The sequence below is a fragment of the Alosa sapidissima genome, chromosome 1 (assembly GCF_018492685.1).
Source record: "Alosa sapidissima isolate fAloSap1 chromosome 1, fAloSap1.pri, whole genome shotgun sequence".
NCBI classification, from domain to species: Eukaryota; Metazoa; Chordata; class Actinopteri; order Clupeiformes; family Clupeidae; genus Alosa; species Alosa sapidissima.
In genome coordinates, this window is record NC_055957.1 from 53793012 (window position 1) to 53853959 (window position 60948).

Consider the following 60948-nt stretch of genomic DNA (forward strand, 5'->3'; position numbering starts at 1 on the left):
CATACGAGTGACCAGCACCTTAGAATAAATTTTCCTATCTCCACAAATCAGTGAGATAGGCTGGTAACTGGAGCATTCCAGTGGGTCCTTGCCTTTTTTAAGGAGAATAGTAATCAATGCATTCTGCTGATTCAAGTTCTTTCAATGATATAGGATTTTCCAGGTCTGCCATGTCAACACTATCCAAAGTAGGTAATGCTAGACTGTGAAGAAATGTGGCACACCTTTCAGCATCTAGTTGGCCTTCTGATGCATAGAGGTTACAGTAAAAAACTTTAAACACGTCATTAATACTATCAGGTTGTGTTACAACTTGGCCCTCTGTCGTCCGGATTGCATTGAGTAGTGCTTTAGATTCACATTGTTTAAGTCTGAGGGCTAGTAGCCTGCTTGGACGTTCACCATCATAGTAATATCTTTGCTTTGTTCTATGCAATATAAACTCTGCTTTTTCAAGGGATATACTTCGGTATTCCCCTCTAAGTGCCGTGAGTAGGTTTACGTTGGTTACTGAGGGCGCTGTTAATTGCTCTTGCTCTATCCTTGTAATTTGTCTCTCAATGTCATTAAGCCTTTTGTTACGTTCAGAATGCAATTTAGAAGAAAAGCCAATACATATACCCCTTATGAAACATTTAGCTGTCTCCCACATTGTTTGAGCATTGGTGCAGCTTTCTTTGTTGTGATCAATAAATTCAGTAAGCTGTTCTTTCATATGTGCCAAAAAGGCCTTATTACTAAGGAGAGAATCATTGAACCTCCACCTGCGCACTTTAGGGTGATTAACAACTGGTGTCAATGTACACATAACTGGGGCGTGGTCAGAAAGCAAGATGGGCAGCATATTAATATGACTAATGTTATTTAAGATGGACGGGCTGATAAAAATATAATCAATTCTTGAGGAGGAGCCATGGCGGCCAGAGTAGAAGGAGTATGCCTTAACTTTGTCATGGCGGAGACGCCAGGGATCCACTATGTTTAAGTCTGCCAGGAATGATCTGAGAGAAAGTGATGAGGGAGGCAGTGTGGCAGAGGGCGTACTACTGGACTTATCTAATTCTGGACATACTGTTGCATTAAAATCACCTGTTATAATACTATGACAGTCACGGTAACTCAACAAAGAATCACTGATGGAGGGTAAAAAATTAACATCAAATGTGTTTGGCGCATATATGTTGGCTAACAAAATCTTTGCATAATTAATAGCAAGTAGAACATACACAAATCTACCATTATTATCTTTGCCATTGTCCACCACTGTATATTGTAATTTTCTTTCAGCAAGAATTAACACACCTCTTGACTTGGAAGAGGTGCACGAGTAAGCTATAACTTTGTAGTGTTTGTTTTGGAAACGCTTTACGTTATCTTCTGTCAGGTGCGTCTCCTGAATCAATGCGATAGAGACTTGCTTACGCTTAAGAAATTCTAGACAGCGAGTGCGCTTAATGGGCGAGTTTAAACCTCTAACATTCCAGCTGATAATATTCAAGTTGGCCATCTAATTAACATAACACTTGAAATACAGAGCAGTAGGGGAAAAAAAACACAAATAAAAAGACATAAACATAAATTAAGGGGAATGCAGGTAGTAAGAGCATGTCGTCGTACTGTATCGGAAACAAATCTTGAATTACACAACACAACTATGTACACACACGCAAACCGCCAGACTCTCGTAGAGCCCAAGGATTGCAACAACACACACGCCATAACCATTCCGGTTACGCGGAAATGCAAAGCAGTCCTCAACAACCCTAATAACGTTACTGATACTCCCCTTATAGAGATCCAAATAAACGTATAACGTTGTAGTCGGGGAGAACATAAGTCAACCAAACAAAATAGACTGAAAAATAGGCAGGTGAGTTCTTCATAGACTTTGAGCAGTCTGTAAATTAACGCTAGATAGCTGAAGGAATGTTATTTAAAGCTCAAATGATACTGATGAATAAAATGAACGGAAAATATACCAAGATGTACAAGCTTACATGGCACTAGGCTAGCTTATAGGCTATTGCGGAGATGATGCCTCCATCTCATCTGGTTCCTGACGCTGTGAGACTCCATGGAGTTGACTGGAGGTCCTCTGAAAAGTGTTGCGAATAAAGTTCTCTGCGTCGGATGGAGTATCAAAGTTGAGGCTTTTCCCCTGGAAGGTAACCTTAAGATGGGCTGGGTAGCGCAGAAACGGCTGTAATCCAAGCGAGGTCATTTTCTTGTAGATTGGAACAAAAGCTTTTCTCTTGATGGTCGTATCTTTGCTGTAGTCGGGAAAGAACAGCAGGTCATGGTCGGCATGCTTAATGGCTTTGGCCCTGGCTCCCTTCAGAATCGCCTGGCGATCGTTATAGTCCAGTAGCTTGAAGATCAGTGTACGCGGACGGTTGTTGTTAGCATCTTTCTCTGCGCTGTAAAGTCGATGGGCCCGCTCTATGCAGACATTTCGGCCTTGTAACGCTGGTATCCACTTAGGTAGATTAGTAGTCAGAAAGCCGGCGGGATCGGATCCTTCCTCGCCCTCCTTCAACCCCACCAATCTGAGGTTGGACAATCGGCTGTGGTCTTCCATCTGGGTCAGTTTAGAGGTGAGATCGCTAACTTGTTGATGGAGACCGTTAACCTGGTGCTTGCTAGCTCTCAGTGCAGCCTGTAGGGAGTCCACTTTAGCAGTGTTATTTTGAACAGCCTTTTGAGAACTATCTACATCTTTAGCCAAAACACCCATGGCATCCTCCGCTTGCTGTACTTGAGTTTTTAGTTCTGCCAATTGCGGGATTAAGATGCTATTAATAGCTTCCTTTACAGCTGTCTGTATCATGAGGTTGAGGACACTCTGTTGTTCTTTCAGCGCCATATTTACTGCTGTTGCAATTGCGTCGTCCATGTCCTCCTTCGACATGCTTATCATCGGTTTTTTCTTTAATGGTGACATGCTGTCCCCTTCTCGCTTGCCTCCCGTCTTTGCCTGTGCCATGATGTCTCGACTTTAAACTCGATTGGTTGATTTTATTAAGTGAAATGTTAAGTTTAAGGTGTTGTTGAGGAAGAGCTAGTAAGCTACACGTGCATCGCAGACCAGCGTCAACCCGGAAGTCTCGCGGGTGGATTGTTGATGTAGCTGCAGGTGCAGATGACATGACTAAAGCTCATCCATGCATCTAGGATGTTGGAATTTGATAGGATACATGAACTGCAGAGATAAATTTAAAATGAGGATTGGTAGCCTAATGTCGGAATAGTGGTACTAAAAAAAAACGGAGTAGGGGCATGTCTAAATAGAGGCATGTCGTAATAGAGGGTTGTCGTAATAACAGGATGTCGTAATAACAGGATGTCGTAATAAAGAGTGAACCCCCCCCCCCCCCCAGCCTACCCCCTCCGCACAACCTATCAAGAGTGTGTTAGTTGGTTAACTGCTGTTTTTGGGCGTTCCAGTGTTTCGGCTCGGATGTCCCTCAGCGACCGCATTGCGACCTCCAACGTCTCGCTTTAATGATAGCATTTGGCACGTAGGATTGGACGTGATGTATCTGTTATTTTGGATGAGATGTCCCAGGTTCATTTCCTAGCAGCAGACACTCTCCATGTGTGCCATGTCAGTGAACATACAGTGGGTCCCAGTTAAAAATTGACACTTCATTCACGATCAAGGTGATTCACGCAGCTGGGTGAAATGTAAGTACAACTGCAGCCGCTTGGGGGCAGCATAGTCCGCTCTGGCGTTCCACGGTCGAACCAGACGGCGCATTCGACAGCAAGGGCTGTGATTGGCCGAGTTTTCAGTGCGTTTCTCTGTGTTTTTAGCAGCCCCTACAACATGCTAGTCCACTGTAGCCTAAGCTTTGTACATAATGTTAAACATAGTTTTGGATTCAGTGGCAAGATTTCTTGATTGTACAGTGCCTGTCTCTCAGTAATGTTTTAAAATGAGAGCTTTGTCAGGTGGCAGTAGGCTACTTTGTCAGTAGTCATGAGAAGTTCGCTTGCTAACAGAACATAAATATGGTGCCCAGAAACCTTGTGAATAGTTCTGATTTTTTTTACTATACTAACGAGGTTGAAATATAGACTTTGCCTACAGCATCTCCTTAACAGTAATGTTAACAAAATGACAGCATTCATATGACAAAGGAAAACGAATTCGGTCACTCAAGACTGTGCCACAGCAACCAGTGTAGGCTACAGTCCTACCCAATAGGCCTAGCCTACTCGAAGCAGATAGTGTTGTCTGACGGTCGAGTGGGTTAATGCACGTATTTCCAGAGCAGGTCTGCAACTTTCAGGCAGTTCTGAGTTTGAATCTAGGCAGGAGCAGAGCCATATAAAGGCCTATTGTTATAATTTTTTGCAAGGTGTTGCTCCTGGCAATACTTGTTTCCAAACAAGTAAGCATTTAACGTGTCCCAAAAACAGCTATCAATTAATCACCAAACGTCTGGTGATTAATTGAGCTGTTTTTGGGACACGTTAAACGTTCTTTATAATGAGTGCATACGGGGAGTAAAACGACTGTTACGCGCTGTTACAACTGTAGGCTACAATGATTGCAATACAAAAATATGCGCGTGTTAGTTTAGTTAGTTTTGTGATGTTTTGCACTTTTGCCTCATGTATTTTCAGGTTTGAGGGCTTTTTTGGCAAGATCGACCTTGGTTAGACTCTGCATATGTTATTTCTCCGTATGGAAAATAAAGTCAATTTTCGACATACGTCTGTTCAATAACAAGTGTTGCTTGTTAAAACATGTAACTAGTGAAACTCAAATGATTTTAGAAATATTTAGCCAAAGCCAAAAAGTGTTAGAGAGAAGGAGAGACGCCGGTGCAGCTCAGATGTCTTCTTAATTTTCTTAAAATTCTTTAGTAAAAGGGGCAGATTATTAAACTTTGACTAACGTTTCGATGTCCGTTAGTCAAAAACATCGACACATCGAAAGTTTAATAATGTTCTGCACCTTTTACTAAAGAATAAAGAAAATTAAGAAGACATCTGAGCTGCGCCGAGTCTCTCCTTCTCTCTAAAACAGGGGTGTCAAACATAGGCCTACGGCCCGGATATTGTTATGCTATAGGCTACTTTTTTTGCAATGCACGGACCTAAAACCGGGAAACGGACAAATATTGGTCACGCGTGAATTTGTTTTTGCGGGGGTGGGTGGGTGTAGCCTACGTACCATAGCGCTCTGTCTCTCTCTCTCACACACACACACACACACAGTTAATTTTAGTGGTGATATGTGTTATGGACATTGTTATGCACATTATTGACTGCAGTTTATTCTCATCAATGTCAGTCCATGAATGCATATTGATCAGTTGTTTACTAATAGCCTACTGTAGGCCTAGAAGTTGCATTTGAAAATGTTACTGTTGTAACCTGTTGGCTTTTTGTTTTTTATTTCAGCGACACTGTTTTAAAGTGGTTAGGACCATTATTTCACACCAATTTTGAATAAGCCATACTGCAATACCGATTTCATGGTTGCACCATGCACATGTTCGCCGATTTATGTGGCCCTCAGTAACCTATAAATTCAATGATGTGGCCCTCTATGAAAATGAGTTTGACACCCCTGCTCTAAAATATCTGTCCTGGCCTGGTTGCACCGGATTGTGGCCAAACGACAGAAGCACGGAGAACCCTCCTTTGTCTACCAAAAAGTGTTAGGCTACTTTGTGCCCCGTGCTCCCCCACTGCTTGTGAAAGAAGGGGGTGGGGGAGGGGGGCTTAACGTGAAAAAGCTTAATGTCCCAAAACGACAACAAGTCATAATGGTAGGCTACAGGAAGTGGGTGGAGGGTATGGGATGACCAGAGCCGTCTTCGCTGTGCTATTCAGAAAGCATCTTCTATTGTCTTTCCAGGCGCACACAGCTCGTTATAGCCTATCGAGTGCCTTAACAGATAGGCTCTGCTCTTGAGTTTGGCCTCACAGCAAACTCAACCCTCTTGTTGCTTGCAGTTTGTTAAATAAAGCGATGCAGATTACATTATTTAATTTTGATTAATTGCGTCTTTTGATGTCTTTTGCAACATCTGCTTGTTAGGCTGGGCTACTGTCAATGTCCTGTACAGGTAAATGTTCAACAATTGCTGGTGTAGGCCTACAGGCTATAATCAATTAGGGACTGTTCAGGGGCTACCGGAGGAGTTTGTTAGTAAAAAAAACCCTCCAAAGTGATTGAGAAAAAACGCATGACCCTCCCCAGTCCCAACAATTTAGGCTATTGCTGCCTTCTGTAGGCTACTGGGTCAATTTGGGAGCTTGCATGCTACGACTCCTTCCTTGAAATGCCTTGAAAAGGCTGTCGTTTGCACAATTTCACAAATAATCACCGGGACCGAAACAAACCTGTCAACTTTTCCCGGGTTTATCGCGTATTTTAACTTTTTCCTCGCTGTCTTAGGAGGAGCTAGGGCCGTCGCAAGGGGATGCGAGGCCCTGTGCGAACTTGACAGATGCATGAACTTACGTGCATGAAATCATGCGATAGCTTACTTTACACATAGCCAAGGCTACCGTCGGTGCATTTTAATAGTAGCCTAGTCTAATAAGCTACACCAGCTTGTCTTTAAGAGGGGGAATTGTATAGCCTATAACATTAGCTGAGTCACATATTTGGCCATATGGTCTTTATCATAGGCTACATCACAAAACCAAATAGTGTAACAAAGGCGAACACTTTAACAGGGGAAATTAATTGGGCATGAATCATTGTGCTGAATGGTATTTGTCAATGAGCAGAAACACACACGACATTCAAACTGTTGATAAGATGTGCACTATGGAAACCGGTCTGTAGGCTAACATTGGACAAATAAATGACACTGACTCGCCATATCCTGACTCTGAAAAAACATTGTCTTGCTTTGCCACAAACTCAGCAATGAAATCATAGGCCAGTTTGCAGGTAGCATAACTTCTTTTTCAATTCATAGAAGGGAGAGCCCAGTCTCTCCTGTGACATTGAGGTGCGCAAATAGTTTTTAATAGCCTGTTCAACTTCGAAAAGCTTCACCCGATGCCAGTCACTGATCACAATTACAAATTTCGGGAAGCTTCGTTCAATCTTTTTAAGTTTTAAGTGCAGTAGGCCCCTATCTGCCCCCTTTGGAATTATATCTCGAACCTATTATAAGGTCCAGTGTGTTATGTCCTGGAATTCGGACGTGCTCAAAAAGAAAAGAAAAAACACTTTTTTTATAGGTGGTCCAGCTGTTTAAAAAAAATTTGTGTTAAAAAAAAATCGCATTCAAACGCAAAAGGTGCTTTGATATCTTTTTCGTTTGAACGTCGGCAAGCAGGCATGCTGCGGTTGCAATGAATGAGGATAATTGGTTTTATCTGCGGATTTATTTTTTGCATTATTTTGAATATGACTCGCTCCAGTCTCAACAGCACGTCTACTTTTTCCACACGCATCTAAATTCTAACACACATCCCCTCACGCTTTCTCTTTCCATCCCTGCGCACGGGGCTTTCTTAAAGGAGCTGCACCATTTTACAACAATTGCATCTACATTTTCATATTAGAATGTTTTGTCTGTTTAAGTTCCCGTGCCCCCGCTGAAAGTATCATGCGCTTATCGTTACACTATCACATCTATAAGTAACCGTGACAAATAGGGTATAAGATATATAAACTCACGCTATTGTATTATCATATATGTTTGGTAATGGCTCACTGCGTCATGGAAGCAGTTAAGTCAAGTCGCATCAAAAATAGTAGTGGCAGAACTCCCAAGTGACACCTTGTGGTTGTTTGTGTCAACTGCAGTTTGTGCCATTTCTGCTGAGAAAATGGGGTGCGTGATTCATGAAGGAACCCGTCCAAACTTAACTGGGACCCACTGTAATTCTAACTATTACGAGCAGCTGCAACACAATCCGATGGATAGATACATGAGCGAGAGGGATAACATGTTAAATAATGCGTTGGAAAATAACTGGCTAACTAAGAATCAATTTGAATTCCTAAAGACTGAACATCCCATATTTGTTACCCAAAATACATAAACGATTAGAAAACCCCCCGGGCAGACCCATTGTGGCAAGTAGAGACTCCGTGACAGAACATTTGAGCCAGTTTGTCGATTACTTCATAAAAGAAATTGTAACATCACTTCCATATTACATCGCTGATACTAGAGATGTATTGAAACTTTTGTGTGATATCTGTGTACCAGATGGGTCTTTTTTAGTAACTTTGGACGTGGAAAGCTTATATACCAACATTCCCCATGAGGGTGGACTGGAGGCCATGAACTTTTTTCTAACATCCAAGAAAGACTCTTCCATTGGAATTGCTGATGTCGTTTACAAAGTTCATTTTAAAATCAAACTATTTCATGTTTAACAATAAGTATTATTTACAAACTCAAGGGACAAGCATGGGTTCTCCCTTTGCGCCAAATTATGCTAATTTGTACATGGGTTTGTGGGAAGATAGATATATTTTTAATAATAATCCATTTGCTGATAACAACTGCTGTCTTGTTGCGACTGGGCAACACCTTGGAGTCACCCTCATGTCCACGACCGGCGCCGTTCATGCTCTCCGTCCAGCGTGCCCTCTGGAAGCCATCGCTCGGGTTTCTCTTCATCTCGTACAAATCTTTTGCCTTTTACTAAAGATTTCTGTGGAGGGGAACTGCAGCGATGGCGGAGGCATCGGTGGAGATGTGGTCGGGGATCCCGAAGTTTGGGATGCGGTTCCTGACCCCGCCTTTAAGGTGCGACTGAGGAATACTGTAAGGATCGAGCTGAGGAAGGATGCTTCGACTGTTGTTCGGGACAGGTTTCGCCAGTTTTTTGTCACCTCGGTGATCCTGCGAAAGACGTTCGCCCTTACTCCTGCTGTGGTTTTCTGCATACAGCCGGTGGTGAGCCAAGGTTTTTTTTTATTTATCCTTTTTTGAGCTGCGGAGGTGTCTGGTTTTTTAGGAAGAGTGGAGGGCGAAGGAGGTTGCTGGTGCCCCTGTTTCACCAGGAGTGGATCCCACTGACGATCCACTTGTACAACCCTTTTGTTCCGGATGAGGACGTCGAGGCGTTCCTGAGGACCCAGGTACACCAAGATACGGGACCAGTTCGGCTTCTGGCTTGGGAAGAGGCGGTACGCAGTCCAGCTCCGGAGGGACACCACGAGGCCGGGTGAGTTCTTGCACCCTCCCGGCAGCTTCTCTCTTGGACCGGACCGTGGCTACTTATCGTACCCTGGGCAGCTTGTCTACTGTCGGCGGTGCGGGGGCCAAGGTCATGAGAAGGCGGCCTGCGGGGTCGGTTGGATGGCTTTTTTATGGCTGAGGCCAAGGCCCTTTTGGTGGGGTCTGGTGTGAGGGGGTGCCTGTCGGGCGAGACCCCGTCCAAGGCGTTCTTCGCCGAGGTGCGTACTCGGCAGTAGTGGTGCGTTATTGAGGCCCTGCAGGTGCCTGCTAGGCGGGTTACGGGGGAGAAGGAGATTTTGGAGGCTGCCAGGGTGTATTATCAGGACCTCTTCTGTGAGCGGGAGAGGGACGAGGTCCTGGCGGACAGGTTCTTGGGTGGGCTAGAGTCTAGGCTGTTGACGGAGGACCTGCAGGCCCTGGAGGCGGACATTACGGAGGGGGAGGCTGAGGAGGCTATGAGGTCTCTGAGGCTGGGCCGGGCGCCGGGGGGCGATGGTCTCCCGGTGGAATTCTACAGGTCCTTCTGGGATCTGGTGGGGCCGGATTTGGTGGTGGTGTATGGGGACTGCTTCAGCGGGGGGGTGCTGCCTGCCTTCATGCGGGTGGGGCTGGTCTCCCTCATTTTTAAGAACGGCTGCCGAGAACAGCTTGCCAATTGGCGTCACATCACGGTCCTTACAGCGGACGTGAAAATTTTGGCCAAGGTCCTGACGCTCAGGTTGGGAAGGGTTATGGGATCGGTGGTCCATCCGGACCAGACCTGTGGGGTGCCAGGGAGAATGTGCAGCCTGAACCTGGTCCTGGCGAGGGATGTGGTCAGCTGGGCGGACGTGAGGGGTCTCCCGCTGGCCCTCCTGAGCCTGGACCAGGAAAAGGCGTTCGATCGCGTGCAGCACTCCTTTCTGTTCCGGGTCCTGGAGCGGATGGGGTTTGGGCCGGTGTTGCTTGGATCCGGTTGCTGTATGCGGATGCGGTTAGCCGCATCAGGATCAATGGCTCCGTTTCGAGGGTGGTGCGGCAGGTGGGGGTGTTTGACAGGGCTGCCCCCTGTCCCCACTCCTGTACGTCCTGTCCCTGGAGGCCCTGATGGCGGGGCTGAGGGCGGAGCCGGGCATTGAAGAGGTGCATCTCCCTGGGGGTGGGAGGGAGGTGGCTAAAGTGGCTGGGTATGCGGATGACCTGATCCTCTTTATCACCACTGATAGGGGGTTTGGGGCCGTTCCTAGGGTGGTTGAGGAGTTTGGGAGGGCGTCCGGGGCAAAGGTCAATTTGGGCAAGTCTGCGGCCCTGTGCCTGGGCCCGTGGAGTTCGAGGGTGGAGGTCCCGGGGGGTTTCAGGGTGGCTGAGGACACAATCCAGGTGCTGGGGGTGGATTTCTTTCGGAGCGAGGCCCCTGTGAAGAACTGGGAGGTTCTTCTGGGTGTGGTGGGAAGGCGGCTGGCGAGGTGGAAGAGTAGGCCGCTTTCTTTGACGAGCAGGGTGATGGTGGTTAAGGCCGATGTGCTGCCTTGTCTCAACCACCTTGCTTATGTGTATCCGGTGCCGTTCCATTTCGGGCGGAGATTGGAGAGGACAGTCTTCTCTTTTATCTGGGGGGACTCGGCAGAGTTTGTTAGTCGGTCCTTGGTGTACCGGGATGGGCGGGAGGGGGGAAGGTGGGTGCCTTGCCTGCCGGTGAAGCTGCTGTGCCTGCACGGTTCTTTCCATGCGTGGCTGGTGGTGGGGGACACATCGCATAAGGCTGCCCATTTGGCGAGGTACTGGTTGGGGCTGGCTTTGCGGCGGCTGCCCCTGGTCCTGGGACTCCCCATGGTGGTACAGCGCTTAAAAATTCAACCGTTTCAGGGCCAACCTGACCCCTGACGGCGAACAAGCCCTCATAGAAGCGAGCAGTCGCTTCCAGCATCTCCTCCCTCCCCGTCACCTCACCTGCCCCTGACTTCAGGCGATCGACACGGACCCTTGCCTGCCTGTGCCTGACCGACTGGAAAAAGAAACCCGACAGTTTCTCATCCTCGACCGCCGCTCGTGCCCCCGCGTAGAGGCCAAAGAAACCGTCCGCCTCTCCAAGAGGGCCCTTAAAAGCCCCTTAGCCTCCTCCAACCTCTTCACCACGGCCATGCTCCCCCCGCTAAAAGCCCCCCCACAGGGCCTGTAATTCCCCCATTAACCTCCTCACGGCCTCCCCCCTCTCCCTCCGCCTGGCCCACCCCTTAGTAAGGGCCACCGTCCGGCATTTCACCTCCTCCCACCACTGCCCCCACCCATCAAAAAAAACCCTCAGGCCCTGCCACCCCCAGTATGCGCGGCGGAAAGCAGCGCAAAACTGTCGGTCGGCCAAGAGCCCATTTGGGAACCGCCAGGACCCAGGGCCCCTCTCACCACCCCCAACCGCCAACATCCCCACAAGCATATACTCCCGTCAGTCCATCTACTACCCCCTACTGCCCCCGTCCTACCATCCCTCCCCCTTTATACTAGGTCTGGACTTCTATTTGTGTTTGCATTTGTGTTTCTATTTTGCACTGATTTTTGATTTCAACACTGGCTTTTCACTTTGTCATTTGAAAGTTTTGGTTTTTCCCCCCACTCCAAGTTTTTTTGTAGAGCACTTATTGTTCAAAAGCACTTATCTGGACTTAGCCCCTATCTCCTACTTATCCCTCTCCCCCAGTCCCAACTCCTGACCCTAACCCAGCCCCATCCTTTAACCCCAACCCTTCTCTAACCCCAACCCTTCCCTAGCCCTTACCCCTCCCCCTGTCCCAACCTTAACCCAGTCCCAATTCCTAACCCCACCCTCTCCCCATTCTCAATTTCTAACCTTAACCCAGTCCCAATTCTTAACCCCAACCCTGTCCCCCAGCCCCAATCTTTAATCCTAACCTTTCCCTAATTAGAATCAGCTAGCATAAATTTATAATTGCCAAAGTAGAAATTCTGGAAAAAATTCCACAATTTAGTGTATCGTTTTTGGAAGTAACAAAAACTTCAATATATCCAAATATAAAGCAAAATATTTTGATATTCTGCTTTAATTTCTATCTTTTGACATAACAGATTATTTTACAATGATCAGAACTCTGAAATTATTAATATTTTATCAAAAAAATGGAATATTCAAATATTTTTAAGTGCAATGTCTTATTTCACCATTAGATGGCAGATGCGCTCCACGTAAAAACATGTTTGTGTTTTCAACATAATGGGATGAGGATATTCCGGAACTTGTACTTTTACATCCAACTCTTGTACCTAGATCCAGGCAGGGACCCTCTGCATCTCTGTGGGGAAACGAGCAGCCAAGGTAGGGTTGGGTGCCGGGTGATATTCCGGAACTTGTACTTTTACTTCCAACTCTTTTACCTTGGTCCAGGCAGGGACCCTCTGCATCTCTGTGGGGAAACGAGCAGCCAAGGTAGGGTTGGGTGCCGGGTGATATTCCGGAACTTGTACTTTAACTTCCAACTCTTTTACCTAGATCCAGGCAGGGACCCTCTACTGAATCTCTGTGGGGAAACAAGCACCCAAAGTCGGGTAGGGTGCCGGGTGATATTCCGGAACTTGTACCTTTGCTTCCAACTCTTTTACCTTGGTCCAGGCAGGGTCCCTCTGCATCTCTGTGGGGAAAAGAGCAGCTAAGGTAGGGTGCCAGGTGATATTCCGGAACTTGTACCTTTGCTTCCAACTCTTTTACCTTGGTCCAGGCAGGGACCCTCTACTGAATCTCTGTGTGGAAACAAGCACCCAAAGTCGGGTAGGGTGCCGGGTGATATTCCGGAACTTGGACTTCCAACTTTTTACTTTTACAACTTTTTTGAGTTTTACTAATGTTTTTTGAGTAAAAAAAAAGCTTTTATTACGTTTTATCAACTTTTTTATTAACTTGGACTTCTACTTCCAACTTATTTTACTTTTACAACTTTTTTTAAGTTTTAATGCTTTTTGAGTCAAAAAATAGCTTTTATTACCTTTTATCAACTTTTTTATTGACACAGTTGTTGGATGTACAACTTTGCTTCAATGGCTTTGTTACCATTAAAAGAAATACAAAATTAAAAGTTTAAATAAAACTGAAACCTAAGTCGCAATTATTGTCCAATGTCCTTGACTTGGTTCTTGCTTTGTTTCCCCTGACTAGGGTTAGGCTTCTCCTGGCTCCTGGCTGTCTTCACTTGAGCTATGGGACTCAAGCTCACTTTCTTTCTCCTCCACACCCACCTACTCAGACCCTGAGGAAGAGGGTGAGGAGTTCCCAGACTCACTTGACTGAGACTCTGCTTCCTCCTGGTCCTTCTTCCCCTGACCCTCCTCTGTACAATCTGAGGAAGAGGGTGAGGAGTTCCCAGACTCACTTGACTGAGACTCTGCTTCCTCCTGGTCCTTCTTCCCCTGACCCTCCTCTGTACAATCTGAGGAGGATGGTGAGGAGAAGTTCCCAGACTCACTGGTCTGAGACTGTGCTTCCTCCTGGTCCTCCTGGATGCCTGGCACATCATGGTAAGGATTAAAGTACAATTTATCAGACACTTAGAAAACATATCATGACAATGGTTACAAAATCAAGAAAACAACAAAAACGAGACCCACTTGGTAGATTGATCGATCGACTTAGGGATCTCAATATCTCCAACTTGAAGAATGGGGACCGTTTGGCTGTGAACTCAGGCACATTACCTGGACTCATCAAGTCAAGGGCCATTGCTTGAGAGACTTGACTCTGCCCATCTTCAAAGGGAAGTGTGACCTCTGTCTGTGGGAGAGAAAGAGCTTTATGGATATAGAAAATGTTTACATCATCTTTTTGGTAAAGCACTTTTAAGGATAAGCATCTAAACAGTAGTGCAATCATTAAAAGTGCTTTACCAAAAAGCTGATATAAACATTTTCTATAAATTTGCATTTTGTTGTACTTGTTGTCCTTACTTGAACAATGACAATAAAGTTGAATCTAATCTAAGTTGATAGGAACATACATGGGTTGATATTGCTACGCTCAAAGCTACTGAACTCAGACTGTGCTTCCTCCTGACCCTGCTCCATTACCTCCTTCACCTGACCCTCCTCAGACACCTCTGCATTTGTCTCCTGGTCCTGCTCCATTGCATCCTGATCCTCACCGTCACCTGAATGATTTATTGTCACCTAATCCTGTGTCTCCTCTGAGACCCCTGGCACACCATAATAATAATTATGATAATAATAATGATGAGCTTTATTTGTATAGCACCTTTCATACACAGAATGCAGCTCAAAGTGCTTTACATTTGGAACATGTAACACAATAATAGAGTCAGTCAGTCATTATCATTACCATGGTGAGGATGAAGCTGTTTCTCTGCATAATTCACCAGACACTTAGAAAACATATCATGACACTGGTTACAAAATCAAGAAAATACCAAAAACGAGACCTACTTTTACGTTGCTTGACTGAGGCCATTAGGGACCTCAATATGTCTAGCCTGATTGTTCGGGTCTGTCTGCCACTGGCCTCAGGCACATAGTATAAGCTGGCAGTCTTCGGGTCATGGGCCATCGCTCTGCAGACATCCTGCCTTTTGTCGAATGGAAGTGCCACATCTGTCTGTGGGAGAGAAAGAGAGAGAGAGCTTTATGGATATAGAAAATGTTTTTAACAGCTTTTTGGTAAAGTTGATAGGAACATACATGGGTTGAAATGGCTATCCGTATATCCTTTAATGTTGGAGTGCCTGGAAGTCCGCATTCCCCCCACATACGACCCACAAACACTCCCATTCGTGTCATTTCATGGCCTGTTGAATTGAAAAATAATGTTTCTGCTTTGTCATAGCCACGGAGGCTGGGTCTCAATGTGGAAAAGTCCTTGAGATTCTTGAATAGATCTTTGCCAATGCAGACCTTGGCAGCCCCAAATGTCTTTACGGTTTTGTGCAAGGGTACCTGAGAAAATGTACAGGTATAAGTAAAGACAAACTTCACCAGACAGGTTGCTAGAACTTTGCATGTATGCACTGGCCGCATTTGATGTACTCACCGTAATGGTAAAACTGCCCTTGTAGGCCTCTGCCTTTTCGACATCCCCTACCGTCATGCCCAGGAAGATGCACTTTCTGTGGCCTGTTGTTGCCACCATGCCCCCCACCAACAGACCTACAACGCGATGCAGCCGAGATGGATCGGCTGGATTGTCTTTTAGGTCCTTCAGATTTTCAGGCAATAAGGCATTGGTTTGTTGAATGAAGGCCAGCAGTTGTTCAGGAGGTATGATTTTCGCTGTAAGAGAAAGCAGTATACCATGTTGAGACTAAGTATAAGTATATATACTCTTTTGATCCCATGAGGGAAATTTGGTCTCTGCATTTATCCCAATCTGTGAATTAGTGAAACGCACTCAGCACACAGTGAACACACAGTGAGGTTAAGCACACACTAATCCTGACGCAGTGAGCTACCTGCTACAGCGGTGATCAAGGGGGCAGTGAGGGGTTAGGTGCCTTGCTCAAGGGCACTTCAGGCGTTCCTACTCAGCATACAGCATACCTCTTTTATCAGCAACTCTTCGGAACTCCTGTCTTTGAATGACAACTCGGGGCCCTAAGCATTTTTTCCACAAAGACAACTTTTCCATTAGGCAGGCAATTTTTTTGGGAGTGAGCCTAGAGCTATGGAGTTTCATGAATCTCAAGAAGGCCTCAATGTCCAAAATCATATGCACCTGACTGGTTGGCTTCAGTCTGCCATTCAGACTTGTAAGGTATCTTAAGAAAAAGAAATGGAAAGGAATATATGAGGACTTCAAATATGGGCTGTATTTTCAAAACGTTAAAGTGTATTGATGTTTCATACTGAAGATAATAGTGAAAACAACAAACCTATTTAGTTTGTGGATATCATTTAGGAAATTGAAGCTCTTGTTGATGTCCCCCCCCCAGGTGTTGAAGGCTTCGTCATGCTGGGAGAGGCCAGTGGAGAGATCAGAGGAGGGAGTGGAGATTGATCCACAGGCACAGATGGGGAAGGAGGAGGGAGTGGTGTGGAATGCTCTGATGGAGAACGTGGTGGTGAGGAGGGCTGAGGCAGAGGTGAGGAAGGAGCAGACTGCAAACCTTTATCCTTAGCACGGGCCTTGAGGTACTTCACCTCTTTCCATAACATTTTGACCTCTTGCTTCATCGCATTTAGTTGATTTTGCAGGTTTTCAATGTTTTGGTCTGATGGTGGTGGCACGCTGGGACCCGAGGAAGCATTCCCTGATGGTGGTGGCACGCTGGGACCTGAGGTGGAAGCAGCCCTCTCAGCCTCTATCAAGGCCTCAAGAATGGCTTTTTTTTTTGGCAAGCTTTAGGGTCTTTTTTAGGCGTGAACCCTGTTAAAAGATAGATAGATAGATAGATAGATACTTTATTGAGTTAAGATTGTGTTTCAAATTGTATTAATGTAGCAAAATACATCTTCCAATAACATATGATCAATTGTAAAAGTAAAACCTTTTGTTTGTGCATGGATATTAAATGCTTGTCCAGTCGTGAATATGGCGTACTGGTGCAGTTGGCTATTGGGCAGCACAACTTCCCTCCATACCGTACTGATCTCACCCCAGCTTGTAATCTCCTTTCATGAGCATCAGTAATTTTGTGGACATATTGGAGGTGACGTTATAAGTTCGAAAAGGAATCGAGGCACTTTGGACACTTCTTCTTTTGCTGTTATTGATATAGGTATAAAAGAGACAGAAATATTTTTGACAATATTATTTTAGCTTTTTGATACCCAATAACTGACTTTTATTGCACAAAAGATACACAATTTTCCAAGTCAAGTACATGAACTTCCAGAAAAGCTACACAATATTCTACAACAGCTACATCAACTTCCAGAAAAGCTACGCAATATTCCAAAACAAATACATCAACTTCCAGAAAAGCTACACAGTGTTCCAAGAAAGCAGATATACTGAGATATGTCCCTACCATTAACTTCCAGAAAAGCTACACAATATTCCACAACAACTACATCAACTTCCAGAAAAGCTACACAATTGTTCCAAATAAACAACATCAACTTCCGGAAAAGCTACACATTATTCCACAACATCGACTTCCAGAAAAGCTACACAATGTTCCAAATCAACTGCATGAACTTCCAGGAAAGTTACAATACATTCCAAGAGAACTACATATGCTTTCAGAAAAGAAGATGTAATGAGATATATCCCTACCTTCATGGTCACAATTGTGGAAAAGAATGATGAAGTGCCAAACCTTGCTATTTATACAGACGAGTTAACCCGCCTCCTATTTAGAATGGGCCAATTATGTTCACTACCAGAAAAGCTACACAATTGTTCCAAATCAACTACATCAACTTCCAGAAAAGCTACACAATATTCCACAACAACTACGTCAACTTCCAGAAAAGCTACACAATGTTCCACAACAACTGCATGAACTTCCAGAAAAGCTACGCAATGTTCCAAAACAACTACATCAACTTCCAGAAAAGCTACACGATGTTCCAAATCAACTACATGAACTTCCAGAAAAGCTACACAGTGTTCCAAAACAATTATTAACATAAACATCCAGGAAAAATACACTATGTTCATCTAATACAGTACTAATAGCCTTGGGCAGCTTTAGGTGGTAGCAAAGGTGAATTAAAGACATGAGTACTTCAGTAATCAAACATTTTAATGAAATATGTGTACAGTTTTGACATCAATCTTCTTCTTTAACCATCATTCGAAGTCTGTTACGAACATTTTCAACAGATATATTCATCTTTCTGCACATTCTAAGAAGTGCTGGGTTTTTTTTAAGGGTCTTTTCAATACTCCGTTTCCTGATTACCTTTTTCTGGATGTCAAATTGGAAGGTCAGTCTGAGCATGGCTAGGAATTCTGGCGAAAAGCACAAACTTCTCCTACGACACTGTAAAGATTAAGAGGTCAACTATTAAGCAGAAGCCCATGTGAATTCAATCAATTAATTATATGATTACCTCCACAGGTCATGTCTTACCTTTGTAGAAGTTCTGGCAGGAAGCAGTTTGCCAGAGTGGAGTTTCTTTGTCACTGTAACTTTCTTCCTATTCTTTTTCTTGTGTCCTGTCTTGCTCTTGCTCTTTCTATTCTTCTCTTTTGTTTTCTGAATCCTGCGAGCCTTCTGAGGGATCTTTTTCTTTTGCTGTATTGGGAGGGGCTGAGGAGGACTTTTCCTTTTTTCCAGCAGCTGGGAGAAATCTGTATTTATCAGAATGTTCTCAAGTTCATCCATCTCTGGGTCGCTGTCACTCTCGACCTGTGCAAAATATAAATGATTAGGAACTAAAGCACACTGTAATAAAAGGGTCAATTCCGACAATGCAACATCCATGAATTCTACTCACCGTATGGAATACCTGGGACTTGGGCTGCTGGTAAGGTGGCATGATCTGAGAGAACCGGTCACCCTCATCTGCTGTCTCCTCATCCAATTCATCCTCTAAAGAACATGGTTTGAGTTCAGCATACATCTTTTGGTCCTTTGATTCCTCAGATGTTGTGGGTACCTGTCCAGACATACGTGTTATAAGGAACTGCACGTTGTGATGTACATTTAATGTGAAAATCAACTTCCAAGAATTCTACTTACCTCTTCCATGTTCTGGGAGTTATCTAGCTGGTTATTGGGATTAGCCAGAGACAACCCAATATTTTTCTCCAGCTTCTTTTGGGTCTGCTTCACCTGGCGGGATTTGGCTGTCCTAGTCTGTGCTTCCTCAATCCGCTGCATGACGATTCTTGCAGTGTCTATGGATTTGAATGGAGAAACGGCATTATTTATAGCCTTAGCTCACCTACGTCATAGATAATACACCACGCCTCCTAATTTGAATAGGCTATTATGTTCACTACAAGAAAATCTATGCAATGTTCAAAACCACTACATGAACCTCCAGAAAAGCTACACAATATTCCAAAACAACTACATGAACATCCAGAAAAGCTACACAATATTCCAAAACTTCTACATGAACTTCCAGAAACGCTACATACAGTGGGCATCGCTTTCAAATGACCACTTCATTCGCGCATTACGCGGCGTGAAGCTGCGTGAAGCTTTAGTACCACTTTCAGCCACTGTGCGTCGCTCTGCCACTGTACATCGCTCTGCCTGCCGTCCCTTATATAATTGTTGCCGAGAGTAATCCCAGCCTACGAATTCAATAACAAAATAAATCATGCATAATTAAACATTACCTCGATTTAGGCTACTTGGGTATGGCTTAAGGCTTGACTACACGAAAATCGAAATCGAAATTTGCTGTCTACATTATTGTCAGTGTTGGGGTTAACGCAACTACGCAAATCAAAACAGTGGTGTGATAATTGAGCCAGTAGAGAAATAACTGTTCAGAATTAATCTGTAGCCTTGGGTAGGCTTCTGCAGAAAACAATGTTGTTGCCGATTTAATACTATCTGGCGACGTTTTTAACAGGCTACGCAATAGAGGCTTAGACAACTATGACCCACGTTTTGGTTTCGTAAATTAATTTGCCCTATTTCTTGACTGCAATGTAGTCAATTGACTGCTTGACATGTCATTTTTATTTTTCTGTACGATAGTTACATCTGCTTTATGCCGCAGAATTACATTAATATTTGGCTGACTGCAGACGCGCCACTTCCCTCCCCATATTCCAATATTAAGATAGTAGCCTATACAAAAAGCACTTCATACTATCATAAAAAAAATAGTTAAAACGAATAGCTATTTGCAATTTGACAAAACACTGGTCCTCATTTTGCGAATGCGAGGACGATATGAGCCTGTTGCATTTAGTTAGATGTCCGAGTCACGCATAATGTTTGAAAACCACTGGCTCGTAATCACAATAATTTAACACACGACAGTTGGATAACCTACTTCATCATGTCCCCATGCCTACATTTTTGTGAGTAGCATAGAGATCGTTAAAAACAATAAAGTATGGCTCTCCGTTTGGGACATCGAAAACTTATATTTTTAATAGACTACCGTCGAAGATGCTGACTTGCAAAAGCCTCGGGATAACACGTTATCTCCACTATCATCAGTCATGCCCCTTGATCAAAGTGGGGAATGAAATAAAAGTTTGATAACCACTGGCTTAACAAGTTGCCTGCAGTCCAGAACACAGAATCTATTGCAATATTCTGATGATCGGCGATGATATCGGCAAATGTTTGTTTTTCAAAGTAAGAATTTCACTTCACCATGCACCTTCGACAATACCTGGCCTACCTGGTATCATTACAAACATTATTCTGTGTCCTAAAACTGGCATATTTTATGGCATTGTGTCATGTAAGTTCGTTGCAAAATCTAGAGAAATGTGTGAGGTGGTCAGCGGGGGACAATTGAGACACACATTGGATTGTGTTATTACTTGAACATTCCACACTATCCACAGCTGTGGTAGGCCTATCAGGGGCAGGAGGATTACTGTCAGCACAGGCTTTATATAGAATTCTTCAACAGAAGGCCTCGAATGTTGTCTTGTTTGTGGAGCGCTTTGCTTCGCTTCTGTAATTTCGGCTTCATTGAAAATGAGGGCTTCCCTCAATGACCCTCCGAGAATAAATAAAGGTTGAATGAATGAATGAATGCAGGCTTGCCCAAAATAAAGGCATGTGATTTGCGCAGCCTACAGTAAATAACAGGCCCGCCAGAATGTGCGTTATGATGCTTTTTTACGAGCAAGATGTTTTTGGTACCCTACGCGCACTGCATGTTCTTAAATAACAATGATCATCAGTAATATTCGACCATTAATTTGGGTAAATGGGCAAGCGTGACCACCTTGATTGGCTGATTGGCTGATGATTGTAACGCGGGCATGATTCCAAACACCTCCCTTAAGATGATGAGTGACAGGTCTCAGAATGCGTGCGCTACACAAGGACGGAAGATGATGAATAACTGGGGCCGTAGGCTATTCACAAAGGCTTCTATCTTACTACTAGGAGTAGGCTACTCCTAAATCGCACTTAAAGATTTTAGATTGGAGTTTTCTCTTAAAAGTTATTCACAAAGCCTTTCAGACAACTCCTAAACTAGGAGTGAGTCTTCGTGGCTATGGATGACGTCATTACTCATGCACGAGCTTGACTGAAGTGACCACCTTGATTGGCTGACGATTGTAACGCGGGAATTCCAAACACCTCTCTTCCGATGATGACTGACAGGTGACAGGTCGGAGAATGCGTGCACTACACAAGTAGTGCGAAGGACGGAAGATGATTAATAACTGAATAAAAAGGCCTAGCCTAAATGAATAAAGAGTAAGGCAAAACAAATAGCTTAGTAGCCTAATGGAACATAGGCCTATGGATTGATGCAGTAGACTACCTTTGCAACATTATTACATTAATCTGTCACCATATCCCTAGGCTACGTTTGCAAAGAGGAGAACATTTTAATTTGATTCACAATGAAACGTTACATTTCATTTACATGTTAACAATGAGTAGTTTGTGTTGTTGTTGGTGGGGTTATTGCATCCCTTTTATGAATGCAAAATTGTTCCCTCGCGATTGGAAGCTCCTGTTGCGCATAGGCTATTTCAAAACATCGCAACGTAAAATGCCACAAAAAAGCTGTTTATGAATAGGTCTTAGTGAGTTAGGAGTCCTCTCGACTTAAGCTGTCCCAGACTTAGGTGCTACTTTTAGGTCTAAAATGTTTCGTGAATTACTTTTTGTGAAAAAATTAAGAGTCCTAAAGTTAGGAGTGACACGCCCATTATTTTTAGGAGTTGCTCCTAAATTCGCCAGTTAGGAGCTACTTTTAGCCTTAAAATTCTTTGTGAATATGGCCCCTGAATAAAAAGGCCTAGCCTAAATGAATCAAGGCAAAACAAATAGCCTAGTAGCCCAAAGAAACATACGGATTGATGTAGTATCTTGTAACATTATTAAATTATTCTGTTACTATGCCTACGTTTGCAAAAGAGAACATTTTAATTTGATTCACAATAATGTTACATTTAATTTACATGTTGACAATGATTAGCCTTGTTTTGGTTGTTGTTGGCGGCGTTATTGCATGTTAGTTATGCCTACAATGCAAAATTGCTTCCTCGCGATTGGAAGCTCCTGTAGCTGCATAGGATTTCAAAACCGCAGGTTTGTGAATAGGTCTGTGAGTAAGGAGTCCTCTTGACTTCTTTTAAGCTGTCAGAGGTGGGAAGGTGTGGTTTTTTGGGGGAAGGGCCGGATTAACTGGGCACAATTGTCTGATGGCCCCCCCCTTCCCCCCAGCCAACGTGAATCGGGTGGTTAGTTAATAGGCCTATCGTGAAGATTTTTCCTGCCATCTAAGGCACGAGCGCATCTGTGAGGCCAAGCCTCACCAAGTAGCTCGTTTGTTTACAACTAACATTCCATTTAATTAAACTGCTTTATAGGCTATGCCGAAATAGTTTTCAACATTTTGAATATTAGTGTCGGGTGAATTGAAATGTTCTCAGAGTAGCCTTATGGCTGAAAGCTGCTTGGGATCCTCCCCGTCGAGCAATATAACCATACAAACGCGCTTCCTGCACTCATTGTTTCAAAAGGAGTAATTTTGGCTTGGTATGCCCAATGAAAATAAATTAACGCAACACAACACACATCGTAAAACACTGAAAGTTAATATTTTGTGACTAGCAACATTCATCTGTCCTTTGTCAAATGTATTATGTTCCAAGTACCCTATGCGTAATTCTGCTTCATAAAGTTGAACAAATACATTTGCTTATTTCACAGAAAAATATAAATAGCCAGTCTACAGTGCAGAGTTGGTAAGTTATGGTAGGCCAACTTGCAGTGAACATACAAAGAGGGGAAATTATTTCTCTTGCAGCGGAGTAGCCTCAGGTGCGCACGTAGACATAAGGCCGAACATGCAAGCGCCAATGAATCGTGCTCACGGCAATCGCGCCATTAAACTTAAATAGGTTAACATCACTCTAAGTTCGCCTTCAAGCAAGGAAAACGATGATTTGAAGACATCTGCTTCGTTGGAAGGGCAAGGGGTAGCAACAGGGCAACACAGAGACAGGCCCGATGGCAGAGCTGTTATGAGAGTATTAAAATATGGGATATTCTACGGGAAAACATTAAAACGGCAAGACAGCGGGGAAAGTTAAAATACGTGATAAACACGGAAAAAGTTGGCATGCATTGTTTCGGTCCCCGTGCACAGGGATTATTTGTCATACTATTAATCACATATGATTATTTGTGAAATTGTGCAAACAGGCGCAACACATTTGAAAAGGAAGGACTGGTAGCATGCAAGCTCACGGGAAAGATTGATTTAAGAATGTTATCACAAAGTGTGTGGCTGTGGCGCGGGCGGAAGACAATTGGCAGGGGAGGGTCATGTCTTTTTTTAACAATTCTGTCGGAGGGTCATTGAACAATTTCTAGCAGGCAAGAGAGGGTCTTGCCTGCTAGAAATGCAGAAATGCTTCCAACTGAAGCACTCAAAATTCCTCCGGTGGTCCCTTCAATAAATAACGATCAGTCCCTAGATTGCTGCTGGGCTATATGTCTTGGTTCTGTTAACAACTTATTGTCAAACGCATAGCCTATCTCGCGGTTGCATCCATTACAAACAAACATGCAATGTGAACGTCTGGGATTGGGGAGAGCACTAAATGCTCTACTGAATAAGCACGAAGTCAAACCTTTAAATGAAAAACACTCTTTAATAATCCAAAAAAATAAACCGCTAATGAAGTAAACTTGTGACCATCAAAAATCGTTTATCGCTCGTAACTCCGTGATACCAGGACGTAACAGGAAGGCATTTGGCTGAGCAACGGAGGTTAATATGCTCCATGTTTTGTCCAAATGATGACTGTCTATCATCGTTGCACTCGGAGAAAACCGGAATGTTTCATTCGTCCCCGTTTCAATCGTCCCGGTTGTACCTACTCAAAACGCAGATAGAACCTTATTATTCTAAGGTAGCGAAATAGCGTTCAGCATGATTCATGCCCAATTAATTCCCCCTGTTAAAGTGTTCGCCTTTGTAGTTTGGTTTCGTGATAGCCTATAATAAACGGCTTATGGCCAAATATGTGAAAACGTTAAAATACAGTAGGCGATAAACCCGGAAAAAGTTGACAGTGATTTTTTCATAATCACTTTGGAGGGTCATAGAAAAATGTATTGCTGGCGAGGGAGGGTCACGTCTTTTTGGACTAATGCTCCCCAAACTCCTCCGGTAGCCCCTTAAATAAATAACGAACAGTCCCTAATGAAGTAAACTTGTGACCATCAAAAATCGTTTATCGCCTGTAGGCCTAACTCCGTGATAACAGGACGTAACAGGAAGGCATTTGGCTGAGCAACGGAGGTTAATACTCTATATTTTGTCCAAATGATGTCTGTCTATCATCGTTGCACTCGGAGAAAACCAGAATCTTTAATTTGTCCTGCGTCTCTACGGCTGCAAACGGGATTCACTCGCAGTTAACCAAATATTTCTTTATTAGGGCAGGCATATTTCTGGCTATTACATTATTTCTAAACCAGTCTGCTAAAGTCTGTAGTGAGGTCTGTGTAGGGTTTTCCAGGCTCCATTTCTTTTTACGAGACACCCTGCTCACTTGAGCCATCTACCGGTTGTTTGGGTTGTTGCAGCGTCTCACTGGAAAAATACAAATTAAAGTCGCGTGATACCGCGTGATCCCACGCGCGGACCGCGAGTGAAGCTGGCCAATTCGAAGCACTGCCCACTGTAATATTCCACAACAACTACACGAACTTCCAGGAAAGTTACACAATGTTCCAAATCAACTACATGAACTTCCAGAAAAGCTACGCAATATTCAAAAACAACATGAACTTCCAGAAAAGGTGCACAGTGTTCCAATACAATTTCCTAGAACTTCCAGAAAAGCTACATGAACTTCCAGAAAAGCTACGTAATGTTATATCTAATCTAATACAGCTAATAGCCTTAGGACAGCTTTATGGATGCAAAAGTTGAATTAAAGACATGACTACTTCAGCAATCACTATTCAAATGAAATTTAGATTTATTTTAATGAAATATGTGTACAGTTATGTGACATCAATCTTGAACTTTAACCGTCATTCAAAGTCTGTTACAAATATTTTCAACAGATATATTCATCTTTCTGAACATGTTCCAAAACAGCAACCTGAACCTCCAGAAAAGCTACGCTACAAGCCTATTTAGAATGGCCGTTTATTGAGACATCCATTGTAGTATAACAAGGCAACAATGTAGCAAATCATCAGCAAAATGCCAAAAATGACAACAGTCATAGAAAAAGTGAACAGGTCACAATTTCCACAGTTGCATCTGCAAGAGAAAGGAATCATTTTTGAAAATTCACCTGATTAGTAATATGCACAATACCAGTGTATCAAAAGAGGAACTAAACTTGCCTGCAGGACCCTCCATTTTCTTCAGTTTCTTGAACATTTTGGCGGCCAATGGGTACCTCATTTGGGGGAACTGGTCGCACCAGAACATGCACTATGTGGTGAAGCCAGAAAGTAGTATACATTTTCATATTATTTTGACAGTAAAACTTGTGGACATAAATGACTTCATGAAATAAAACATGAAAAGTTCCACATACCTGACATTTCTTCCACTGATTGACTCCTGAATTTCTTCCTCAAAACCTCTAGCATGCATGCACCCCTTCCGCTTGATGCTGCTGACATGTGGGATTGGCTATTTATACCCTTGGTGCATATGTGAAGCGATGTAGTTAAGGAACAGGAACCAATCATAGCTTAGCGTAGTAAATTCCACATTTTCTATATATGCTTCCACATTTTCTACATATGCTTCCACATTTTCAACTCAAACACTGATGACATGTGCATTTTGACATCCTGCAAATCTATTGGTTATTCAAATGACTGGAGCAAATCTATTGGTTATGCAAATTACTGTCTGCACTGCTGCAGGCCTGTGAAACATATAAAAGGGGGATGAATCCAAAGACACCCAACAATGGACAAGCGAATATTCACAGTTTTACTCATTTTACTCGTCAAATGTAGCGGCGGCGTCCTGATCAACTCGACCGACAAGAAACTTGAGGAGAAGGCGGTTGGAGGAAACGCAATCCTGGAATGCCAATTCACCCTCGCCCCAGATGACATTGGACCTCTGGAAGTCGAGTGGACTAGGCTGTCTAATGCTGGACTACAAGAGGACCCAGTAATCATTGTGTTCACTGCCGGGCAGATCTACGATAACTACTACGTGCCACTCAAAGACAGGGTCCACTTCACTTCAACCGATCCACGGAAAGGAGATGCCTCCATTAAAATGCTACGACACCTTCAGATTCGGGACTTACAAGTGCCAAGTGAAGAAGGTCCCTGGTATCCAGAAAATTGTGGTCATCCTCCGGGTGATGCATGCTCCCTCCAAGCCAAGTTGTCACACAAAGGGCACTGCAGAGGTGGGCGGAAATGTGGTGCTGCACTGCAATGCCCTGGAAGGTGCAATCCCCATCGACTACAACTGGCAGAGAGCAACCGGACCCTACACACTACCATCCTCTGCCCGCTTAGATGCTGTTGCAGGCAGGCTCCACATCCCAGGTGCAAAAGAGAGTGACTCAGGGACTTACCACTGCATTGCCAGGAACCGGGTTGGAATCGAGGAGTGCTTTTTGGAACTTCGGATTATTCCTCCTTCCATGGTTGGCATGATTTCAGGAGCTGTTGTGAGCATCCTCCTGGTCCTTGCTGTGGTCATCGTCATCATCTACCGCTGCTGCAAGTGCAAGAAGCACATGGTGGAAGCAAATGACATTAGAGAGGATGCAAGTCCCCCGAAACACAGAAAATTGACCTCTGAAATGAGTAAATAATAAAAATAACATGTTAGAAAATTCTTTGACTTTGAATAAAAAAGAATATGAAAAAAATAATGAGAAATAAATGAAAAAATAATAAAAAAAATAACTAAACAATGTTATTTGTTTTTCTTTCAAATATCTTTGAAAATAAAATTCTTTAATAAAACACAAAATGGGGAAATGAGCACACAAAGTCAGGTAGGCATAATGGTGATATTCCGGAACTTGGACTTAAACTTCCAAGTTTATGACATACATCTAGTCAGGGACTCTCGTCTGAATTTCTGCAGGGAAATGAGCACACAAAGTCAGGTAGGCATAATGGTGATATTCCGGAACTTGGACTTCAACTTCCAAGTTTATGACATACATCTAGGCAGGGACTCTCGTCTGAATTTCTGCAGGGAAATGAGCACACAAAGTCAGGTAGGCATAATGGTGATATTCCGGAACTTGGACTTCAACTTCCAAGTTTATGACATACATCTAGGCAGGGACTCTCGTCTGAATTTCTGCAGGGAAATGAGCACACAAAGTCAGGTAGGCATAATGGTGATATTCCGGAACTTGGACTTCAACTTCCAAGTTTATGACATACATCTAGGCACTGAATGTCTGTGGACAGAATTGCACTGGATTGGTCCTCCTCCCTAAAACCACACCCCTCCCAGCCCTGAAAGGGTATAAATACAAGCTCCCTAGTGTTACTGACCACATGGAGAAGACGACATGGATAAGCAAGCCAGAAGCCAGAAGCCAAAGTTGCTAGAGGCCGGTGAGGGAAAAGACCCGAAGCAGAACATGGACCCGAAGCCAGGGGATACAGAGAGCGGATGTCCAGGCTCAGGAGGCGGCAAAAGTGGACCTCCGAAGAAGGTGTCAGGCGGCGAGGGAAAAGACCCAATGCCGAGAATGGACACGAAGCCGGGAGATACAGAGAGCGGATGTCCAGGCTCGGGAGGTGGCAAAAGTGGACCTCCAGAGAAGGTGTCACAAGGCACCCAGAGCGAGAGTTGGAAGCCTCCCGGTGGCCCCACATCACGCCCGAGTTCACCGACCCCAGAGGATGATCTGAGGTTGGGGGTTTCGTCGACTCAGTCTCAGGATGAAGAAGTGCCCAGTGTTAACACGAAAGTTCCCCCTAACTGGGGTGATTGACTATGGTTGATTGACTCCTAAGTTTACCTTTTTAGTTTGTGTTTGAGTTTGCCTGTTCAGTTTGCCTTAAAAAGTGAATAAATGTTCAAAGAAAAATAAAGATACTGTTAAAAAATCAAAAGTATTACAATAAAGGAAAATAAAAACAAATGAAAAGGAAAAAGATTCATCTTTGAAAACTGAGAGATATATTTCCTTTAATAATGCAGCATTTAAGAGTGAGAACCAGGGTTGATTCCTGGAAGTTGATGGTGCTTTGTTGCACATATTCCGGAACTCGGACTTCAACTTCCAAGTTTATGACACACATCCATGCAGGGACTCTCTTCAAAATTTATGCGGGGAAATGAGCACACAAAGGTGGGTAGGCAGCAAGGTGATAGTCGGAGTGTGGGACTTCAACTTACAACATTTTTACCTCCATCCAGGCAGGGACTCTCTTCTGATTTCCTGCGGGGAAATGAGCACACAAAGGTGGGTAGGCATACCCAAAGGAGTCAATTCCGGAAAGGCTACCTTCACTTCCACATATACTACCCGACATCCAGCCTTAAGCACCCTTCCAACGTACATTTCTCTCCCGACTGATGCACTCTTTTTGAGGGTTCATGGTTGGGGCACACGGCCATGGAATGCCTACCCATGGTATACCTACAGGAGTCAGTTCCGGAAGGGATACCTTCACTTCCACATATACTACCCGACATCCAGCCTTAAGCCACCCTTCCAACATACATATCTTGCCCGACTGATGCACCCTCTCTGAGGGTTCATGGTTGGGGTTCACGGCCCTAAAGGAGTCAGTTCCGGAAGGGATACCTTCACTTCCACATATACTACCCGACATCCAGCCTTAAGCCACCCTTCCAACATACATATCTTGCGCGACTGATGCACCCTCTCTGAGGGTTCATGGTTGGGGTTCACGGCCCTAAAGGAGTCAGTTCCGGAAGGGATACCTTCACTTCCACATATACTACCCGACATCCAGCCTTAAGCCACCCTTCCAACATACATATCTTGCCCGACTGATGCACCCTCTCTGAGGGTTCATGGTTGGGGTTCACGGCCCTAAAGGAGTCAGTTCCGGAAGGGATACCTTCACTTCCACATATACTACCCGACATCCAGCCTTAAGCCACCCTTCCAACATACATATCTTGCCCGACTGATGCACCCTCTCTGAGGGTTCATGGTTGGGGCACACGGCCCTAAAGGAGTCAGTTCCGGAAGGGATACCTGAACTGGGGAAAACCTGACCCCTTGTGGCCATCTGGTGAGAGTACACTAACAATTTTTAAAGACTGGAAAAAAATAGTTAAATGTTATATTTTTTGAAATAGGTCACAAATACAAACAATAGAAATATAAAAGTATCTTTTAATTTTTTGTACATTTCTATGAAACATTAGGCATTAATATGGAATTCCAGAATTTCTACTGGAAGTGCGCGGAATTTTGAGGCATCCATTGACATAACATTGGATGCGCTAGTTGATTTCGCTAACCTCGGAACTGCGGTGGAAAAATTCCACAAAAACTACCAAAAACTCCAAAATTTCGACATGGAATTCCATAATTGATCCACCTTGAGCATAACCCCAGCCCTAACCCTAACCTCTCCCCCTGTCCCTATTCCTAACCCCTACTCCTCTTAGCCCCAATCCCCTACTACACAGTTATCGCACATTTCTCAGTTATTACACATTTATTACACAGTTTTTGTTTGTTTCCTCTATGTTCCTTTTTCATTTATACTACCCTCCGGCACAAGACAGTTTTCCCTCACTCCCAGCACCAGTCTGTTCCGACCCAATTGGCCAGCGCACTCTAGGCGATCTTGCCCCCAAAAGATCATTTTCCCTTCACCCAACCACACAGTGGTCCGAAGCCCACGTTGGCGAACAGGAGTAAGCCTGCACCCCACACCTCCGAGGAACAAATACCCCGTCTAGCCTTGAGGCCATGCCGCGTGGATTGGACCACGTGCCCCCGCCACCCAGCCCCCGCCACTCGAAATGCATCCACCAACCCGTAGGCGGCGCACAGGTCCCTCCACACCCGGAACCCCGCCCCCCCACCCCACTCAAATCCTCATTAAAATCCCCCCCAACTACCAGCACCCTGTTGGTGTGGAACAAAGGCTCCAACGCCTTGAAGAAATCCCCCTTCCCCGTTTTCTCACACGGCCCGTACACGCATACGAGCCGCAGTCTAGCCCCCCTCCAGCCCTGCTGACATAACTATGGTTAGCACTAGCTTAACTGCAGATACCCTTATTATGGCAGTGGTTGTAACATATAATAGCATTGTAATAGCCTAGAAATCTAGACGCACCCTAGCGGCAGCAAATTAATTTGCTCAGCCTGTACGTCTAGTATCAAATCATAGGGATTTCTACTGGCTGACGCCGTGGACGTCATCCAATCACAGCACTCTATTTTGTTAGAGAGTCTTAAGACGGGCTTAACAGGATGACGACAGTCCTGCGACGTGAACAACAAGGAAGGTGGCTATGGCGAATGAAGAGCTGTTGTTTCAATCGGCGTTGGCGTCAACTTTGGAGGAGTTGGACTTGTGCTTTTCTTTGAAAGTTGAGCAACACAATGCACTTAAGTCATTCCTTTCGAAGAAGGATGTATTTGCCGTTTTGCCGACCGGATACGGATATGGTCGTAGCGCTGGCCTATTGCATGCCTAGGCAGTTTGAAAGACAATTCTCTGCTCGCCCCTTGGATTAAGCGAGGTGAATGGTTCGATTCCAGACTATACATTTCAATGATATAGGATGGCCCGCCAGGCTAGCATTGTAATGCACCAGGCTTAACTCTTACGTACTGATGACGAAAATTAATAAAAGTATCATTTTTCTTCACTGAAACCCCGCGAAAACGTGTTTGTAAGTCAATGAGTGTCTAAGCCAATCAATTAAATGGGTTTTCCTTGGATATGTGTTGAATTTTTGCTATTGGTTAGATTTTATATTTTGTGATTGGTTGTCAAGCGCCGATCGCGATATTTTAATATGGCGAGTAATAACAAGCGACCGAGGTTCAGTGGTAGTAATGACGTACAACAGGTTATATGCGAAATATATGCCTCGGACGACGATGATGAAGGAAATGCACATCTGGGGATGTCAAGTGATGAAGAAAGTGATCTTGATCATCAACTTTTGGAGCAATCAAGGTGAGTGAAATGAAACGCCAGCTACGACACATCTTCATGATAGTGTGAAATACTGGAGTATCAAATCTTTGTATCATGGCCTTTGGGCACGGAGTATGATGCAACGAACACGCTTCAAGGCCCTTATGGCTTTGCTACACATTGTGGATCCAAACACCTGGCAATAAGCTCAGAAAAGTACATTCTTTTGTCAATGATTTTAAATGCAGATGTCTCAGTTTGTATCAGCCTAGTCAAAATCTTGCAATTGATGAGAGAATGGTTAAATCCAGGCACCGTTCAGGTATAAGGCAATACATCAAAGACAAACCAACTAAATGGGGAATACAATTATGGGTTTTAGCAGATAGCTGTAATGGGTACACGTTAGACTTTGACATTTACATCGGAAAAGCAGCAGGGGCAGAGATTAGTCAACATGGACTTGGGTATGATGTTGTAATGAAACTGATTCAACCTTTTATCAACCAAGGATATTTCCTTTATTTTGATAATTTCTACACATCATCTCAACTTGTGAAGGACTTATTTGCTCTGGGTGTGCCAAGCAATGGAACTGTCAATGACATAAGAAAAGGGTTTCCTAAATGTCTGACAAATGGAAAAAAGTGGGGTCAGAGTGTCTCGAGGAGCTATGCACTGGGAAAGGGATGGTCCTGTTCTTACACTTCAGTGGAAGGACAATAAAGTTGTGTATCTTCTAACGACAATAGACCATGCCAACAATGTTTTGGAAGTACAAAGGAAATCAAAGACAAATGACAAGTGGGCAGCTATAACTGTGCCACAACCACAGGCAATAAAAAGGTATAACATGTACATGAATGGTGTCGATCGGTCAGATCAGATTCTAGCAACACATAATGTTCTGCGTAAATGTACACGTTGGTGGAAGACCCTATTCTTCCCTATAATTGACATTGCTGTGGTAAACAGTTATTTGCTCTTCAAACAGCAGCAGGCCGATCATCCTAACATTGAGGAGTTACAGAGGTGTTCAAAGTACAGTCTAGTGGACTGTAGAGAGGAGCTAGTACGGCAACTCTGTGGTTTAGTGGAGTATGATGAGCCCCCTTCTTATAAGTACAGCACCCCTTCCCCCCCCCCTCCGGATCAATATGAGACAGTACATATGCCCATGTTTTCTAATGACATAAAACGAAAACTGTGTGGTGTGTTACAGAGAGGGCAGGGGGCAAAAGCAGGTGTACTCTTACTGCAGTGCACCTCAGTGTGGGAGGTATCTTCATCTGACAAGGGTAAGGAACTGTTTTGCAATTTTTCATAGCAAGGACTACCAACACTGAATCTGTTGGGTCACTGCAACTGTTCATCTGTTTTTAACAGTACATATGTGTGGTGTGAGAGGGTAGGGGCCAAATCTGTAGTGTAACTCTGTGTGGGAGGTATCTGAATCTGTAATTTTCAGCAACACTGACTCTGTTGGGTCATTTTAACTGTTCATCTGTTTTAACAATCTAAACTGTGTTAACATGATTATTACACATTGACCAAAAAAAACATGATTATTAACCAAAATAATATGTATGAGATGAAATTGTAAGTTATTTTTTTGATACAAATGTGATTGTATTGATATTGCAACTCATTTTGATAATAAAACTATATAATGGTTATTTAGGCTCGTCTGTATACATAATTTCAAAATTAGTTATTTAGAGTTGCTGTCACCCAATTGCTACCAAACTTGGTATTTATTTAGCCAACAGGTAAATGCAACTTTCTGCTATTTCATTTTTTTTTATAACGTTGTGTTTCACAAACTCAAAAAATGTGTCCGGAATATGCAAATGTTATGCAAATGTATGCTAATTAGCATATATAAATAATACATAATTGTCATGTCAAACATATATTTGTGTAGCCTAACTATCTGGCTTCAAGAGAAAATGGATAGTTCCTTTGAGATATGCTTAGGTCACCCACAGCAGAATGAAATATCAAGGAGTCATTTTTGGCCTATTTTGGCCCTGTCGGGAAAGAGTTAAATCGTAAAATTGTAACTGTGTTCTGTCCTTAATGCTTATGGATGGAGCTAATATTAGCCTACTATTCATAATTCTCATTCTGACTACAGTGCATTCCAAGACTCACTGTTTAATTATCTGCTAATGGTGTGCTGGCCTTAGAAAAATACAGGTTTACAATGAAAAGACCTGAGGTGCGTTCAACTTTCAGTTTGTTTTGAGTTTTTGGGGAGGTAACATTAACGTTAAGCTTTGTTCTCCGCGAACATACAGTGGAGCTGGACGTGAACTGAACGAAGTGTTACCGTTACATGAATGGGCTGTTTACACCAAATCGTTCAAATTTAACTGTTAAGAGAAAACTTGTTCGCCACTGTTTGCCAAATTTGAAAGCACCTGATGTTTTTTATAGACTTCACTTCATAGACTTTTTATGCATTGCCTGTTACACGATTAAAAGTAAGAAGAACATGTGTTCTCCTGAGCACTCCTGCCTTTCCCCCTTCCGGGGACCTGATCATGGTGTTGTTGGTGAAGTGCCTAGTGCATTGGCGAACTAGCTGGTTAGCTCCTTGAGCTGCTATACGTCAAACTGGCGTCAGCTCATCGCTGTTTTTCATTAAGGAGTTGCGGCTGCTGGGTGACGTGATTTGTTCAGTTTGGAACAGGGCCGGTCCCTCGTTATGATTAGGCATATTCTGTGCAGCATGAAGGTAAGCTCCTGCATTTTTTGATGCTCGCCTACGGTGTAGACCTACAGACAGTTTTTATCCCATAGTTATATGGACTAACTATACCATTTGTATTTTTATAGAGACGGCACATTTTTACCATTAAAGATTGGCCATTGGTGCATTGCCCGCCGTCACCTAAGGGCTGCTGTTTTGTCTCTGTTCCATTCGATGAGAGGCGGGTGGGGGGGGGCTAACAGTCTCAAAGGGGGGAGTCATCCGTACTGATATCACCTGGTGTGTCTGACGTGAATTTTCGTCACATGTTGCAGTGCGTGTGTTGCAGTCGTTTGTCATAACTTGTTTGCAGTGCAGTGTAAATTGCATGATAGATCTCTCTCTCTCTCTGCTGTCCCACCAGTGATTAAGCCTCTGTCCAGTCTTATGTCATGTAGCTCCATTTTTACAATAAATGTATATATTTTTTAGTGCTGTCAGTTAAACGCGTTATTAACGGCGTTAACGGAAACCTATATTAACGGCGTCAATTTTTTTATCTCGAGATTAACGTTCATTTTGGTGTAACAAACTGTTGCTTGCTGTTGCAACAACTAGTAACGTTAGAACAACTACAACACCACACCGATCTAGCCAGACCGGAAACTAAACAATACGCACTGACGAATGGAATGGAACGTTGTATGTGCTGAATACACGCCCCCTTTTAGGGGGAAGATGACTGATATAATGGAAATCTATGCTGCATCAAAGTGGAGAGCGAAAAGTGCTTATAGTAAACTTACTAAATCTTGAAACAAACATGAATTAAAGGCACAAAATAAGGTTGGTGTAAGAGTTATATGTGTGTTTATGGGATTAATGTGACCATGTTCCTATGTTTTGTTCTCTCCAGTTTATTAAAAGGAGTGTCACGAATGTATCGATAGGCACAGTCAAACTGCCCGTGGCTGACTATAATTAAGTTCAGCAAGCTTAACTTTACATGTCATATCAACTAAACATAAGTCACACATTCATTCTATCACTTGTAATATGAATGTAGCCTATTTCCTACAACTAGGTGAGATAATTAGCTATGTTATACTGAAGTTCCACAGTTAGCTAGCTAGCAAGCAGTGTCACAGTGTCAAGATGAGCAAAAATGCAAAACAAAAACTGTTCAAAAAGAAAATAAATAGGCATCAAGTTGCCAGGCTATGTCTCAAAAGACCCTGCACACTTAACCAGTCCACAATTCTCGTAAACAGTTCTCTCTCTGCACAGACCCTTTGCAACTGAGGCCATGGGGCCTAATACAGCCTTAGGCTAGCTGTAGCCCCTCCCACTAGATTGCCCCAATGCTAACAAAAATCAATTAACCAAATAATCACACAATAATAACCAAATAACTAGATGTACCGCAGAGCGGTAGAAAATATGACCGCCGCCCAGTCCAGCACATTTTTTCCACAAAAAGAAATCACGCTGAAAGGCCTATATGGTTCTAACTGTCTCACTAAATTGCATTATCCACACTCAATTCTCACTGGTATCTGCTAGACAACAAGTACCAAAACATGATTAGTTCATAGATTTCACATGTAAAATTCATTTTATACAACCCCACCTCCATCTTGCCTGTTCATAATTCTGAGAAATTCTTGATTGTTTGTGTTATGTTTATGTTATGTGTGTGGGTGTGTGTGCCTGCGTATGTGCCTGTGCATGCAAGCGTGAGTATGTGTCATACGTATGATTACTGTGAATGTATGTGTGTGTGTGTGTGTATCTGTTTGTGCACATGAAATGGGTTAACATGACCCCTGGAGGCAAACATACGGAAAAAAATGGTCATCCTAGGCCCTACAGTTCTCAACATATTCACAGAGAACTGTGTCTGCCCTACCCTCCTTTCGGGGGGTCCAGTCCAGCGGGGGGGGGGGCTACAGATCAAAACAAAAAATGACGGTTCCATGCTATCCATGTGGGGGTACATGCCCACCAAGTTTTGTGTACCCCGGTCTTTCAGTGTCCCGGGAATCCTTGTTGGTATACGTCACTAAATGTACACATAAATTATTTTATTGAAATGAATGAAAGTACACAAAACTTGGCATGCATTCGGAGGGTGTCATAATAATCCTACACTTTTAATTTCGTGCAGTTTTGACCTTGTCAGCCAGAGATATTGTGATGAAAACACCTAATTTTTTGCTTTTTAATTTTTAACTAGGTCGCGCTATACATGAAATAAGTGGTAATGGGATGGGTTGATATGCCCCCTTAAGACCAACGTACAAAAAAAAGGTGGACCTCCTAGGGCCTACGGTTCTCGAGATATTCACAGAAAACTGTCTCCGGCCACCTACAGGCCAGTTGGTGTATAGTAACATAAATTAATTTATTGTGTGGCCCCCCATGAACGGAATTCCACAAAACTTGGCGTGCATACAGAGGGTGTCATAATGATCCTACACTTCCAATTTCGTGCAGGTTTGACTATGTTAGGTCACAGATACCTTTAATTACAACACCTCATTTTTACTTTTTTGTGTTTAACTAGGTGGCGCTATACATGAAATGAGTGGTTATGGAATGGGTTGACATGGCCCCTTGAGATCAACATACAAAAAAAAATGGTCCTCCTAATCCCTACGGTTTTCGAGATATTCACAGAAAACTGTGTCTGCCCTACCCTCCTTTCGGGGGGTCCAGATCAAAACGAAAAACGATGGTTCCATGCCATCCATGTGGGGTTACATGCCCACCAAGTTTTGTGTACCCCGGTCTTTCAGTGTCCCGGGAATCATTGACGGAAATTTGGGCATGCGAAAAAGAAAAAATCTGACTAAACCTATATGACCTAAACTAAACCTTCGCTGTGCGGCGGTCATAATAATAAACACATCACAGTGCAGTGTAATTGAATGAATAAGATTTTTTTATATATATATTTTATATTTTATTTTTATTAGTAAGATTTTTTATATATCATTGGTTGATCTCTCCCTTTTGTGATGTTTTTTTTTTAAACAAAGTAGACAAAGACAAACACAACAATTAACTCATGGTAACAACCTTGTATTAAAAACACAGATGACAATCTATTTGTACATTGAAACACTAGGGAACACAATGTTACTGTTAATATTTCTATTCTGAGGGAACAACAGATGGACAAATGTTGCATAGGGCACAGCACACTCTTGTCAAGAGGCGTAGGCTCTCCTGGAGTTGCAGTCTGGCAAAGATAAATGGGTATTGTGCTTTGTAAAATGGTGTACTTGTTTCTAACAAGACCAATCACCCATTCAACGTGGATTCGAACAGCTGATAGTCCCCTTGAATATTCAAGTTCATTTGGATGCAGCTGTTGTTTCCCTTTAGTGAAGGCAGGTATTTTGAGTTGAGCACTGTACAATCCCACTGAATCTGCTACTGTGAACCCTTGATCTGCTAGGACCAAATCACCAGGTAATAGATTTTCCAGGTATCTGCTATTCTCTGTAATACTTCCTCGTCCTCCCCAACCATAAGACACAAACGATATGACTCCCTGTGGAGTTATTGATATCAAGAACTTGGCAGTATTGTGATGCTTATATTGGGATTATGTTTGTGCAGTATGAAGGTATATTGGGTGCAAAAGTGGCGAGCACATTTAACTGCAGATTTTGGATAGGATTTGTGTACCTGTAAAAAGGATTTGTGAACCCGTAGCCCCTGTTTTGTGTAACAAGATATAAAAAAAATATGTACAACTTCAACTTTACTGTTACACATTTATGACTTTAGTGTGCACATGCAAAATCTGCAGTTTAATGTGCTCGCCACTTTTGCACCCAATATACCTTCATAGTGCAGGGGCTCTCAGGTTTTTAGGTCGCTCAATGAAAATTTCAAAGCAGTCTATTATGGATGTACAATTTTTGTAATTACTATTTTGGAAACACATGGGTAAACTAATTAGACTCTGTTTCTTACTGGGCCACCGTATGAATCTAGACAATCTCTCATGCAAGACATTTAATGTACTGTTAAAAATTCGGCTCGCACTAGGCTTTGACACATGGAATACGTATACCAAGAAGTGCAGTGGTAAATTCAGTCTCTTTCTCATTAATGTCATTAAAAGGCTTTGAAAGGGAGACATTCCAGAGAGTCCAACCTTGAGAAATTCTGACACAAAAGTGAAGACAACCATCAATTTGTCATAAGATAGAAGGCCAGTTAAGTCCTGCACCATGTCATCATTGTCTTTGAAGCTTTCCTGACTGAAGGATAGCTTGCTCACCATTTCCCTAAGATGATACACCTCTAACCTCAGTGCATTACAGTCTTCGGTCAGTCTTCTCACCATTGTTTGGCAGGCTTCATTAGAGCATGCTTCACCGCTCTCAGCATACACAGTGTCTTCTTGACAGTAACTGTGATCAGCATGATCTCTACCCTCCTGAGCCGAGGTATCTCCATCGTCATCAACCGGACTGCTGTTCTCTCTGGGTGCCACCACTCCAAGATCCTTAGTCAGACTTCTCTTTCTTTTGACAGCTTGAGTTTGCTCAAATTTGCTGTAGCTGTTTATTTTTCTTTGCCTTTCCCCAGGTTTGAGATAAGCAAACAAACTGGGCACATAGTCTGGGTGTAAAGGATTCTCACTCTTCTGACCTACAGTGGTAGAATAAGATATAATGACACATTAATGAACAGTGTTTGACACACAGACTTCAGCTCTACCAGAAATAAGTAAAGTTAATCTACTAAAATTAACTAAAGCAGTACAGATTAGTGGTGATGAAATAACTATAACTCTTCTTACTTTTAGGTAGCTAACATGCTAGCGCTAGCTAGCAGGGGTTGAAATTAACTTTTCAAAATATGAACATTTGCCAGCAACTTGGTAAAATCCCCAAGCCAATCAATAGTAAACCAATGGTAATATTTTACTGTGTATTTGAAATACACCAGCCCCTGTAATATTTTACCAGCATTTAGCTGGTGCTAATTTCCACCCCTGCTAGATAGGTTGCCTAGAGCTAACGTCAGTTCAAGTCAACTTACCCGTAATAAAATGCTCATTGCACAGCCTGGAGTGTTCTGTTGGCGTCCATTGATCCCTTTTAATTGCAGCTATCCATTTCTGTCTCCTCTCTTTGTTCTTGGGAATGTTATAAAATGTGTGTCCATCTTTATTTGACTTGCTGTTATTGCAGCCCACAGCACAGCAAATAGATGGCATGTTTACTTTAGCGTAGGTTATCTAGTGCTTCCGGTCGTTCCGGTCTCAGGATGGTCCTCAAGATGGCGCTGCGATTCATGTGTGGCGACATATGGAACGCATGAATATTTAAAAATGGCGCTGGGGAGGGATTAACCTTCGAGATTTGTGAAAATATGTGGTGTGTATATGTGTAACGTAGTAAATATTAAAGTAAACATGTTGAAAAAGTTATTTTGTTTGAATAGATTGTTAGTATAACATTAGCGGACATTTTATCAGACCTTTTCATGGCGTAATTAGTGACATTTAAATACGCCAGGAAATGGCGGCAGATTTAAAAAAAAAAAAAACAAAGCGTGTTAGCTTGACGCCTAGATATGCAATAGTCATAAACAGAGCCATATAAAGGTAGAGTTGCGACAATGGGTGTTCAAAATTAGTTAAGGTCACGTGGTTCATGTAAACTTCAAATAGTTCCCGGAAGTGATTGATGGATTAGAATACATTAAATAGGCTACTGTTCAATGATAGACAGACACACGATTTTGGGTAATTGACAGTAAATAAATGCATATTTATAACACAGTGTAATTATTGTGTAAAACTATGTAGTTATCCTACCATTACAACAATATTAAATTAAATTCAAGACCTTATATCTTAGCCTGCTATATAAGGTGACCTTTTCCGTCCTTTTACGTATGCGTCACTTAACATTAATTTCTGTACAAAATCAAGACGGGAGATTCTTTAGAAAACGCAATTGCAACCACCCCATAAGTGTATCTAAATTATCGCTATATAAAATAAATGACCTCGTACAGTGACTCGAAAAGCTGTAAACAGTATTTTTGAGACCGCGTGAGGGCGTGTAGCCTACAAAAGCGCATGGAGCTCCTGTGAAATTTTGATTTTGCAACGAGAAACTAACACAGCTAGTCTAACATTAACTTGTTTGAGTTTTCTACCCCACGTTTCCTCTGGTAGTCACTGATCTGAGCTAATGAGCGAATTACCTGTAGCCAAGTCTAGCCTATCGTCACGGGAGAATAAAAAAAGTTTAAACGTTTTTTAACATCTCCAGTGTAATGGTGGGCATGCTAAATGAACTGTAGCATTACCTATTCAGTAACCCCATGGTAATGCGAGTGATCATAATAAAATATAAAACGATATATAATCGATAAATAACCAGGCTATGAACTCATAAACATGAACAGCATTTTGTCATCGTTTGTCAATCACCGTGCTGTGAACAGGATTAAGATGCTAGGCTAAAGAGCTTGAGATTCAGACAGGTGAGCACCTAGAAATGGCTGTGCATCGTGTCAGAAAATAGCAATTTGATCAGTGATCATGCATCATCAGCGCAAGCTTGGTTTGAAACTTTCTGGGATGGGAGTTTTACACGATCCTTCATCACCGTGCTAGTGTGCCCTGCTGTGTTAATATGACCGTGCTGATGCTAACAGCTGCAGTTCCCTTAAATCTAGGTTCAGTCATGCATAGGCTAGCTTTTGCCAATGAAAATGAATGCAAAATAAAAATAAAAAAAAGACAGTCCTGCTCCTAACTGAAGAAACGTTTACGTTACCAACAATGTTAACAACAAACTCCACTGCTGCAAGTAGGCCTACAAAGTTAGCAGAAAATATGTTTCGCCATTACGAACCAGCTAGCTTTGTGATAACATTCTTACCTTTTATGTGTTTAGTCCACTGAAAGTTTTCAACATATAAAAAGATTAAATTCAGAGTTATGGAGGAATTGTTTTGGGGAAGCAATTGCACTATATCCCACTTTTGCTGCACTTTTTAAAATTAAACCACTTAAATCCAGCCGAGATGCGCATTGCACATAACCTTTTGAACAATCTAAGCTGTGCTAACGTCAGAGGGCGGTCTACGCTGATTCATCATTAGTGAGGACACGAGGACAGCTGCATGCAATTCCTGTCAGCATAACAATAGAGGCTGTTGCTGAAGCGTCAGCCCTTGTTTCGAGCCGTCCTCGTTTAAGACGGACGCGATCAAGACGAGCAAGTTTACCTGTGCAAGTTGACCGAGCACAGGCAAAGGCAAAAATGTGACATTCCACCATATCTGTTATCACCATCACAGAAAACGGCATCATGCCAAAAGGGGGAGAAATCTGCTTAACATCCAGCAACTTAAACGGCCCTCACCTACAGAAACCTCCTTCTCCATGGGCTTGTGGAAATGTCAATCCGCAGTCAACAAAACAGACTTCATAGCTGGCTATGCCAACCACCTTTCGTTGGAACTCCTTGCTCTCACTTCAAGACTTGGATCAAACCAGAGAACACTGCCACCCCGGCTGCACTCTCCACTAACTTTACCCTCTCCCACACCCCTCGCCCATCTGGACGAGGAGGTGGGACGGGCCTGCTGATCTCCAACAAATGGAAATTCACCCCGCTACTGCCTTCAAACAAATATGTCTCATTCGAATTCCATGCCATCACAGTGATCGCCCCAGCAAAACTCTATGTGCTGGTCATCTACCGCCCGCCAGGCCAACTAGGCGACTTTATGGACGAACTTGACACTCTGCTGTACTCATTCTGCTTGACTTATCGACTGCCTTTGACACGGTTAATCACCGCATCCTTCTCTCTATTCTCGCTAACATGGGAATCTCCGGTTCTGCTCTCTCCTGGTTTGAATCGTACCTCACAGGACGCTCGTTTAACGTATCATGGCTTGATCAGCTATCTGCACCTCACCATCTCACCACAGGGGTCCCCCAGGGCTCAGTGCTGGGCCCCCTTCTCTTTGCTATTGTCGTGGAAATCATCCACTTCCCAAAACCTCCAATCCAACTAGCACTCTGATGTCAAAGACCCGAAGGAGAACACCAAGACGAGAGAAGCTGGAGACTGTTGATCCTTTATTCACCGTATTGCAGTGATAATACAATCCAAACAGCGTCAGGACTGGACCGTCAGGCAATAGAGTGGTGAGTGGCAGCTGCTACCCCGATGAGATCTGATTTGAATGTGCCTGAGCTCTCTCCTTTATACTCTCGGGGGCCTGAGAGGCGTTCCTATCCCCAGGAACGTCACCAGGCCCCTTTTAGCCAATCAGAGCGTTTTGGGACTCGAGATATTGGTGGAAACTCCTCCTCATATAAACATTAAAAAATGTGTGTTGCTAGGCAGAATACATGTGTCCAGGTTCTATGTGTAATCTGTTGCCAGGCAGGGTACGTTTTGATTTGGTTCTATGTGTCACTTCAACTTTGGTTTCACTTCCTCTCTCTGGAAGTCCCTGCTTCTCCCTTTCTGCTATCCCCTTCTATTTATGCCCTTCTGGTAAGCACCTTTCTCTCCCAGGCCCTGTCTTGTTTACTTCCACTCTTAGCCTTTGACCGTCCAGTCTCATGACTTCCAGTAAATGTTGCACAACAGCTGCACAAACAATGTTTTCATATTAAATGGAAGGTCTCCTTAATAGACCCGTACACACACAAGTATTATTATTATCATGTCTAGATAAAGTCACCACATATTCCCCCCTTTGAGGCTAAATTAGCCTCACTATGCAGCATAAGCATCATTTAAACAAAGGAGTGTGTCATAACCCCGTATATTGTCATGACACCTCAGGCTATGTGCACACGAGCGAGTTACAGGGGAATGGTGTCTACTACTACAAACCTTATTGCGTACGTAAAACTTAAACCTTATGTCAGAACTAGTAATAAATGTGTTGGCATTGCTGCCCATACGAGAGTGAATAACATCGGTAAGCAAGCCCTGAACGCCCAGATCAAGTGACAGAAAGACCAATTGCTCGTTTTTTAAGAACGCGCTGTGAAACCTCCCCATCTATGGAATAACACAAATGGCTGGAACCCGAAACGGATATGTCCCAAAAGTGGCCTGAAACCTCATATAGTTCAACCAGTCGCCTTAAGCACACGAGGTTAGGTAAAAACCCCGTGCTTCATGGCACTCAATGCAGGGCATTGGTGCGGCCTGATTCGTCACTCATCTATACCCTACTCGGGCGCCTGGGTCCTGCAGACCTTATATATGTGAGTAAATAGTAAATCAAGAGCCCCGGGCGTCTGGAGCAAGTGAACGACCAATTCCTTGTTACGAACATATGGCTAGGACCCGAGACGGATTTGTCCCCAAAGCGGCTAATGTGCTAGTCACTTTGAGCATAAAAGAAATTTCATGCAACGGCCATCGGTGCCAAATCGGAATTACATAACAACTTCATGATCCTATTCGTCACTTGCCCCTCCCCTGCTGGCTCCTCTTAGTAGTAAATGGTATATATGGCCCCTTTCCGGCCTCTATGCGTCACCCTACACCCCCCTTTGTTACTCGCATCGTCATCCCCTTTCTCCTCCGGAGTCCTCCGGGCATTCACACTAGCGTGAGAATGGGTGAGCACACCGGCCGCAGGCGCGCTACACCGAGGGGACGGGCCGCCACGCTCTGCCTTAGGTTGCCCCTGCTGGCCAATGGGGTCGTACCCGTCCTCGAGCGCTGACCGCGCCACACACCTGCCACACCACTAGGCGGGCCAGGTCCGGCGTGCGGTAACTTGGGGTGAGGTGATCACTTCTAGTAGCAAGCTTTGGTTACGTCTATCCAGGTTTGGATGGTCTTGCAGTGGAGGGCTACACCTCCATAAAACCTAAGTTACCGTTTATGTATAGCGAAGCACTAAGATATAAAATTGAATCAAGATCACTTAAGGCGACTCATTCGTATCAGGTCACAGCCCATAATACCCCTTGACTCTAGTATCCCTTGACTCTGTCACCTGGGCGTGCAGTCACGTGCCTTGTGAATTACCTGTCAGTGTTGTGTATGTGAGTGCGCGTCAGTGTATGTGTAGAGGTGGGCGACTCGCAGGACCCCACCCCTACTCGTACATATCCGGGAGAGGGAACTCCGGGGGAGGAAACTCCTGCCCCTGCTTCCGCTCCTGCTCCAGCATCCGGGCGAGGAAGTCGCTTTCCATTATATAACCCTCGTTGAATTCGTTTTCCATTATTCGTCCCACACTAGTTTGTACTAAAAGGACCCTTTCACTTGCATCCTCCTCGTCCCAGGGCATCCTTACATTTTGGACCACTAGTTGTCTAGCGACCACTTTGGAGCAAACCTTACCACAACATTGAGTAATACAGCAAAACATTCCTACCACTAAGGCTGCTCCAAACAATAACTTTCCCAGAAATGCCACAATCTTACCCCCCCATGACCCAAAGGTGTCCGTTAGCCACTGGGTTACGGGGGCAAAAATATCCAGGGTTCCAGCAAATGTCGGTGTCAATCCAGAGCTCTCGTGGGCCTCCTTGTTGACGGCCTTGAGCCTGTTCATCGCGTTTGTGAAGTCATCCATGTTCTCGTCCTTACCTGGGACGTACGTACAACACGAGTCTGTTCCGACGATTGCGCACACTCCACCTTCCTTTGCCAGTATCCAGTCCACTGCTATCCTGGTTTCCATTGCCATTTTTGTGGTGGCGTTCAGCCTCCTATCAAACGCGTTGAACGCATCCATAGTGGCATTCATGAACCGTAGGGCGTTGTAGTGGATGTAGTTGATCCATTGAACATTCTTGGCGACGCCTACGGATGCTCCGTAGAAGGGGATGGCGGCTTCAAACCCGGCGAGTACCTCGTCCCGTGCTTTGAACTGTCCCGGGACGTTGTGGGGCTGTCCGAATACGTCCATATATACTCCATCGTCGGCGTCCCTCCGACTTCTCCTCAGGTTCCCTTCTACGGGTGTCTGCTGGTTGCGCCCTGGGCCGGTCGAGTTCAATGTTGAGTCGCATTCTGACCAGGGGACTATGTAGGTTTGCTGGGCCAGGGTGACCCTGGCACACTTTCCCCTCCAGTATTTCGGAAGGGTGTTTCGCAGTCCCCATCGTCTTCCACAGGCCCACCATAAGTCTGCCAGCGGAATATCCCGTCCGTACATCCAGTTTACACTCAACATCGTGATGTTTGCTTCGACTCCAATCCTTTTCCCGTTTTCGCTTCTCTCTTCCAGGCGAAACGAGAAGCTGCTGGATTCGTGGACCCACTTTGCTGCGCAGCGTCCTTCAAACGCTCCTACATCCGTCGTGCCTCCCTTGACTGTGTTTTCCGTGGGGGGTACTTCAAAGCATTCAAACTCTACGTCTTCCGGTATGTCATAAACGCGGTGGGTTTTCCTTGCTACCCTGGCTCCCATGCCTGGGTAGTCTTTCCTACATCTTGCCTCATTTTCTTGGATCTTGTGTGCTTCCTTTCCTTTTATTCGCTCTGCATGTAAGGGGCCTATACCAGTCCACCCCTCACGTAACTCCTCACTTCCCAATCGCTCAAGACATGCAAAAGGAGACAGCTTGTCTTCTTCGTATTGCCTTCCCGACGCTTGGTATACCGCATCCTCTTCTCCACTTCCTGGCGCTGGTAGTATGGCCAGCTTGGGTCTCACTGCTGAGCACACATAACACCCTCCTTCTGGCTTCACTGTCTTTGCTGTGTACTTGGCCCATTGCATCCATGAATTGTCCTCCCACGCCTCCAGAGCGCTTGTTGATCTCTTTCTTCTTTCTTTGGCCTGAGTCCCATCAGTCTGGTTCTTTGACAGGTTTTCTGGAAGCGTGCTTGTACTATTTACATTTTCGCTCTCATTCTTGCTTTGAGTCGTTGCACTGTCCAGCACCGGGATGTATTCGTTATTTCCTGGTGCTTCTACCTCTGGGGTGGGCATCCCATCTCCTGATCCCCCTATGTACAAAATATTGTCCGTGTCTAGGGCACTGTCGTCGAGCAGCTCCCCTCCGTCCTCTCGCATATCGTTATTGGGGGCGGCAGTCCGTACCCCCTTCGTCGCTTTCGTCGTCCTCTGGGAATCTCCGGAGAGGCCAATCAATGGCCTCCTCAAAGCCCCCCGTCCAGTGGGCATCGAGGGAGTCGTCCAGGCCGATCCCTTGGAGTACTCGTCTTGTCTCTTGGCTGGTCCCTGGGTGGCTGTCCCCTGGGTCCGTCGGCCTCTCCACAGGCTCCGCAGGAAGCTGCGAGCCCTGTCGAGGGGGTGTCCGGGGAGGAGGCGTAAGGACAGCGGGTAGCCTGAGCGCGTCGAGGGCCTCGGCAATTTCTGCGGCGGATGGCTGTGCTCCAGTCTGGTCGTCAGCGGGGGCGTCGGCTGGGTATGGGTAATCCCAGTCGGCGTAGAAGTCCCCAAAGTCGATGGTGTCGTTCCCTTGCTGGTGTGGTGGTGGCGGTGGCGGCGCTTCTTCTTCCGACCTCGGCGTTTCTTCGGCGTCACTCCCCGTGAGGTCGGGTGTGGTCGCGGCCCGAGAGTGGGCTGTGGGGTCAGCTGGTGGATCACCGCTGGTCGAGGCGGTGGCAGGTCTGGATACTTGGGATTCGGGAGTGGCTCCCACCTCAGGTGGATGTCGCCTTCCCATCCTCGAGCCTGGCTCGGCTCCAGCATCGCCAGCACCTGTAGGCACAGATAGGGGAGGGAAAACAGCAGGCACCCTAGGTACATTCCGCCCAGGGTCATCAGCAGGAGCCGGCAGTATCCTCCGCCTCGTACTCCTACGCGCACCTGGTCCTCCCCTTTGTTCCCCACCACCATCATCCTCCCCGGGGGAGTCTGGTGGGGGTCCTGGCGGGCCCTGGTCCCCGTCATCGTCTTCCACTTCCTCTGACCCTCTCGCTCCTTCTGGTGGCACCGCCCTGTAACAAGAGTTAAGGTGATACCACAAATCTGATCCTTGTACTCTTACCGCCCGGGGGGTAGCCTGGGTCACTCGGTAGGGCCCTTCTGCCCTGGGGTCGAGACACGATCTCTTAAACACCCTCAGGTATACCCAGTCTCCCACTTGGATCGGTCCGGGCTCAGTCCTCCGCTCCCGAGCTCTTTCTCTTCTCTTCTGCTCGTTGAAAACTGCCCTGTGAACTTGAGAGAGCTGTTTAATGTAACTGCTTACTTCCTGTTCTAGAATTTCCAGCGGAGGCCTCTGATCCCCTCTGAACCGTGGTGTGGGCATTGCCCGCCCCGTCACCATTTCATGCGGGGTCAGATGCGTGGTTCGATTTTTTTCGCAACGCATTTTCATCAGCGCGATTGGCAGCGCGTCAACCCAATTTAAGTTTGGCAGATTTGGATCGTCATGTGCGCTTTGGACGATCTTCGCTATCTTATTTTTCAGCGTTCCGTTCGCCCTTTCAACCATCCCCTGAGACTGCGGGTGGTAAACACAACCAAACCGAGTCTTGATGCACAGCGCCTGCGCAATCTTTTTCCACGTGTTGGCCGTAAACGCTCGGCCATTGTCGCTACTGATTATTTCTGGGATCCCAAACCTGGGTATCACTTCCCTTGCTAGGAATCGAATCACCGTTTTCTCGTCCTGCCCTCGGCTTGGGCAGGCTTCTACCCATCGTGAGTAGCGGCATATTATCACCAGCACGTGTTTGTACGCGTTTACCGTTCGACCCATGTCGATGTAGTCCATTACCAGGTGTTTGAACGGTCCCTCTGGGAGTGGCACGTGTCCCAGGGGCCGTGGTCCTATGCCTATTGTTATGTTGTTTCTGTAATTGTGCGTGGCACAGGTGTGGCAATTTCTTAGCACGTAATTGATGCGGTCTTGAAGGTATGGGGCCCAGAACCCCTTGTCAAGTATCTGCCGCTTGACCTCCCCCCTTGCGCAATGATCCACATCATGCGCATCATGAATGAGGAGATCAAGGAGTCTACTTGGGGCCACCACCCTTCCATCATGACTCCTCCACACCCCATTTCTGCCCTTCGACGCACCCCTTTCCTCCCACAGCAGTGTTTCGGCACGCGGTGCCTCACTCTGTGCGTCTTTGATAGCGCTAAGCGTGAGCATGGGATCCACAATTCTAAGCGTTCGTCCGTCAGGCAAGGTTCGAACCACTGGGGCTTGTATCACTGTGTCGGTTGCCGTAAAAAAACGATCAATTACGCCTGGCGAGTACCTGGCCTCACAGGGCTTGTCCCCGCACTCGGGGCAACTGGCCCTCTGGCATAGCGCGCAACAGACGGGATCTACCTGGTGCTTGTGGTCGTCATCGCACCATTGGGAGCACCACATACATGTGTTGTAAGGGTAGGGGCATTTTGTAGGGCAGGGCACGCTGTGCCCCGTCCTGTTGAGCAGTATTTTATGTGGTTCGTTATCCTGTGGAGATTTAGGGGCGGCATTTGACCTTCTAGCCTCCAACGCCGCTTCCTTTGCTGCCTCATCTGCCTGTGCATTCCCTAGAGTAATGTAGTCCTGTCCCTTACAATGTGCTTTGCATTTGCATATTGCCAGTGTCTTTGGACGCATCATCGCTGCTAACAACAACTGAATCTGCTCCAGATGCTGGATGGGGTTCCCATCCGATTTCTTGAACCCTCTCTGTTTCCACTGAGCGCCGTGCACATGGCAGACGTTGTGGGCATAGGCGCTATCCGTGTGTACGGTTGCATCCTTTCCCTCTGCTAGGGAGCACGCTGCTGTCAGCGCCTTTAATTCAGCTAGTTGCGCTGAACATGGTTGTGTGCATGGCTCACTCATGATTGTCGCAAATGTTTCTGGACCTGTCATTTGCACTACGCTGAATCCTGCATGTGTCTTGTTGTCATAGTTATGGCTAGAGCCGTCCACAAAGTAGGTGATTCCCTGTCCTAATGGCTCGCTCTGCAGGTCTTCCCTCAGTTTTGAGAAGGCGATTGAATCAGCCACGCAGTCATGTGGCTCGCCCTCATATTCAAGCGGGATGAGATCCGCCGGGTTTCCTGCCGTGTCACATGCCTTTATGGTGACATCTGGGCAGAGTGACAGATTGTAGTACCTCAATTGCCTCTGAGGCGTCACACAGAATTTTCCTTGTTCCACCAACTGTGCTATTGCGTGACTGGTGTGTATCACCACTGGCCATCCCATGGTGATGTTAGAGGCTTTGACGTAAGCCGAATATACGGCTTCAAGACCCTGGAAGCATGGGGGGTAGCCCTGGGCCACCGCATCCAGTTTTGAGCTGTAGTAGGCAATGGCTTGTTTGCCGCGTCCATGGCACTGTGTTTGTGCCATAATTGCGGTCATGTACGCGTCTTTTCCTGCTTCCTTCCTGACCGATACGTACAGATAGAAGGGTCTTCCGTAATCCGGCAGTGCAAGTGCCGGTGCTTGCTGTAGCTCTCCTTTGATGCGTTCAAACGCCTCGTTTCCGTCCACTGTCCATGTGAGACGATTCCTCAGGTGGCTGGTTCCAGCCTGCACGATCATGGCTCGTAGTGGGGCTATTTTTTGTTCATAGCACTCCACCCAGTCGCTGCTGAAACCTATGAGTCCAATGAACGACATCATTTGCTTCACCGTGTTTGGCTTCGGTGCCTTGGCAATTGCCTCAATGTGTTCCGGGGCGATGCCCTTGTGCCCATGTGAGATCCGGCGACCTAAGTAGATCACCTGGGGCTGTGCAAATTGTAGCTTTTTCCTTGATGCTTTGTACCCCCCTTCGGCCAGAACGGTCAGCACGTGGGCCGTATCCCTTTCACACGTTTCCTGGTCCGGTGAGCATACCAAGACGTCGTCAACATACTGCAGAATCGTGCTTTGGCATGTGATGTGCTTTAAGTCCTCCTTGAGGGCTTGGTTGAAGATGTGCGGTGAGTGCTTAAATCCTTGTGGGAGCCTCGTGTACTGGAACGTCTTGCCCTGATATTTGAATGCGAAAAATTCCCTACTTGCGGGGGCCACCCGTATTGTGAAAAATGCCTGAACCAGATCAATGGCGGAGAACGTTGTTGCACTTGCCGGGATGTTGGTCATTAGTACGTTAGCATGTGGGACGTCCGCCGGATAGTCCTCAATGCGCTCGTTGACGGGTCTGAGGTCCTGGACCATTCTCCATCGCACTCCATCCGCCTTCAGCACGGGAAATATGGGTGTGTTGCACCTTGCACTTGGGACTTCCTCTAAGACTCCTGCTCCCAGGAGGTCTTCAATTGTCCCTCTTATCCCTTCAGCTGCTTCTGCTGAAATGGGGTACTGCGGCTGGAAAGGCAGCGTCGCTCCTGGTTTCAGTCTGAACTCCACAGGGCTTGCTGACTTGACCAGCCCTATGTCACCATCTCCTTGCGACCATACCACAGGCGGCACTTTTCTCAATATTCTCTCCGTCCGTTCGGCGTCTGTTTCTGTCGCCTCCTGCAGCATCATTATTTTCCAGGGGGTCGGTCCCGGCCTCCCTGTCTTCTTGTCCGCCTCACCGTCTAGGTAGTACTTCTTATATTCCTCCCATTCTAGGTCGGACTTGTTGATGGGCACATGGTTCTCCTTATCCCAGCATCGATATCCTGCTCCTCCCAGCAGGCCATACATGCAGTATGGGTTGCCATAGGGGCACCCTTTGACGTAGGGTATGTCATGAACCTCCTCCGGGAGGTATACTGCTGGTTGTGCTTCCCTTTTCTTTGGGCACCATGACAGATGTCGCATGTACATGCTCCATTCCGCGTCTTCTTTGCTGAACGGTACATGTCTCGTTTTGTCCCAGCATCGGCGCCCCGCTCCTGGGAACAGGCGGTAGAGGCAAAATTGATTCCCATATGGACATCCTTCAACATAGGGTATCTCCTCTCTCTCCTGCGGTTCTGTGTCCATGATTTCGATTATCTGTGGGACTCCCCACACGGTGACTTGGTTGTCCATTTTTATCCTGAACATTGGCTCTCCTCCTTTACTGATAGCCGTTTGGAGTCGATCATTTCCTGTGTCCCTCCACTTGACGCACAGGGCCTTGAGCATCACTGGGCCCATCTCTCTTGCTCTGTGACCTCTGGCCACCCTTAGAGTAATGTGCGGCCTTGTTCCGGGCATGTCGAAGATCAAGCCTAGATCCCATCCTTTCGCAAATTTCACCTCAGCGGCCACTCCTTCCTTGGCCACCACCAGTGCGTGTATGTCGAGTGGGATGCGTCCCCACTTACTCACGTCCCTATGCCATCTTTCCTCTCTTTCCTTGCTTGGCGTTTGGTCGAATTTTATCGTACAATGAAAAGGGCATCTTGGCGTCCTTAGCCGAGCATGAAGGCTGTTTATTTGGAAAGCATACTCGTTGTAGACTACTCGCTCTACGCTTGGCTCCAATTGTCCAATCCAGTAGACCTGGTGAGTTTCAGTTGGAGTCGGGGCACTTATCCTTAGGGCCATTTGGGTTGCCAGCCCTGTTATTTGTACTCCTGTTGGGGAACACTCAATTTGGAGTCTTAGGTTGCACAGTGCGTCCCGTCCCAATAGGTTGACGGGCGTGTGCTCTGCTATTAAGACTGGTATCCTGATTTCCTTGTCTTCTATTTGGATCGATACTGGAGCCGTCATTGGAATTAGCTGCGTTTTTCCCGAGAAACCCACTGTCTTCATGAACTTTCCTGAAGATCTGGGGAGGTGTTGGGCATCTTTTGGGTGAAGACAAGTATATGTTGCCCCTGTATCCACTAAACATTTGACTTCCATGCCCTCGATTAGAACCTGCAGCATTGGTTCTGCGTCAGCTCCCCTTGTCAGGGCGGGGAACTGACCCTCCCCTGGGTTTTCTGGGCCTCGTCAATTCCAGCTTCCCCCGTAAGGGGAGACTGGGCCAGAGGGTGCTTGCATTTGCTGTGGGGCTCTCCCTTGTTGGGGAGCATAGTTCCCTCCTTGCACTTGTCCTTGATTTGCCTGTCCTCCTTGGTTGTTCTGGCCTCCGGTCTTTGTCGGGCAATCCCTGGAGATGTGTCCCGTTCCTCCACACACCCAACATTGGATGCTGTTTCCTTGGCTCGGCTGGCCTTGGTATTGTCCTCTTCCATAGCCTCCTCTGCCTTGTCCTCCTCTTCCCTGGCGGAATCCTCCTCTGCCTCTTGGCTGGTACCATTGTTGTCTCTGTTGCTGTTGTTGTGGGGGTCCATATGGCGCTTGTTGCCATGTTTGCATCATGGGCTGCATAGGTTGCGGCTGCATCATTACTGGTTGTTGCACTATAGGTTGCTGCATTACTGGTTGCTGTACTACCGGTGGTTGTGGCTGTGTGGTAGGGGCTGTAGCAGGCATTACCGGAGCTTGGGTAACTGCCCTCTTTGCCCCCTTTGCCTCCTGGAGCTGCACATGGGTCAGCTTCCTTATCGCTTCCTTCTCCTGCTGCTCCTCCTTGTCTTTCCCTTGTCTGTACAGAGTTACGTGGTGTACCACTGCCAGTCTAAATTCTTCTTTTGGCATGGCTGCCAGGCGCCAGTCGCTTTCCAGCTGCGTCCTGACTTCTTTTGGCAGTGCGTCCATAACCGCTCTTCTGAACTGCATGGTGAGGGGACCTGAGTCTTCTGGTCTTTGTTCCATCCTTATCGTCCATTCCTGCGCTGCCCTTTCCACGAAGGCTGCGGGGTTATCGCTGTCCTTGAGTTTCTCTATCCAGACGGCTGAGGGGCTGTAGTGGTTGGGGTAAGCTGCCCTTAGGGCCTTCCACACGTCGTTCCGGACGCTATCAAAACACAGGGCGTCTCTGCTGGCCTCCATCAACCGCCCTAGGTTTTCTCTCTCCAGTACAGCCTCTGTGTCAGCCTTTCCCAATATCAGGCCGAGCAGATATTTTATATCTCCCACGGCCAGGTTTCGGCCTTGAGTCTCTGACTCTAGCCGACTTATCCATCTGCCCGCTCCCTCATGCAGAACAGGGAGCCGTGAAATGAGGCCATTCACATCTGAGTGGGTCCATGGCTGGTAGTGGGCCGTTTGGTTTTTTGTTATTAATGGTGCCATCACAACCGTCTCTTCCCCATCCGATTCCTCTGGGATGGCTTCTTTTCTTTCTTTTTCTTTCCGTGCCCTCTCTCTTTCTTTCTTTCCCTCCTTTTCCAGTTTCTCCAGCTCCTTCTTGTTTTCCTTTAGGCCTTTCTTGACTCCCCCTTCAATCTCGTTGAGCCCCTTTCGCACTCCTTTTCTGATCTCGTCCAGGCCTTTCTCCACTCCTTTCTTCACCCTGCTGATTCCAAACAGTCCTGTGGCGAGCACACTGGGTGGGATCATCACTGGGAGTATTCCGGCCCGCTCTCTACATTCCTCTGTCTGTCGCTGGTGGGCCTTCACACCCCTTTCTCCTTTGAACGTTCTTCCGCAGCCGAGACACACTGAGGGGCCCGCTCCCCTCGGACCCTGTGGCAGTTCTCTCTGAGTTTGCTCTGCGAGGAACTGCTCCACGACTTCCAGTCCTACCTCCTCTTCTTCCGCTGACTCATAGTCCTCTCCCGAGCCAGCCTGGCTGTCTGCTCCGTCCGTATTTTCCTCCTCTTCTTCCACTATCGTGGTTGGACCGCAGGTCAGTTCGAAGGTCAGTCGGCGGGCCCTTCCCCTATCGGAGGACTCTCGTCTGGATTCTCGACGGCTTTCCCTTTTTCCACTCTCCTGTTTCCTTCTCAGCTCCTCGCTCTTCTTCATCTCTTCCTCTCTGAGCCTTCCTTCTCTCTCCTCTTGCGCTCCCATGGCCTCCATCTTTTTCAGGACTTCTTTCATTTCTCTTTTCAGGCTCTCGCCGCAGTTCCTGCAAGCCCTTTTGTACTTGGCATGCTCTGGCGTGCTTCCTGGGCCTGTCCCCTTGTCTCCCCACTTCTCCATCTCTGTTAATTCCTCCATAATCTCCCCGGCCAGTTCTACCTCCTGTGATCCGATCTTTCTGGCGGCTTTCAACTCCTTCAGACCCTTTTCCATTCTCTCCATTTTTTCCTCATACCGTTCTTCAACCCTCTGTTCCTCTCTTCTTTTGTTTCGGTATCTCTCTTCCGCTTGCCTAATGGCTTCTTCCACTTTCCTCCAGCACATCTGGGTGTATTCCTCGAGCTTCCGCCATGACTCTCTGCACCCCTCCTTCACCGGTTCCTGGTCCATCTGTGACCTCACCCAGGCCAGGGTTTTCAGGGCCTCTCTATCTCGGGCTTCTCTCTCTTCCTCCCCTGTGGCCTTTACCCACTTTCTCATGACTGTCTCCAGGTGGTCCCACAGCTTCGCATACCATTGTCTCTCTTCCTCTTCTCCCTCCTCAGGGGCTTGCTCCTTCCTTTGGCCTGGAAGGCGTATGGGTCCGCTTCCTCCAGCTTCTGGATCACCTGCACGCGTCTTCTGGCCCTCCCAACGGAGCTCTTGGGGGCTGGTCACTGGAGATCCGTCTGTTTCCCGGTGACCTCTTATGCTTGTGTGGAAGTCACTCACCACCCGCTCCTCCAATTCCCTTGCAGTTTCTTCTTCTTCATCCCACGCCTTTCCTTCACCCGGCTCTGTTCTTCCCAGAAGATGTTCTGGGAGCGTTTCCCTGGTGGGGGATGATGGTGGCGGTGACTGTGCGGACGCCGGTTGGGATGTTGATGGTCTCGGCTGGGGGTTGGCCTGTTCCCACCTTATTCTCTTTACTTCTTTCAGCACCTCCGCGCAGGTCCCTTCCAGGGTGATCCCCTTCACCATTAGTGGGGCCTGTACTGCCAGGTGCACCGTTGGGGCCTGTGACCCATATCCCGGTGCTTGTATTGCCAGGGTCCGTGGGTCCCTCTCTTCCAGGCGCCGGATTATTTCCCGCACGTTGTCCTCTTCTCGCGGCACCTCCGGGTACAGTTTGTCCTTTTCCCTGTATGGGGGAGGACGCAGCTCCTCCATGGGCGGAGCTCCTGGCTCTGCTGCTTGGGTCGGGGCGTCCAGCCCTTTCTCTGTGGGCTGTGATTGGGGGCACTTCTCTGTGGTGGGCGTTTCAGGCGGCGTGTCATTCTGGTCCGCCCTTTGCCTTCTCTTTCTCTCCGATATCTTAGCGAAGGCCTCCAGAGTTTTCAATTCCTTCTCTCTTTTTTCCTGCCTCCGTGTGCCTTTGTCATAACCCTTGTAGTTCATGATTTTCTCCCTCATTTGAGCAATTATTGTCGGGTTGAGTGACCCTTCTTTTGGCCATGCTGTGTGGTCTCCTTTGTATCTTAGGAACCATTTGTGGTTGATGTTCTTTACGTCCTTTTCAGCAATGGCATTCTCCCTTACTACTTCCTCCAGAGGTGTCATTACTCTGGTTGCCATTTTTTCCTTAGAGGTCGTTGTCTTCGGTGGAATGGGGATCTCTGCCGTAGTCTAGTTCGTTTATGTCCTCTCGGTCAGTGCAGAACATGCGATAATCCTTTTCGTATTGTCTTTTCCTCTCCCTTCTGTATCTGTTCTGGTCTTTTTCCTCCCAGTCCAGTCGTAGGTCGCTCACCAAGTATAGTATAGAGTTCCGCACGTCGCCCCACTCCTTGAAGACAGTATTCAGTTTGCCTCTCCTTTCTTCAAATGCTTTTCCTCTATCGTTCACTGCGCTTACGCTCCACCCGTCACTCCCGTGCTCGGAGATTCTTATTGTCCACTTCTCTTTTATCTTCAGGTCACCCGATGTAGCCTCTCCTTTACTTCCGGCTGCTTGGGGCTGTGGTTCCTCCTGTTTCCTCACTGGCAGGCTATTAGGGGTTAGTTTACTCAACAACGAAAGCGTTGCTTTTAGGTCTATGTCGTCTCGATATTTGCACCTATACGGGAATTTGCACTCAAAGGGGACCTTTCCCACGTATCCTACGTATTCTCGGCCCTCTCCGTCTCTGACGCTTGTCTCCCAGTCGTGTTCGTCGTATTCAACGATATCTATGGCCCAGAGCACGTTCTGCTGTCCCTGTTCCATATACTTTCAACGTTTCTCCTGGACCTGCTTAATAGGCTTCTGTGCTTTGTTAATCCGATGTATCGCTATCGTCGCTCCTTGTGTCCATAGGTGTTCCTAACTCTAACGGGTAAGCTTTCCCTATCAGATATTCTATTTTTTCTAGTAGCTCTGCGTAACTGTGGCACCGATATGCTCCGTTCACGAGACCCTCTCGGTTTCTTGTAAATATGCACCACTTATTGTCCTGTAGCCGAATGAAAGTGATATGCCACTTACTTTCTAAGTTCATTCGCTATTTGTGGGCGTTACTCTACTTATTCCCTCTAGTCCCCGCTTTTATCTCAATATTATACCTATCCTTCCTATTTTACCAACGTTATTGTATCAGTGGGGGCTTTGAGTCCTTATCTTTTCTTTTCAATAATACTTCTTCACTCAAAATTATCTTTTAACCTTTTATTTTGCTTTTACAAAGTACATTTATTGGCTTTATTTTCTCTTTATTTTATTGAAGCAGGTACAACACTTTCAATTTAAGCAAAGTTAGTGGATTACAAGTTTTTGCTAAGCCGTTACTGTGGGGTTTATTCAGTTCAAGCAGTTGTTATAGAGGCCCTGCAGTAGTGCCTCCCCTTTCACTAGCTTTCTATCTATATTCTCTATCTGTCCCTCTCCTCCTAGCAGCTGGGGAATCCCTCTCAAACTTGCGCTTCCTTCCCTCAGGTGGGGCAAAGAGCTGGTCAACCACTGGCCTTGTATTCACCCCCACAAACTTTCCCACCTGCTCTATTACTGTCTGCAGTGCCAATGGTGCTACGCTGGTGCCTAGTCTTGAGTGGGTTCCTCCGTATTTGTCAAGGTGGTCAACATGAACTGAATATTTATCCCTAGTGCTCCCTTCCTTGTTCCAGAACACTGATACTGATAAAGACTCTCTCATAAAATCGGCCAGCCTTCCTCTATCTCGGCCAACTATCTCTTTCAGCACCTGCTCTATATCCCGCACTGGCTGGGGCTCAGTCGGGCCGTGAACCTCCTCCTGCTGGGGCACAGTCGGACTGTAGCTTGAGTTGGACCGGGGGTTGGTTGGGCTATAACTTGTAGAGGGCGGTGAGCTATATCGGGGGGTGGCTGGGCTGTTAACTACACGGAATGGGCTGCGAATCAGCTGGTGGGATACGGTGTTGCCTGGATAGGGAGTTGGAGCTCTCACTAGACCCCCTTGACCTGACTCCTGGCGCCCCTCTTCCTCTGACCCTAGGCTGCTGTATCCTGTCTCTGGTGGGGCACTTACTTCCCCTGGCTCAATGTCTGCCTCTTCCTCTCTCACACTACTGTTTGGAGTGAACTCTTCTGGGGAGTCTGTGTCTGGTTCTTCCTCACCTGAATCATCAGAAATTTCAAAGCGGTAGAGGACTTTTCCTAGGGTCTCTGGCCTATGGTCTCTCACAATCCTAAGCTTGGGCACCGTTACTCTAACAGGGGGCTCGGGGGGGGCATCTGCAAAAACCTCCAACAACTGCAACAATCTCCTTATGTTCAGGCTATGGTTGCTGTGCAACCTTCTTATGAATATTGCAGCCGCAACTTCTATTATGTGAGTTTGACGTCCGTCTGTTAGCGTGGCGATCCTCCTTCCCTCGCCGAACTCCTCTACCTCAAATTTGTATGTGCGCTTGTCTTGCATCTATTGTGGGCCCATGCCCAGGCGGCCAAAAGAAAACACAACGGCGCACACTTAGTTTTTACAGAAACAACAGCAGATTATAATAAAATATATTTTGTTCATCACCCTTTGCTCAGGACAGTTTCACACGTTCAACTTACAGCTAATATTGCAGTTTTTACCTATTAACCCGTTCTTTTTCTCTGAAACACACATATATTTTAGGGCAGCCCGTGCTCCCTTTACACAAAATACTATTTTAGTTTTCTCCTTGAAAACTAGATTTCCTCCTTGGAAATTAAAACACTATTTTAGCTTTCTCCTTGAAAACTAGATTTCCTCCTTGGAAATTATTACATGGCCATTTGACTCAGTTTTCTCCTTGAAAACTACTTTTAACCGGTTCACAAAACTACAAAACGCTTTTTAAGACCAACAGTACAACCCAATCTCTGTCTTGTGTCTCCACTATCCTTTTGAGGATTCAGGTTAGCACCCCTTCCCGGCCTACCCACCGACTCCCACAGTACAGCTCTCCCTAATAATAAGCAAAAGTGCTTACCTTTTTTGGGCCCGGAGAGCTGCACTGGAGAAGTCTGCTTCACCCGGGACGGAACTGCTTCCCTTGTTGAATCCTTTCAAATCTCGGTAGGAACCTCCAGATCTGTCGTGGAAATCATCCACTTCCCAAAACCTCCAATCCAACTAGCACTCTGATGTCAAAGACCCGAAGGAGAACACCAAGACGAGAGAAGCTGGAGACTGTTGATCCTTTATTCACCGTATTGCAGTGATAATACAATCCAAACAGCGTCAGGACTGGACCGTCAGGCAATAGAGTGGTGAGTGGCAGCTGCTACCCCGATGAGATCTGATTTGAATGTGCCTGAGCTCTCTCCTTTATACTCTCGGGGGCCTGAGAGGCGTTCCTATCCCCAGGAACGTCACCAGGCCCCTTTTAGCCAATCAGAGCGTTTTGGGACTCGAGATATTGGTGGAAACTCCTCCTCATATAAACATTAAAAAATGTGTGTTGCTAGGCAGAATACATGTGTCCAGGTTCTATGTGTAATCTGTTGCCAGGCAGGGTACGTTTTGATTTGGTTCTATGTGTCACTTCAACTTTGGTTTCACTTCCTCTCTCTGGAAGTCCCTGCTTCTCCCTTTCTGCTATCCCCTTCTATTTATGCCCTTCTGGTAAGCACCTTTCTCTCCCAGGCCCTGTCTTGTTTACTTCCACTCTTAGCCTTTGACCGTCCAGTCTCATGACTTCCAGTAAATGTTGCACAACAGCTGCACAAACAATGTTTTCATATTAAATGGAAGGTCTCCTTAATAGACCCGTACACACACAAGTATTATTATTATCATGTCTAGATAAAGTCACCACACTATCTACACCACCTCCTTGGGACAGGTTATCCGTTCGCATGGCTTCTCATACCACTGCTATGCAGACGACACACAGCTCTATCTGTCCTTTCCACTGATGCACTTATTCTTACTGTACTCTACCGTTTTTTTTTTTTTTTTAATTGTCCTAAAATTGTTGAGAACTGTTTAACATGTTGTTAGTCGCTTTGGCTAAAATGTAATGTAATGTAACATAACGTTACAACTATGTTGACATGATGGTAAAGCTAAATGCCCAAGAAACGTCACATCAGAAAAGTTGTACAAACGCAAAATTATACTTAATGACGGCTTGTTCGTAGTGTAGCCTAGTGCTGCCTAATTGAAATGGGACAGGCATGGTTTATCTTATATTAGGCTATTATGTAGCACATTTATTGGGCTTTTAGCCTCTCTTAATTTATTTGATGAGGAACTGATAAAACCTGAGCAGCAGAAAGCGGTTATATTCGATACATAGTTTTTTATTCTAATTAGGTCATTAATACTATTACTTCACTACTATTACTGTTATTACTATTATTATTATTATTCGGATGAGCCAATAATGTAAATCTGAGTCTGAAAAGTTGGCTACAAACAGTCTATACTGCTGTAACCGCACTGCTGCTATTATTAATTGTTAACTTCCGGGAACTCTTTGAGGCTTCCCTGAGCCGCCATTGTTGGAAAAAAATGGAACATTAGCGCCAATGGAGTTGTCGCAACTCTACCTTTATATGGCTCTGGTCATACAGAAGGAATTCACCATTTCCATGAATAAATGTGATGGTCAGATTGTAATTACATAATTTATCATCGTGTAATGTTTTGGATTCGTAGATTTATATAATTAATCGTCCTGAAGTTTAAACTTGCCAATCAGTGCAAGTAAGACACCCCTGCACGATGAGGCAGGAGGTTGTCGATGCTCACGGTAAGTATAACAACCACTGAGGCGATTTTTATTCACATAATTACCACTAGGTTGCTGCCTTTTCTATCCAGTAGGTGGCAGTCTAGGATCAGGAATATACGGCTCTGAGGAATAGCAGAGCCATGGATATATATATATATATATATATATATGGCTCTGCGGTATCTTATCCTGGACTGCCACCTACTGGATAAAAAAGGCAGCAACCTAGTTGTAATTATGTGAATACAAGAATAATAGCGATACAAAAAAAAAAAAACATGAATCCAACCACATAATAACCATTGAAAATAACGCTTTTGCAGAGCCACATTCCAACAACATACTCACCGCCAATTAAACAATCCTTTAGTTTTGAATTTCCCCTGGGGGATTAATAAAGTATCTATCTATCTGTCTATCTAGTTTTAATAAATTTTATGTATTTTTATTTTTTCAGGAAAATGCCTAAAAAATACATTAGGGAGGATGTGGCAAAGGCTCTAAAGGAGTTGGAGGAGGGCGGGAGCCTCCGCAAGGTGGCTGCCCGCCATGGAGTCCCACACACCACCCTCCAGGACTGGAGGAAGGTCAAGTATGGGCACTTGCCCCACACCAACCGGGCCCTCATGCCAGAGGAGGTGTTGGTGAGGTATATTTTCTGGATGGCGGCCCATGGGTTCCCCATCACCCACTCAGTGGCCTTGTTATTGGCCACTGAGATCTGCAAGGCGTCGGGGCGGACCACTGGTGAACATGGAGAAGGGCCTGAGCAAGATGTGGTGGACTCGCTTCAGAGCTCGCCACCCCACCGTGGCCTCGCGGAGGCCTGATCCCCTGTATAGGGAGAGGGTCCATGGGGCCACGGTGGCGCGGGTGGACGAGCTGTTCCACATCTGCCAGGCCCTTTACCAGCAGCATGGGTTCGGCGGGACCCCAGCGCAGATCTACAACTGCGACGAGACGGGCTTTGGAGACAAGGGCCACTCCAGGCAGCGTGTCCTGTGCCATA

The 60948-nt window shown here is 45.6% G+C and overlaps 2 protein-coding genes and 1 pseudogene across 5 annotated transcripts; 1 reads left to right on the top strand and 2 right to left on the bottom strand.

Moving 5' to 3' along the window:
• The first annotated feature begins 8596 nt into the window (after positions 1–8596).
• LOC121681894 lies at positions 8597–8668 on the top strand (annotated as a pseudogene).
• Positions 8669–13189: 4521 nt separating this feature from the next.
• Positions 13190–39279, bottom strand: LOC121723726 (THAP domain-containing protein 1-like). 4 transcript variants are annotated; one of them, XM_042109743.1, is made up of 13 exons: positions 39101–39279; positions 38334–38707; positions 26803–26948; positions 25792–25872; positions 25595–25685; positions 18794–18951; positions 18549–18710; positions 18182–18460; positions 18011–18091; positions 16034–16527; positions 15702–15919; positions 15196–15434; positions 14773–15101 (listed from the first exon to the last, which is right to left on the bottom strand). In XM_042109743.1, exons 5-10 carry the CDS (start codon positions 25680–25682, stop codon positions 16474–16476), a joined length of 822 nt encoding a protein of 273 aa, XP_041965677.1. In that variant the 5' UTR covers positions 25683–25685; positions 25792–25872; positions 26803–26948; positions 38334–38707; positions 39101–39279; the 3' UTR covers positions 14773–15101; positions 15196–15434; positions 15702–15919; positions 16034–16473. The 4 variants fall into 4 exon arrangements, with proteins under 4 accessions (XP_041965666.1, XP_041965655.1, XP_041965677.1 ...); XM_042109732.1 differs by lacking the exons at positions 18011–18091; positions 18182–18460; positions 18549–18710; ... (4 more) ...; positions 38334–38707; positions 39101–39279 and adding exons at positions 13190–13663; positions 13767–13929; positions 14223–14347; ... (1 more) ...; positions 25147–25148; positions 31765–31776 and having other exon boundaries at positions 14847–15101; positions 16034–16454; XM_042109721.1 differs by lacking the exons at positions 18011–18091; positions 18182–18460; positions 18549–18710; ... (4 more) ...; positions 38334–38707; positions 39101–39279 and adding exons at positions 13190–13663; positions 13767–13929; positions 14223–14347; positions 14595–14763; positions 16649–16809 and having other exon boundaries at positions 14847–15101.
• Positions 39280–56608: 17329 nt separating this feature from the next.
• LOC121708066 lies at positions 56609–58381 on the bottom strand. The gene is made up of 2 exons (XM_042090965.1): positions 58191–58381; positions 56609–57649 (listed from the first exon to the last, which is right to left on the bottom strand). The coding sequence occupies exon 2, from the start codon at positions 57647–57649 to the stop codon at positions 56609–56611; it is 1041 nt and encodes a 346-aa protein (XP_041946899.1). The 5' UTR covers positions 58191–58381.
• Between the last annotated feature and the right edge of the window lie 2567 nt (positions 58382–60948).

Coding starts and splice junctions, on each gene's coding strand:
- LOC121723726 (XM_042109711.1), bottom strand. CDS start 39,278: ATGCCATCTATTTGCTGTGCTGTGGGCTGCAATAACAGCAAGTCAAAT. Junction 38,708..39,100: donor CAATGAGCATTTTATTACGG/GTAAGTTGACTT, acceptor CTACCACTGTAG/GTCAGAAGAGTGAGAATCCT.
- LOC121708066 (XM_042090965.1), bottom strand. CDS start 57,649: ATGCAAGACAAGCGCACATACAAATTTGAGGTAGAGGAGTTCGGCGAG.